Source organism: Oncorhynchus tshawytscha, linkage group LG02 (genome assembly GCF_018296145.1).
Source record: "Oncorhynchus tshawytscha isolate Ot180627B linkage group LG02, Otsh_v2.0, whole genome shotgun sequence".
Classification (NCBI taxonomy): Eukaryota; Metazoa; Chordata; class Actinopteri; order Salmoniformes; family Salmonidae; genus Oncorhynchus; species Oncorhynchus tshawytscha.
Genome location: NC_056430.1, coordinates 44617530 through 44689240, shown reverse-complemented (window position 1 = coordinate 44689240; position 71711 = coordinate 44617530). Strand labels below are relative to the sequence as shown.

Below are 71711 nucleotides of genomic sequence, written 5' to 3'. Positions count from 1 at the left end.
AAATTCGGGTATGTCCCTCTGTTTTTAAGAAACCTTCAACTGAATCTGCTTAATGACTACGCCTCTGTCCTGGGAGAATGTGTCAAGTTACATTATGAACCCAGCCTCTGTTTGTGCAGGCTTAATTTCTGTCAAACCCTTCAACGAGGGTGTTTGTGTGAACATGCACATTTGTTAGGAGAAAGCGGCAGTCTTGAATCAGCAATCCTACCTTCTAGGAATGGAGAGGCCTGTTTGAGCCTAAACACCAGGCTAAACAGTGTTGGAAATCACAACACAGCCAATAGATCTACAGACTTAAGTAATGTTTTCTAAACCTGTATTGGCAAAGGTGCCTTCAGGTTGGTTGTGTGGGGGTAAGTACTATAAAATAAAGGACTGAGGGTGTGTGTCTGGTTCCCCATGGCTTATTTTTGGTCACGCTGGTACTCGTCTGAAATGCTTTTACCTTTTTGATTTCAAACTCTTTAGCAAAAAACGATTTTGAGTTGACCTGCCCAGACAACTAAAAACTTCAGTTATGTATTCTGTAGTGTGTTTATGTAACAATGTGAGTCATACAACACAATGAATGCCAACACTCAGGGATGTTTTACCTCAAGTAATTACGAACAGAATACGCACACAGATGGAACAGGAAGGGGCTGGTATAAAGAGGAGCAGGGCTCTGTTGTGACCTCCGGTACTAGCACACAGAGAGAATGAAGCCCTGCAGTGGTTTCATTTCCATAAGAAATAAGAAACCCCTGAACCTCTCTGAGGGGCAGTCAGTGTTGCCTGGACCTCCTCACTCTCCTCTTCTGTGCCCCTAAAACCCAGCAGTGGAGAGGGGGGAGAAAATACCAGAATGCAGCTCTCTTAAGCCTAGCTCACATTGGCAGCTGGAAGTGTATCAAATCCCAATTGTTTGCATATCTGATTTGAATCTGTTATTTTTCCTGTAGCCTGAACAGCCAAAAAGCACATGGAATAGGATATTTCAAACCACCTTCATAGGTGTCAGTCAGATACAAATCTGATTCCTGGTTTGCCCTCAAGTGGTTTTTAGACTTATTTGGCATAGCTTGTTGCTCGCTAGCTACTCTGTTGATAGTTTGACAAGAACATGTGGAAGATAAATTAGTGAGTGCGCTAGAAAGCTAACTAGCTAGCTAGTTGATGGCTGTGGCTAGCTAACAAAAATACTTGTTTTGATAGTTGAATTGATTGATCTTATCCTTTGTGGCTTTAAAAGTGTTCTTACACTATGATTTTGGGAAATGTCCACTGCAGGCATTGTTGTCACCTTAGCTTGCTACAACTTCTGAGTGACAAGAATCACAAGCACCACCACCAATCAGTCTACACAACTGCGCACACACCTATGACAACTAGTGTAGCCATGTCAGAAAATGACTGCTGTCTGAACACACACAGATCTGATTTGGTCACTTGTAACTTGCTGTTTGGACAGTGAGTTTTCCAAAACGGATTTGAAAAACAAAACTGATTTGAGAATTAAGGCCTGCAGTGTGAACCAGGCTTAAAAGACTGGAAAGGAGGTTGTTCTACCCCCTCCCTCATCCTTCCCTGTTACCCCTTTCTTCTCCCTCTGCTGACCAAGGAGGGGTGAGGGATGGAGCCCTTGCAGCACGCTAACAAGACAATTTGAGACCTTAGAACCTTACATTCCTATCTGCGCAAAGCATTGTTCTGAGATATTGAGCATTCGTTTTCACATCCCAGATCTCAGAACTGTTATGTAGTGAATTCTTCTTTCATAACCTTAACCTAAAGTGTAGAGTATCAAAAGTTATTTGAAAAATAAAATAAAATTGGGGGTGCAATAGCAGAAATCTGGGTTCAGTCAAAAGTTTCTCTCTGGCATAGAATGTTACAATTATTTCCATTTCAATGGAATAGTACAGACATTTAATGATTAAATAAAGGGAATAACCTTCCTTCTTTCTAATCACATCATCAAATATAATAATTCATGTTCATCGCAGATTTGTTAATGTGATAGTTCCCTAAAATGTCAAATGGACTATATCCTATGGATAACTAACAAAATTGCTGAAGCCTAGCTCTGGATGAGTAAACTGATATATTTGTCTGGTCTCTGACACCCAAAGTCAGCAAAGTACTTGCTAGTTATCAACAAAAATGTGGTAAGTTTGTAATTTTAGTGAAATACCCCTTCCATGGAGATTTTTGTAGACAAAAACAGCAATGCCTCTCCTAAGGGCCTCAAATACGCTCTAAGGTACCTGTATTTATTTGCTTTTACCACAAAGAGCTTACGTTATGGCCAGTCTTCTGAGCAGAACCTATGATATGAATAATCAAGGATTCGGGACAGCAAGGTTCTATCTGCGAAATGTATAGTTTTGAGATAATGAGTATTTTTTAAGTGCCAGATCTCAGAACTGTCTTGTGATCTCTTCCTCGTCAGGACTCAATAAGTATGTCACCTTAAATCGTATTATTTGGGATTGGATTGCAGATAGAACCTTATAGAACCATGTTAAAAGGTGTTTTGTTTACAAAACATGTTTACACAGATATAACTTTCAGATTTGTATTTTCTTTTCCATCATACATTTAATTTTTCAAAACTCTGACATATCTCACATGTAAAGGACCACCAGAAGAGCAACTCTATCATTTTTGACTAACATGTCAGATAGAACCTTATAGGTCCCAAATTGGCATCGCATCGCTGGGCCTGTTAAAAGGTGTTTACACAGATATAACTTTCAGATTTGTATTTTTTTTTCCATCATACATTTAATTTTTCAAAACTCTGACATATCTCACATGTAAAGGACCACCAGAAGAGCAACTCTATCATTTTTGACTAACATGTCAGATAGAACCTTATAGGTCACAGATTGGCATTGCATCGCTGGGCCTTTCAGGAGAGGGTGTTTGTGAAACCTGGGGAGATGGGGGGGGGACAATAAAAGAGGCATGCCTCGCTCCCCCTCTCACAGTAGCCATAGCACCATCTGTCCCGTCTCCACCTCGCTCCTGCACCCCCGCCCTCCTCACCCCTCCAGCACTAAACAGAGAGCAAAAGGCCTCTTTCAGCTCAACGGACCCCCTCAGCCCTCCTGTCTTCCTCTCACTGGTACAGAGGCCCGTGAGGTCGACAGAACTTTTCACGCAGCAACATGTACCTGTGGTGGATTACTCCACTTTGACTGAGGGGGAGAGAGAAAGAGAGAAAAAGGGCGAGGAAGGGGAGTAGTTGAGCAGAGAAACAGAGGAGTGGAATCAGTGCAATTTATGCCTTTGAAGGAATCCTATTGATGTGTAGATGTCTGAGAGCAGAAGTTTCCAGAAGTTTGCCCGCTGCTTTTATGTTGGTCTGAGCCTCTGCAGCTACAAAGTAAATCGCTAACTGTCAAAGTACTTCGGTTTTCTTTTATTGAGTTAACTCTTAAGCTGTGAATCAGTACATCAGTCACATTTGTAACTATGTCAATCTCTAATTTCATATACAAAATACATACTACAATATACGCACCATAACTCTCAGAAAATATGGACAATCAGATACTTTCTAAGAGTTGATCTCTACCTTATTATTTACAACGTATTGGTTGTGTGTGGGGGAGTGAGCATTTATGTATGTGTGGGAGAGAGAGAGGGGATATGTCTGGGTGCAAACAAAACAGTGAGTGAAATGGTGTGAAGAGGGATATAACTGGAAGTGGGTAAACAAGATGTAGGTGTTAGGGCGGAGCACAGAGGGTGTAGTTTATTACCCAGTTTGTCTGTTTCTGTCGCTCTGTCTGTCTTTTGGTGTCTGACTAGTACCTGTGTGCTCGCTTCAGGATTGTGTCACTGTAGACCAATGTGTGTATGCTGTTGTTTACTGAGTTGGTTCTTTGTTCTTTGCTTAGAGGACACCACTGCGTGTCGGTGTGTGCGTGTGTCTGCTCTCGGTTGTGTGTGTGATCCAGTTAGAGTGTCATCATAAAGTAGGGTGTGGAGGAGGATATAATGGGAGGTGAGGTGATGTGTGTAAACACAGTGTTGGTGCGAGGCTCAACATGGGGCCACTTTATTGACATCACAGTGTGATTGGCGAGACATAGATAAAGCAGAGGGATATGTCAGAGACATAAATGGAACGATTCTCTGTCTGTTGAAACAGTGTGGATTCCACCTCAATTCAGACCTATCACATGTACGCACACACGCACGATTCACATTTCTCCCTTGATCTAGATTGTAGAGGAAAGGAGACCCTCCAATCCTACATACATGTAAATCATTGTGCTTCATCTTAGGTCACGTCTCACATATCACACGGTTGTCTCTTCTCTTCGTCACCCAATCAAGACTGTGTAAAGCTGCCACTCCGTGTCTTAGGAGCACACAGGCAAAGCACACTCTAAATGAGACCCAGTTAAGATAGCAGTATGCAAAGCTAACTATGGTAACTAGCCAGGGAAATTCTGCTTCCCTGATGCCGGATCCTCTTGGGCCCTTGGGAGGTAGACAGGTGGTTAAGAGTGACACAGTGACCCAAAAATGTACTTCATGTAACACTTGCCATAATGGACATTTTGCTCCTGTAATAGTGCTTACGCCAGCCTAACAACGTGTCCCCTGTCTAAAGTAGCCTGCGGATTTGGCCTGCTGTGTTGTAAAACTGGCCCATAAACTGAACAAACACCGTCGCAGTCTCTCTTTTGCCAGGTGCTGAGTTTGCAGATTGACGTTCACCATGGTTCCCTTTGTCTGCACTCGGCCTGAAGTACAAGGTAAAGGTTAGAGATAGGCTGAATAGTTTGTGACGTTGTACTCTTGATTGCTACAGAGAGACAGACAGAGTGGACCTCAGCGGGGGCTCTCTGTCTGCAACACACCGGACAGAGTCAAAAGGGCATGTGTGCGTGTGTGTATGCTTGAGTGTGTGTGAAAGAGACAGAGAGAGAATAGTCTGCCTGTCACATTCGGGCCAGAGTGATACTGTGTCCCCATGGGAATAAGTGTGTGTGTGTGTGTGGCTTTGACAGAGCCTCTCAGCCCAGACTGATAAGTACAGTCTCCTGGAACACACACCAGAGAGGAGAGACCATAAAAAGATAAATGTGGAGCATCAATGTTCAAACTGACAGCCAGTCTAATATCTATTCATATGACAACTGAACACTCGCATTTTGAAAAGTAAACACAAATTGGAATTGTGTACTAGTGCAGTATATGTGTGCTCATTTGATAATTCCAGTCAGTTTGTTGTTTGTGTTAGGCCATAGTTGGGACAAAGATGGGTAGAGTTCTATCTCTCTCTCTGTCTCCCAACCTCTCTTTCTTCCACCCTCTTATCTAACTTTGTTAGGACATTCTATTGAGGAAACTGCATCTCAAGTTACCTGTGAATGCCCCCTAACCACACGTAATTTTTAAAAACAAAAAATACGTTTTGGGGTCGAACTGCCAAGAATGTAACACTGTTTCCTATTGTATGTTGGCCAGAATGATTCAGATTCACATTCAGAGGGTTTAACAGTCACATGTACAGGGTTGCAAGTGTGATTGCAGGGTACAGTGGAAGTCTTAGGGTTCGGGTTCCAACACGCAGGACTGGTGAAATAAAAATGATGAAAATGGTAATTAAACAATAGAAATAGCAGTATATACATGATAACATGATTATGGGTGTGTACATTTGAGGTCATTCACTAAACAAACCCCCAGTCTCCCCTGTCATGTGTGTAATAGATCCGTGCCCCCCTTTCCCCTCTCGTTCTCCCAGCCTGTCTCTCACTCTCTCCGCGCCCAATGACAAAGAATGGATGATCTCTGACCTGTAGGGGCTGCTGGGGCCAGTCAAACGTTGAATTCTATTCAATCTGATTCCTTGATAGAAACTTTCTGATCGCGCGTTTGAGCATTTACGTGAGTGCAGTCTCTGCTAAAGTGGGAACATTGCCTTTACTTTTCAATCACTCTGAACATTCACAATTCGGGTTTAATAAAGCACTAAATGTATAGACCTGTCTGCTTTCTCATTGGTCGATGGCAGCATCCTAGCAGGTTTCTTGCTTCTTTCTCTATCTGTCTCTATCTCCCTGTCTATCTCTCTCTCTATTTCTATCTCCCTGTCTATGTCTATCTCCCTGTCTATGTCTCAGTCTCTATTTCTATCTCTCTGTCTGTGTCTCTATTTCTATCTCCCTGTCTATATCTCTGTCTCTATTTCTATCTCCCTGTCTTTGTCTCTATTTCTATCTCACTGTCTATGTCTCTGTCTCTATTTCTATCTACCTGTCTGTGTCTCTGTTTGTCTGTGAGACTCACTTCATTCCCACAACAAAGTGAAACTGCTTCTTCGTGCCACAGTGCCATTGAAAGTCACTTATAGAAGTAGAGAGATGGTAAACAGTACTGCTAGTGTGTCTCTTCTTACCCCAGGGAAATAGAGATTCAATAGGGTCTTTGACAGAGCAGTCCCCACATGTATTTGGGTTCCCCCATGAAAAAAAAAGATTCATTTAGAATCCCTAAGCTATAGGATCTCAAAGCTTTTTTTCTCTCTCTCTCTTTCTCATTCATCTCTCCCATTCACCTCCATGCTACCCTTCCCTGTCCTGAGGCTGCCAGTGTCTCAGCTCAGGCTTCATTCCCCATTCTGCACACAAAACACACGCACCCACATCCCATTGCCTTGGCCTTGCTCCCCCCCCCAGACCATCACAACAGAAACTGTTAGGAGGCCACTGGCTGAAGTGGAAGATGGGCCACCGAGGAATCTCTCATGCTCTATCTCCTCAGAGACCATTTGATGTCAGTGTGAAAGATGATTCTCGACACAGTGTATTTACTGGTTGATCTCCCGGCCCAATACGTTACAAGAGACCCTGTCTATTCTGCTATGTGTGAGAGAAGCATACTAGAGGTGCCACTCAATAACCTTCTCATTTTCATTCTCTATTCTCCTATCCTCTCCCACTCACTCGTTGCGTCTTATGTGAAACCCTACCGTCTCTGTCTGTGTGTTCTTTCTTTCGCCCACCTGTCTCATTTCTCTTGCAGTGCTGGAAAAAGTACCCAATTGTCATACTTGAGTAAAAGTATAGATAGCTTTATAGAAAATGACTCAAATAAAAGTGAGTCACCCTGTATAATGCTACATAATACTCCTTCAGAAAAATTCTAAAAGAATTTGGTTTTACATATACTTGAGTATCAAAAGTAAAAGTAAGTGCTTTAAATCATTTCAAATTCTTTATATTAAACCAATCAGACAGCGGGATTTTACATTTATTTACACATAGCCATGGGGCATACTCCAACACTCGGACATGATTTACAAACAAAGCATTTTTGTTTAATGAGTCCGCCAGATCAGAGGCAGTAGGGATGACCAACCAGGGATGTTCTCTTGACGAGTGCATGATTGGACCATTTTCCTGTCCTACTAAGCATTCAAAATGTAAAGAGTACCTCTGGGTGTCAGGGATAATTTATGGAGTAAAACGTACATTCTTTTCTTTAGGATTGTGGTGGAGTAAAAGTTGTCAAAAACATAAATAGTAAAGTACAGATACCCCTAAAAAACTACTTAAGTAATGCTTCAAAATATTTTGACTTTACACCACTGTTGTCATGTAGCCCATTATCAAAATGGCGGAAGGGAACTGAGACGTAGCTGTGCTGCTAACTGGGGGAAGTCCCTATGGAGGGAAGCTGGGGGTTGTTAACTGTAAAAATGCAGGTTTGAACTTTTATGGAAGTTTTTTATTGTTTCTACTGGAGTTTTACTGTAAAGAACCAAACACTTATAGGACACAAAGCCACAGTACCTCCACAATTCTCTCCCATCTGTCTAGTGATGACCCATGTTTTTTATTTTTTATCTTTGTGCTGTAATTTTACCTCAGACTAAAGACCTTAACAAAAGTGTGGGAGCATAACTCGATTGTTCGTTGTTTTCTCTAAACCTCTATGTTTCTTCTCTATCAGAGAATTGATGTTATATCACTCGTCTCACAAAACCCAACCCAGACTACAAACATACAAACAGCCGCAGATTAGATCAGACATTTGCTTCGTCTTTGATTCTCTAAGTGATGATAATGAGTAACGAGTTAGTGAGTTGGTTGGAATATGAATCAAAATACATTACCGTTAGCTCTGTCCCTGCTAGTTCTGATTGTTGATTCTCTATGAGTCTCAGTGGTAAACATGTTGGACTGTTCCTCTCATATTGCCGGACGTTCATATAGAAATGTATTGTGCAGAAGAGATATGAACAGAACGTTTCACCCCACTGAACACACCCATGGGCTCTTGTTAGTTTCATGGGGGAGTGACCCAAGCAGCTACCTGTGTCTTTAAAGTCAATCTCATTAGAACAGGGAAACACTAGTCAAACAGCACTAAACTCCAGTGAATAGGTAAATAGATCACAGTAAAGCTGCAAAGGTGAGACTTTAAAAGGACAGGGTGAGTTTTATGGGTGCCGTGAGTCTTTTAGCAGCTGTTTACCAACTCTCCCTCTGACCGTGTCCCCCTCTTCTTTCTCAACCCCTGAATTCCCCACCAACACTCCCCCCAGCCCCCTCACCTCACAAAGCCTAAATTGTTCCCTGTGGATGCCGTGAACTCGACCCAATCCAGGGGCAGCTGTCTGAATAAATCCATGCACGCACGCATGCACACACACACACACACACACACACACACACAGGGGCTTGTGGCCCACCCCCTCCCAGACTGCAGCCATATCCTCTCCAGCCCCTCCCCCAGACTTCCCCCATAACAAACTCCCAGGTCCCCCCTGATCTCCCATCCCAAAACAACCCCCACTTGATACACATGGGAAACTGTTGAGCGTGACCCAATAGCGTTGCTAAACCCAATAGCGTTGCTGTTCTAAACAGAATCAAACCAGTGCGCCGGGCGCCTACTACCATACCCCATTCAAAGGCACTTCAATATTTTACACGATCCATGTCTCAAGGCTTAAGAATCCTTCTTGAAACTGTTTCCTCTCCTTCATCTACACTGATTTAAGTGGATTCAACAAGTGACATCAATAAGGGATCATAGCTTTCACCTGGATCCACCTGGTCAGTCCATGTCATGGAAAGAGCAGGTGTTCCTAATGTTTTGTACACTCAGTGTATACAGTGCATACGGAAAAATATTCAGAGACCTATATTTTTCAGACGCCAAAAATACATATTTTCCGGACATTGAAAATATGTATTTTTGTAGTTATTGAATCAATGGCAAAATTTCAATTGCACATACATTTTTTATGAAGTAAGCATTATATCACATTCATCAAGGAAAGAGGTGGCAATTTAAGATTGTAACAGAATATGTATTATTGCTCCCATCTTGCACATGCACTTATGTTAGCTTTTTCAAAAGCTTTAAAACAGTCAGCAAAGTAGACAAACCTATAGAATAAACCAACAGATCACTTCAAATACAATAATATTCTCAGTCAAGGTTACAGATTTTTCTTTTCTTGCTATGACTGTGATATGTTGTTGTTTATAGACCTCAGTTTAACACATTGACTGTAAGTCGCTCTGGACAAGAGCGTCTGCTGAATGACCAAAATGGAAATGTTAAACAAACACTTGCAAAGCATGCTGGGTACTTTGACCATTCACTGATGGGTCAGCCCACTGCTGATGTGTGTCTGTGTGTGTGTGTTTTGTGCCTGTGCGTGTACTTGTGTGTGGTGGAAGAGATTGTCTCCGTGTTGATAGAGAGGAGGACAGGGGGATGGGGAACCTAAAACATTTCTAGGAACCTTCTGGAAAACAGGCATGTTGAGGGTTTGAAAAACAAACACTTCTCCACTTAAAAGTGGGCCTTTACCACTGGCCCTGCCTCCACACCCACACCCTCCTCTCCTCACTGGCCCTGATAGAACTGAAGAATTACGCTGCTCTATGTTCTCCACATACTTCAGTCTGAGACGGCCATCGTTGAAGTCGTTTGTGGCGACGTTAAAATTAGGGGTGTTGAACAAATCAAAGTCGTCAGCAACGGGAACATCTGTAACCCGTCAGAGTATCAAAGTATTACGAATTTTCAAAATGGCACTTTTACCCACCTGTGTTCTGGCTCTGGCCCTAACCATCAGTTTTTTGGGACCAGTCAGAATGTGTTTGTGTTCTTGAAATCTTCGGGGAGGTACTCGGATCCAGACACTAACGTCCGTGGGTGTGATGTAGCGTTTGGCCGGAGCAAGGACTTTGGGTAGCCAGGCAAACCCCCCCTCCCTGAGCTGTTCTCAGCTAAACAGGTCTGGGTGATAGGATCAGAACCAGACCTCTGGGGTGACCCAAAACAACAGTAAAACTACTCTAAAGAGTATGTGTGTGTAAACACCCAGAGGACAAGGCTACGTTGACAGACAATAGAGGTCATGATGTGGGGTAAATGAGGTAGCATGACGAACCATCAGCTTGACCAACAGTAGTTTATGTTTTGCATTGAATTTGCATCGACTTGCCTTGACTAGTCAGTCATAAAGAAGTAGCCCTAAGGACTAGGTTGTCCTTTCCATACTATGAGAAGAATGCATGGGTGTGTGAGTACGCCTATAGGACTAGGGGATAGGCCTTTTCTAAAAATGAATTGTGTGTGTGTGTGTGTGTGTGTGTGTGTGTGAGTGTGAGTGTGAGTGTGAGTGTGAGTGTGAGTGTGTGTGTGTGTGTGTGTGTGTCAGCATGCGTATACGCGAGTAAATGAGAGATCTTGCACGTGTCAGTGTGTGTCATTCCAACACACAGATTCCTATCCAGGGCTGGATTAAGAAATCATAGACCCTGGAGCTTTGTTTTTTTCAGGCTGTTGGTTGTGTCCTGTGGTGTTGTGTGCAGATCCTTGCAACATGGGGCCGTGCCTGATCATGTTGAAACATGAGGTGATGGCGGCGGATGAATGGCATGACAATGGGCTTCAGGATCTCACCACGGCATCTCTGTGCATTCAAATTGCCATTGATAAAACGCAACTGTGTTTGTTGTCCGTGGCTTATGCCTGTCCATACCATAACCCCACCGCCACCATGGGGCACTCTGTTCCCAACCTACAGTTGAAACCGGGATTCATCTGTGAAGAGCACACTTCTTCAGCGTGCCAGTGGTCATCAAAGGTGAGCATTTGCCCCCAATGAAGCCATGGTGAGGACGACGAGCATGCAGATGAGCTTCCCTGAGACGGTTTCTGACAGTTTGTACAGAAATTCTTTGGTTGTCCGGGTGGCTGGTCTCAGATGATCCCGCGGGTAAAGAAGACGGATGTGGAGGTCCTGGTTACACCTGGTCTGCGGTTGTGAGGCCGGTTGGACGTACTGCCAAATTCTCTAAAGCACATTGGAAGCGGCTTATAGTAGAAAAATGAACATGCAATTCTCTGGCAATTCCTGCAGTCAGCATGCCAATTGCACTCTCCCTCAAAACAGAGACACCTGTGGCATTGTGTTGTGTGACAAAACTGAAGATTCTAGAGTGGCCTTTTATTGTCCCCGGCACAAGGTCACCTGTGTAATGATCATGCTGTTTAATTAAATTATTGATTTACCACACCTATCAGGTAGATAGATTATCTTGGCAAAGGAGAAATGCTCAATAACAAGGATGTAAACAATTTATAAATTTTTTAAATTGACAAATACTCTTTTTGTGCGTTTGGAACATTTCTGTGATCTTTTATTTCAGCTCATGAAACATCGGACCAATACCTTACATGTTGATTTTATATTTTTGCTCAGTATATGTCTACGGCCACACCGCAAGAAGCTGTATGTTCGGCGCGCTTGCTGCCCAAATTACAGCCTTCCAGACTGTAAGCAACCGGTTACTGCCAAAATAAAGGAAACACTTGAGTAAATGAGGGACACAAAGTTTATGTTATTGTGTGTGGGTTTATTTTCCTGGCATGGTTTAGGTCCACTTGTAGAATCTATGCCAAGGCACATTAAAGCTGTTCTGGCAGCTCATGGTGGCCCAACACCCTTTTAAGACACTTTATGTTGGTGTTTCCTTTATTTTGGCAGTTACCTGTTAGCGCTTGTGACATTTTTTAAAATCAAGTTAATTTAAAAAAAACGACTTCTCCTCCGTGGCTAAATGATGCTCTCTGGTGTATTTTGAACATTGAGAGCTGGCTAAATGTTTTTTTTTCTAAATGTTTTGCCTCTTGGGCCCCTGACTCACAATTGACCTGTCACATGTATTTATTATGCTATTTATTTAGTTTATTTTGATGAATCAGTTACTCAATCATGGCAGGGTCCCACAGTTACCGACGTGGGCTCCTTACCTCCTCTCCTCCCCCATCTGATGATTAGCAGAGCAGTGGCAGCAGACTGTCTACACTCATTGAGAGCAGGCTCCTGAATCCTCCTGTGGTTTACTGTTGCTGTAAAGAAATAAAAAATATATGCTTCATATCTAATACAGTATATATGTATTTTTGTATTACTTTTCTTGCTGCCTCTTGGGCCCCCCATAGGCCCAGGCACAGGGGATTCAGCCTCGGTAAGCTCCTGCATTAAACCGGCCCTGTTCATATTATTCAGATCAACATCAGAGGGCCACTCCTGTTGGTTACAGGTTGTAACTTGACCTCCTTCCCAGGGTGCATTGTATTGTGATTACCTGTGGCAGGAAGCCAGTTCCTGAGAATGTCTCTGTTCATCAGATTAGTAAACCAAGATAATGGCTGATTATACCACAGGAGAGGTCTGTTGTTTTAGTTATGGCTAGAGCCAGCCACCCTATCGGCCCCCAGCAAGACAGATAAGAAGTCTTCTAACTTCACCCAGCTCAATGGAGAGCACATTGTTTTGTGCTGAGACCCATCTCAAGCTTTTGGGCCACCAAGTCAACAAAACCAATGTTTAGTCAGGTCTAAAAGTAGTCTGAAATTGTAACCCAAAGGGAATCCTCCCCAACCCACCAGTGGGTCTTTAGGAAACAGTGGTCTGGCATCATTTAGCTGAAGAGGATATGATTATAGGCGACGAGGGGGGTTTGCTGAGTGCTAGGTTTCGGGGAGTTTGTGTGTGGGAAAGTGTGTGAGACTGAGACTTGAGTATGTGTTGGTGCTAGGCTTCAGGGTTAGTATGTGTGTGTTGGTGCTAGGCTTCAGGGTTAGTATGTGTGTGTTGGTGCTAGGCCTCAGGGTTAGTATGTGTGTTGGTGCTAGGCTTCAGGGTTAGTATGTGTGTGTTGGTGCTAGGCCTCAGGGTTAGTCTGTGTGTTGGTGCTAGGCTTCAGGGTTAGTATGTGTGTGTTGGTGCTAGGCCTCAGGGTTAGTATGTGTGTTGGTGCTAGGCTTCGGGGTTAGTATGTGTTTGTTGGTGCTAGGCCTCAGAGTTAGTATGTGTGTTGGTGCTAGGCTTCAGGGTTAGTATGTATGTGTTGGTGCTAGGCTTCAGGGTTAGTATGTGTGTGTTGGTGCTAGGCTTCAGGGTTAGTATGTGTGTGTTGGTGCTAGGCTTCAGGGTTAGTATGTGTGTGTTGGTGCTAGGCTTCGGGGTTAGTATGTGTGTGTTGGTGCTAGGCTTCAGGGTTAGTATGTGTGTTGGTGCTAGGCTTCAGGGTTAGTATGTGTGTGTTGGTGCTAGGCTTCAGGGTTAGTATGTGTATGTTGGTGCTAGGCTTCAGGGTTAGTATGTGTGTGTTGGTGCTAGGCTTCAGGGTTAGTATGTGTATGTTGGTGCTAGGCTTCAGGGTTAGTATGTGTGTGTTGGTGCTAGGCTTCAGGGTTAGTATGTGTTTGTTGGTGCTAGGCTTTGGGGTTAGTATGTGTGTTGGTGCTAGGCTTCAGGGTTAGTATGTGTGTGTTGGTGCTAGGCTTCAGGGTTAGTATGTGTTTGTTGGTGCTAGGCTTTGGGGTTAGTATGTGTGTTGGTGCTAGGCTTCAGGGTTAGTATGTGTGTGTTGGTGCTAGGCTTCAGGGTTAGTATGTGTTTGTTGGTGCTAGGCTTTGGGGTTAGTATGTGTGTTGGTGCTAGGCTTCAAAGTTAGTATGTGTATGTTGGTGCTAGGCCTCAGGGTTAGTATGTGTGTTGGTGCTGGGCTTCAGGGTTAGTATGTGTGTGTTGGTGCTAGGCTTCAGGGTTAGTATGTGTATGTTGGTGCTAGGCTTCAGGGTTAGTATGTGTGTGTTGGTGCTAGGTTTCAGGGTTAGTATGTGTGTGTTGGTGCTAGGCTTCAGGGTTAGTATGTGTATGTTGGTGCTAGGCTTTGGGGTTAGTATGTGTGTGTTGGTGCTAGGCTTCAGGGTTAGTATGTGTGTTGGTGCTAGGCTTCAGGGTTAGTATGTGTGTTGGTCCTAGGCTTCAGGGTTAGTATGTGTGTTGGTGCTAGGCTTCAGGGTTAGTATATGTGTGTTGGTGCTAGGCTTCAGGGTTAGTATGTGTGTTGGTCCTAGGCTTCAGGGTTAGTATGTGTGTTGGTGCTAGGCTTCAGGATTAGTATGTGTGTTGGTGCTAGGCGTAGGCTCTATTCTCCTCTCCGAGACAGGATGTAGCCAAGGCCGCTCTAACACGAGTGTCAGTAAACACAATAAACACAGAAAGCGAGGGAGCACGGAGAGCTGGGTGGACCACAATAGAGAGGAAACGCAGGTTGTCCAAAGCTCTCCTCTTTCTGGCTCTGCTCTATATTTCTCCTAACCTCCTCTTACGTCTTTCTTTCTTCCTCTCCTCTGTTGTTCTTTCTCAAATCTCTATAGTTACTCTGTTTCTCACTCTTTCACTCTCGCTTCACTTCCACTCCTTCGCCACTGCTCTCTCAACCTCCCCCGTCCCTTCCTTGCTGCAGCTGTTGGTCTCGATGAGGCGTGATGTCACAGCCACCCAGCCAATCAGGTGCTGTTGTCGAGGGAGAACAGAGCGACTAAGCAGATGAAAGAAGGGGTGGAGAGGGGAGGAGGAAGGGTTTCGTGTGTAGTGTGTTCTGCCTGGTGGGAGCTGGTGTAGATAAAGGCCCTCCTTGTGAACAGCGATGAGAGCCAGATCACCATACCTCTGTGTGTTTAGTTCTTCTCTTTCCTGGCCTGGACAATCAACTCTTCAAGGAGCCCAGACTCCAGCCCCAGTGTTTATTATCTTATTCCCCTGGACGTCTTTCATTAGATGTAAACACAGGTCCTTGACTGTGAGTCTTATCTGGAATAGGTGAAGCCACACCCACCGAACTTCACAACTACTACCACCATGAGTGTCGTGATAAAGAGCGGACTGGTTGGTACGTGGCTGGGCTGGAATGCACTGATCCTGGGGAGGGGAGAGAGGGCTGGGGTGTTGCTTGGCCATCCCCTTTTGTGTGAGGCAGGCAGGATGCAGGGTGGGTGTGGCCGCAACATTGGCAACTCATAACAAAAAACAGACAGCTGGCGGTGGAATGCAAAGATCCAATGGAGACCTCATGTTTTGTCTTCTCTCTTTATCTATTTTGATCCCAAAAGTTGATTTTTCCACCCACTTTTTGTTGTCATGATTGGAGTTGTTTCATTACAACATGAATAAGCATTGAATAGAGCCACAGACTCTTTTCAAAGACTCATGTCTCTTGTTTCCTTTACCCATACCACTTAACAGTAGGATAAGTAGAAGGCTAGATTTACATACATTTAAGATGCAGTTTGTACTGTGACGTTTTACGGTGAGTTACTGCTTTTGTCTTGTGTTTAACATGTACACGATGCCTCAAACAAAACTTCACATTAGGGGAGACTCAAGTCAGTAAAGATAATCAAAGACAAGAATCTTATCTTTCTGAAAGGACAACTCAAAAAATCTATTTGCAGAAAAGGTATTTCCCAAAGGAAAGTGTAACATTTAGGAAAGAATTAGCAGCAATTAGCCCCTTCCTGTACTTTTTCCCTACAGTTTATGAAGTCAAGAAACTTTTCGATTCAGCAATTGTCTGAATCAAGGACTTCCTCCAAAACATGGTAATTGTTCAGGGTATTCTAGGTGCGAGTCTGACCCCTGGTGGTGAAAGGATAATGCCCAGATAAATTGTCTGGTCGAACCACAAACACACACACACACACACACACACACACTAACTATTTATTGACAAATTTATACCTCAGCACAGGTCCAGATATACAGCACAGCATGAGATCATATTGGACTCTGTGATTTTGTTCATTTCTTCAACGATTTAGACAAGGCAACTTTTAGCTCCTTAGACCGACAGCATCACTGAGAGCAGATTCATCAGTGAAAGAATCCATCTGTTTGAGAGTGTTCTCCAAACCAAAACTTCCAAGTTTTAGAGCTTGATGAGTAGAAGTACACAGTACTGGCCCTGGAAAAATCATTGCAGTCAGTGTTGCAAAACAAAACCAAAAGTTATTGTATCATGTTTATTGTATTGTGGTTACAAAGATTGGAGGTGAAATCTGAACTTTAGCTAGCTTTCGTGGAGCTGCAGCTTCTCAGAAGCATGAGTATGCTACTGTATTGTGGTTAAACAAACAAACATTGATCTGCTCATGCTCACATCTGAACATTCTAACCCAGTCTCCATGACAACGGGCCCTCGGATTCTCTCTCTGATTAGTTCTGAGATCCGCACACTGTGTTTGTGACAGGAGGCTGGGCTCCAGGAGTGCTCTGGAGCGGGCTCCGTGTCGTACCCAGGGAAAGGTGCTGTTTGGGGGTAGGTGTGTGTCACCAGCCCCCCTCTGAGGTGTCCACGTCCTGAACCAGCCCTCCCTGCTGGATGACAGCTGTCGCCATGCTGATGGCCTCCTCCAATGTCTGCTGCTCCTCCAGCCACACACACACACACACACACACAAACACACACACACACACACACACACACACACACACACACACACACACACACAGTATAAGAGTGCAACTCGACAAGTTCTTAACCTCTGTGTGCATGAACTGACCTGAAAAGCAATCGGTGTGCCGTTAGCCGTGGCCAGCAGCGCCACCTGCTGGTAGTGAGCCGCCTGTCATAACACCCTCCGACGTCACTATGGCAACCTGGAGAGGAAAGACAAACCACCAGGAACATGATGATCCACTTTACAGCACAAACATTGACATGCAAGAGCAAATACTGCTTCATGCATTTAGCCTAGTGTGGGCTAAGGAGTATGTGTGTGTAACCTACCTGCTGCAGCGCCTTGGCCTCCCCTGTAACCATGGTAATGTGGCGGTGTCCCATGGCGGTCGTGTCCGTCTGCTGGGTCGGCAGGGAGATGGTTGTGCCGTCCCGCATTACCATGGTGATAGCCGTGCCAAGCGCCTGTAGGTCCTCTTCCGACAGACCCACCTGCCAGAAGAGAACCAACTGTTTTTATAATGCACTCAAGTTCGGAGAAACAGAACAGCTTGGGACTGTGGTGACAGCATGTACTAGAACTGAGCACGCGGCTATCAAAAGAATGGGAATGGAAAATGTATGCCCTTTTCTTTCTATATCACACAAGTGGAATCACTAGATAGGAAAGTAGGACTACCTGAGAGCCAATGATTCTTGGGAATCCGACCCTTCCTCTTTCTGCTCCGCCCCTTCCAGGAAGGAGACCTGTGAATGGTCGTTCATCGCTTTTGCAAAAGAGAAAATGGAGAGGCGGGTCATTAACGAATGAGGGGATTCGATTATCTGGCCCGGGTTACTCCGGTGAGAGGAGTTAGCACCGTGTTAAAAGTGATTGCATTTGTTTTGGAAGTAGGCAGCCTCCCGGTCATGAGCCAGGTGCCCCGTTCAAAGCCCGCGGCAAAGTCGGCTTAAAACAAAAGTGACGTAGCCTAGGCTAGATGGAGCACGTGGAGTAATGAGTAGGATTGTGTTCTCACATTATAGATTGTATGTTTCTGGACGACGCACCATGCTGCCTTGTTGACAACATGACCGAGCGGAGCTGATTATTGTTCAATTTGAGAAGGGAGCTCCTCCCTCACCGCTTTTCTCAGCTCACGTCACGGGCCATGGACCGTTGCACCACGGCTCAGGTTAACAGAACTCCCTCAACGCATTGAATACTGTTAAGATCTTCAAGAGGAAATGAGTTCACAGCTGGTGTTTATTATAAGAGAGTGTGTGTGTGTGTGTCTCTACATACCTTCCCTGTCCCCTGTGGCCTCAAAGTCTGTGCGTGATGCATTTGTGCATGGCCAGTGTAGAGGGCTGTACCACAGTGGTTGCAGGTGTAAGGTTTGCAGGGTGTGTGAACCACATGGTGCTTGTACAGGCTGGAGTACTCTGTAAATCGCTTCCCACAGCCAGGTACTGTACACAGGTAGGGCTTCTCTCCTAGAGGAGAGAGAGGGAGATAGAAAGAGGGAGGGAGCAGGGGAGAGAGAGAAAGAGGAGTACTTATTTCATGTGAAGTATCTAACTAAACAGTCATGTAATCGCTCACCCGTGTGTATTCTCATGTAGTATTAGTAGTGTGTGTGTGTGTTTTATCTTGGGGTGCGTCCTACCCGTGTGTATTCTCATGTGGTTCTTGTAGTTGGTGGCACTGGCGAAGCTTCGTCCACAGGAGGTTACAGGTCACATGTAGGGGCGTTCTCCTGTGTGTGTTCTGATGTGGACCTTCCTGATGTTCGAGGTGGTGAAGGAACGACCACAGCCCTCAAACGGACACTTAAATGGCTTCTCACCTGACAGAGAGATAGACAAAATGTCAGGGGAAGAGATTGAGAGAAGGAAAGAAAGATATGGGGGAAGAGCACGTACAGCCCTTGAACGGGCACTTTAATAGTGTCCCATCGAACAAGAGGGAAGGAAACAAGGAGGGAAAGACAAAAAGGAGAAAACGAGAGAGAGAAAATGAGAGGGAGCGTAAGAGGTCTACACTGAGGTGTACAAAACCTTAGGAACACCTTCCTAATATTGAGTTGCAACCCCCCTTTTGTCCTCAGAACAGCCTCAATTCGTCGGTACATGGACTCTACAAGGTGTTCCACATGGATGCTGGCCCATATTGACTCCAATGCTTCCCACAGTTGTGTCAAGTTGGCTGTCATGTTCGTGGAACCATTCCTGGACAATCCTAGCCGTGTGGCATGCTGAAAAACTCAATTTGTAGATAGATACACTGCCGCCATGAAGGGATGCACCTGATTGGAAACGATGTTCAGATATGCTGTGGCTTCACTTTTATCAAGGGGCCCAACGTGTGCCATGAAAACACACCCCACACCATCATCACTAGCCTGCAATGATGACACGCGGCATAACATATATGCAAGGACTCGTGGTTTTCGCCATACCCTAGTCCTCCCATCAGCATGAAACAGCAGGAACCGGGATTCATCAGACCAGGCAATGTTTTTCTAATTTTCCAGTGTCCAGTGTTTTCGTTCCTTAGCTCATTGCAACCACATTTTTTTTTTTTTGCTGAAGGAAGTGAAACTCAGGTCATCGACTGCCATACCCCATTCGTGTCAAGCTACAACGAGTTGTGCATTTATTTGATGGGTCTTTGGGCACCAATGTTGTACTGGACTGTCAGTTGATGAACTGTAGCCCGTCTGTTGCTCTGCACAATTCGTGTCAGCCTCCTTTGTCCTCTTTCATCAATGACCCATTTTTTCGACCACTGGCTGTTGTTTGCTAGATGTCATTTGGGTGGGTGGTGGACCATTCTTGATACACACGGTAAACTGTTGAGCGTGAAAAACCCAGCAGCGCTGCAGTTCTTGACACACTCAAACCGATGTGCCTGGCACCTACTACCAGACCCTGTTCAAAGGCACTTAGATATTTTGTCTTGCTCTGAATGGCACACATACACAATTCATGTTTCAAGGCTAAAAAAATCATTCTTTAACCGGTCTCCTCTCCTTCATCTACACTGATTGAAGTGGATATGACAGGTGACATCAATAAGAGATCATAGCTTTCACCTGGATTCATCTGGCCAGTCTATGTTACCGAAAGAGCAGGCATTCCTAATGTTTTCTACACACAGTGTAGAAGTACAGAGATATGAGGAGACTGATGGAAAGAGAAAGTGACTGAAAAAGAGGGGGGAGGGGGACTGAGGAAAGAAGTGGTGGGGGAAAGATGCAGGGTGTGTGTGTGTCCTGCTACCTGTGTGTGCGCGGACGTGTTTCTGGAGGTCCTCGGAGGTTTTGAAGGCCTTGAAGCATATGTCTTCAGGACACTTGTGTGGTTTCTCTCCAGTGTGTGTTCGCAAGGTGACACTTCAGCCCGTAACCTGTGGCGAACGCCTTTCCACACGTCAACACGTCACACCTGTATGGCCGGACAGCTGTGTGAGCCCGCTCATGCACCTGACAAGACAGGGGGCAACGTTAGTACAACATTCACATCTTGTCACGTGGTAACAAGTGTGTGGTGTTTGGTATCTTGAGGTGGCGACGCATGTGGAAAGGACTACAAACGATTACGGCTTATAAAGGGAAAGCCAGCTGTGTGGCAAACACTGATGCCCTTCTCCCAGACCAGCTAAAACACTTTTTCTGCTGACTCAGAGGTAAACAATACTGATCCTCCTAGGAGGGACCCCGGTGCGCAAAGGGACTGTGTGCTCTCGATCTCTATGGCCAACGTGAGTAAGACTTTTAAGTGTGTGAATACTCGCAAGCCAGCCGGCCCAGACGGTATCCCAGGCGGCGTCCTCAGAGCATGCCGCAGACCAGCGGGCTGGAGTGTTTACGGACATACTCAACCTCTTCCCGCCCCAGTCTGTAATCCCCACATGCTTCATGATGTCCGCCATTGTTCCGGTCTCCAAGCAAACAAAGGTAACTTGCCTAAATGACTATCGCCCTGTAGCACTGACTTCTGTCATCGTGAAGTGCTTTGAGAAGCTATTCAAGGACCACATCAGCTCCACCTTAACTGACACACTGGACCCACTACAATGTGCATACCACTCCAATAGATCCACGCACGATGCAATCGTCATTGCGCTGCACTCGGCTCTATCCCATCTGGACAAGAGGAATACCTATGTGAGAATGCTGTTCATTGACTATAGCTGAGCTTTCAACAACCATAGTTCCCTTCAAGCTCATTAAGCTCAGGCCCGGGGTCTGAACACCTCCCTCTGCAACTGGATCCTGGACTTCCTGACGGGCAGACCCCAGCTGGTGAGGGTAGGCAACAACACCGCTGCCACACTGACCCTCACTGACCCTCAAGGATGTGTGTTCAGCCCCTTCCTGTACTCACTGTACACCCACGACGACGCGAAGTTGGTGGGCCTGATTCCCGACGACGAGACAGACCCCAGGGAGGAGGTTAGAGCCCTGGAAGAGTGGTGCCAGGACAACAGCCTCTTCCTCAACGTCAGCAAAACCAAGGAGGTGATTGTGGACTACAGTAAACAGGGGGGGAGCAGGTCCCCATCTGCATCAGCGGGGCTGCAGTGGAGAGGGTCAAAAGCTTCAGCACCTCTTCAACCTTTCGGCAACTGAAGAAATTTGGCATAGCCCCTCAGCTACAGTCAGGATTGTGCTGCCAAACTGCAAGCCCAAGGGGTGGTGGATGTACGCTGTGCTGCCATCATCCAGCTGCACTGCCTCCACAGCACTTGGGTCATACCAATCTGCAGAGGTTAGAGGATGTTTGAGATCCCTTTCCTTCCATCCTTTTGAGAAGTAATACTAACTGATGTGTGAGGGACTGGACCAAAGAAAACAAGGTGACAACAACTATTGCTTTCACCAAGCCTTTCCTAGAGTAGTGAATGCAGTATCTGGCCCAGGTTTGATGTTAATATACCTTTGGGTGTGTGGTGGATGTGTGCGGTGGTCCCGTCCTCGAAGCTGAACTGCCTGGCCGTCCTCAAAGGCCAGGGGCTCTGGAGAGAGGACAGGAGAACAGCCAGCATCAGGAGCGACATGGTCTAACAGAACACAGACAAGGTTATTCACAAACCCTCCAGCAGATATGTGGTTCTGAGGGTGTAGAATGACCTTTCAGCTGTACAGTGACCTGGTGGATATAGGCTGTAGTACCGCCCCAACAATCCTGTGTAATACTGTATTACATTGTTCATATTTATGTGGCCATTGTCCTAACATCTTGCTCTGTAACAAGGATAGATAACCTAGGTCAGCTGATGTGACATTATTGCACTGATGATGACCTAGGAGTTGTGTGTGGTGGCTTGATACATCAGAGAAGAGAAAAGGTGTTGAGTGACGGGTATTAACAATCTGTGGCTGTCCTGGACCCTCAACCACTGAATATACCATATTTTATCATATTTGCATTATGTGAATGCACCTAGGTTAGGTTCAAGATGAGTCTATGGGGAGAGGAACCCGGAGATCCGACGTTAAACTGCATTGGATTCAACGTCGGGTAGAAATGAGCGTTTGGACCTCTACAAGCCAGAATGTTGAATAAAACTTCACTGGTAGTCCGTGTGGATAGTCCTTCTGCAGGCAGGCATGTGAAACAACATAACCACAGGAAAGTATCTCTAGCACCTGAAGCACAAGCAGAACCATCTAAACACGTGCACAAGCTCAACATGTACACGCGTATATGTATCATGCATTCAGAAAGTATTCAGACCCCTTTACTTTTCCCACATTTGGTTACGTTACAGCCTTATTCTAAAATGGATTCAATTGTCCCCCCCCCCTCATCTACACACAATTCCACATAATGACAAAAGCAAAAACAGGTTTAGAAATTTTTGCACATGTATTACAATGAAAAACTAAATATTACATTCACTTAAGTATTCAGGCCCTTTACTCAGTACTATGTTGAAGCACCTTTGGCAGCAATTTCAACTTCGAGTTTTCTTGGTTTTGACGTTACAAGCTTGGCACACCTGTATTTGGGGAGTTTCTCCCATTCTTCTCAGTAGATCCTCAAGCTCTGTCAGGTTGGATGGGGAGTGGTTGCTGCACAGCTATTTTCAGGTCTTTCCAGAGATGTTCGATCGGGTTCAAGTCCGGGACTTGTCCCGAAGCCACTCCTATATTGTCTTGGCTGTGTGCTTACGGTCGTTGTCCTGTTGGAAGGTGAACCTTCACCCCAGTCTGAGGTCCTGAGTGCTCAAGAGCAGGTTTTCATCAAAGATCTCTCTGTACTTTGCTCTGTTCATCTTTCGCTCGATCCTGACTAGTCTCCCAGTCACAGCAAAATATCCCCACAGCATGATGCTGCCACCACGCTTCCCTTTAGGGATGGTGCCAGGTTTCCTTCGAACGTGACACTTGGCATTCAAGCCAAGATTTCAACCTTGGTTTCATCAGACCAGAGAATCATGGTCAGAGTCCTTTAGGTGCCTTTTGGCAAACTTCAACCGGGCTGTCATGGGTCTTTCACTGAGGAGTGGCTTCCATCTGGCCACTCTATCACAAAGGTCTGATTGGTGTAGTGCTGCAGAGATGGTTGTCCTTATTGAAGGTTCTCCCATCTCCACAGAGGAACTCTGGAACTCTGTCAAAGTCACCATCGGGTTCTTGGTCAGCTCCCTGGCCAATGCCCTCCCCCAATTTCTCAGTTTGGCCAGGCAGCCAGCTCTAGGAAGAGTGTTGTTGGTTCCAGACTTCTTCCATTTAAGAATGGAGATGGAGGCCACTGTGTTCTTGGGGACCTTCAATGCTTCAGAAATGTTTAAGTACCCTTTCCCAGATCTGTGCCTCGACACAATTCCCTTGACCTCATGGCTTGTTTTTTGTTTGTTGCTGACATGCACTGTCAACTGTGGGACCTTATATAGACAGGTGTGTGCCTTTCCAAATCATGTCCAATCAAATGAATTCACCACAGGTGGACTCCAATCAAGTTGTAGAAACATCTCAAGGATGATCAATGGAAACAAGATGCACCTGAGCTCAATTTTGAGTGTCATAGCAAAGGGTCTGAAGACTATAGAAATAAGGTAGTTCTGTTTTTGTTTTCGCTTTGTCATTATGATGTATTGTGTGGAGATTGATAAGAAAAACAATACATTTAATCAATTTTAGAATAAGGCTGTAACGTAACAAAAAGTCAAGAGGTCTACTTTGAATGTACTGTATGATATACTTTATGTATTTATCTTATGCACTATAGGCACTAACAGTGCTTTGAAACGTGTCACGTAGAGTAGGCCAGATGGCTAAACTGGATAACCTAACCTCTATGAAATAAAAAGATGGCGGAACCGCAAAAGTTCTTCTGTGCAAAGGTGTTTATTTACAAGTGATTCCGGAACAGAAAATAACAGTACTGCCATCAACGTCTACCTTATGGGACAGCTTAACAACAATGCTGCCCCATCCACAGCTCAATCCAAAAAATCCCCCTTAGAGACTGGAGAGAGGCTCCTTTTGTAGGGCTAGCCCCTCCCCTCAGAACAATTAACCCTAATTAATTAATCAATTAACAATACAAACCTACATTTTCCATGAACTAAACATACTAAAGGATATACATTGCAACACGGTTTTAAACAATATCACAACATAACATTTACAACATTACATCATTACTGACAATATCTTTCAATATGCCCATATGCATTAATGAGCCATTTGGGACAGGCACTATAAAGCCAACCCAATTCCCTTAGCTCGGGTCCTTTTCCAGCATACCCAGAAGCTACAGAGATGGAGAGAGAGGAACAGAACAAACAAACAATGCGCTCATCCACAACATTGATAAGTATAATAATTATTGTATCTCTCAAATATGAACATTGACAAGTGTGAAATGCATGCACCAAGACAGAAGTTAAATTGTGTGTCGACCCACATTGTTAACTTATGGTATAATGGCGCAGGGAGGAGTGATGAATATGTGTGTGCGTTAAAGACCCAAATGCTGCCCGCGGCCAGTGACGGACTTCTACGTCACAAAACGTTTATGTAAATATACTTTCCTGTGGATATATTGTCATTCCTACCTTCAAAGGACCTACCACACAGACAACTGGTAAAGTAAGTTAAAATAGATTTTTATGTCCTGAGAGAAAGCTGTCCTGATACAATCGCTCATTTATGTCCAATGTAGAATTCAATGAAATTCAACGTCGGGATTCCAGGATAGACTAATATTTTACTGTTAATGGACATATGCCTATATGGACACATGCCTTGCGAAAGTATTCGGCCCCCTTGAACTTTGCGACCTTTAGCCACATTTCAGGCTTCAAACAAAGATATAAAACTGTATTTTATGTGAAGAATCAACAACAAGTGGGACACAATCATGAAGTGGAACGACATTTATTGGATATTTCAAACTTTTTTAATAAATCAAAAACTGAAAAATTGGGCGTGCAAAATTATTCAGCCCCCTTAAGTTAATACTTTGTAGCGCCACCTTTTGCTGCGATTACAGCTGTAAGTCGCTTGGGGTATGTCTCTATCAGTTTTGCACATCGAGAGACTGAAATCTTTTCCCATTCCTCCTTGCAAAACAGCTCGAGCTCAGTGAGGTTGGATGGAGAGCATTTGTGAACAGCAGTTTTCAGTTCTTTCCACAGATTCTCGATTGGATTCAGGTCTGGACTTTGACTTGGCCATTCTAACACCTGGATATGTTTATTTTTGAACCATTCCATTCTAGATTTTGCTTTATGTTTTGGATCATTGTCTTGTTGGAAGACAAATCTCCGTACCCGGGCTCAGGTCTTTTGCAGACTCCATCAGGTTTTCTTCCAGAATGGTCCTGTATTTGGCTCCATCCATCTTCCCATCAATTTTAACCATCTTCCCTGTCCCTGCTGAAGAAAAGCAGGCCCAAACCATGTTCCTGCCACCACCATGTTTGACAGTGGGGATGGTGTGTTCAGGGTGATGAGCTGTGTTGCTTTTACGCCAAACATAACGTTTTGCATTGTTGCCAAAAAGTTCAATTTTGGTTTCATCTGACCAGAGCACCTTCTTCCACATGTTTGGTGTGTCTCCCAGGTGGCTTGTGGCAAACTTTAAACGACACTTTTTATGGATATCTTTAAGAAATGGCTTTCTTCTTGCCACTCTTCCATAAAGGCCAGATTTGTGCAATATACGACTGATTGTTGTCCTATGGACAGAGTCTACCACCTCAGCTGTAGATCTTTGCAGTTCATCCAGAGTGATCATGGGCCTCTTGGCTGCATCTCTGATCAGTCTTCTCCTTGTATGAGCTGAAAGTTTAGAGGGACGGCCAGGTCTTGGTAGATTTGCAGTGGTCTGATACTCCTTCCATTTCAATATTATCGCTTGCACAGTGCTCCTTGGGATGTTTAAAGCTTGGGAAATCTTTTTGTATCCAAATCCGGCTTTAAACTTCTTCACAACAGTATCTCGGACCTGCCTGGTGTGTTCCTTGTTCTTCATGATGCTCTCTGCGCTTTTAACGGACCTCTGAGACTATCACAGTGCAGGTGCATTTATACGGAGACTTGATTACACACAGGTGGATTGTATTTATCATCATTAGTCATTTAGGTCAACATTGGATCATTCAGAGATCCTCACTGAACTTCTGGAGAGAGTTTGCTGCACTGAAAGTAAAGGGGCTGAATAATTTTGCAAGCCCAATTTTTCAGTTTTTGATTTGTTAAAAAAGTTTGAAATATCCAATAAATGTTGTTCCACTTCATGATTGTGTCCCACTTGTTGTTGATTCAGTTTTATAAATACAGTTTTATATCTTTATGTTTGAAGCCTGAAAAGTGGCAAAAGGTCGCAAAGTTCAAGGGGGCCGAATACTTTCGCAAGGCACTGTAGCTATCTGCTCATGTTCATGTTGACACAAGGGTTTATGGCATAAGCGGTATGCCATCATTGGGTGCATTTCCATCCGGTTGTCACTGTGCCATCATTTCCAGGTTGTCACTGTATCGGTTTAGATGGGTTCTTTTGGTAAATGAGGGATAGGTTTGCGAATGGCTGAATGAATTATTCTGCAGCAGAACTGGTCAGGCCACACAGCTATCTTTCATTTTAGTAAATTATTGGGAATAATATTTGTTGTACATCATAGTAGGTGTAACAATATGCCATGAAGTCTAAAAGGTAGCTTGTCAAGAAGGGATGTGGACTCAAAATAGTCAATTTAAACTGGTTCACAAACTAGGGGTCGAGTGACAACTAAGTAGCTAGCTAACAAGTAAGTAAGCTAAGGTCATCATTACACTGAATGGCAAGTTTACCTAGCTAGCAACTGGCAGGCTATTGATGCTATGGCTAGCTTCAAGAAGCACATTTTCTTCACCGTTGTTGTTACAACTAGTTAAAAATCACATAACACCAATGACATCAGCAATCGTTGAATTGCTAGCCCCCTAACCTTGACTACGTTTGCAATGTCTTTTGACATGTAGCTAACTACTGTAACTAAAGCGCACGCGAAAGTCTAAATACAACCATTACAACACCTTTGAGCTCGAATCAGACATTTGTGACGCAACATGGTTACTCCCGTCGGAAACACCGATAATCGATCCCTAACAAAGCGTTTTCTTTATCTTAATATTTGACCTCAAACTCAAAAGAAATCCAGAAATTCACAAGCCCTTCTTTATTTCCCTCTTCCTATCCTCCATTTTCCTATCCCATCTCTCCCTCGGCTTGACAAGTTGCAACGCAAGCTGGGATGCTCACCTCCAGCAGAACGCTAGGCACCAAATAAGCACCAGGGAACCTGAATGGTATGAAAACGAGTTGGGTCACAACACTGATCTATAATCTGTTGTTATGGTGACTTGATAGGCTCAGTGGCGATTTTAGCATGTAAATCTTGGTGGGGCGAAGAAAAAAAGGAAAGTGGAATGCATGCCAGCAATGCCACTACACAACACTAAACAATATACTAATTGCACTATAACAGTGACAAACGGTGCCCACAAACTGTTAGGGCCTACATAAAGCTGTCCCAACATCTTACCACTGCTACACCTGGCTATCAGCGGAGCGTTGTCTGGCAGCGAAACAGTTCATTCAGCCTCATTTACTGTCTTTATAAAAACATGGCTGACTTGCTTAAACAACCTCTTTGGGATAGGCGTGCCACTAGCGCCCCACCTTGACAACATCCGGTGAAATTGCAGAGCACCAAATTCAAAATATAAAATTCGTAATATTAAACATTCATGAAAATACAAGTGTCTTACATAGTTTTAAAGCTTAACGTCTTGTTAATCCAGCCTCTTTGTTAGATTTCAAAAAGGCTTTACGGCGAAAGCATACCATGCGATTATCTGAGGACAGCGCCCCGCATACAAAAGCATTAAACATTTTCCAAACAAGCAGATGTCACAAAAGTCAGAAATAGCTATAAAATAAATAACTTCCCTTTGAAGATCTTCCTCCGTCTGCAATCCCAAGGGTCCCAGCTACATAACAAATGGTCCCTTTGTTCGATAAAGTCCTTCTTTATATCCCAAAAAAGTCAGTTTAGTTGGCACGCTTGATTCAGTAATCCACCGATTTCCGTCATTCAAAATGCATACAAATGAATCTCAAGAGTGACCAATAAACCTTTTCCAAACAAGTCAAATAACATTTATAATCAATCCTCAGGTACTCTAATATGTAAATAAACACGCGCAACAATATTAGTCAAAATGGGAGCCACCTAGGAAAACTACAAATTATAGTTCATTTTTCAAAAAATAAGCCTGAAACTCTTTCTAAAGACTGTTGACATCTACTGGAAGCCCAAGGAACTGCAATCTGGGAGGTATTCCATTGATATTCCCAAAGACAGCCATTTCAATGAGTGGTGAGCTCAACAACAACAAAAAATTCCGGATGGATTCTCCTCGGGTTTTCACCTGCCATATCAGTTCTGTTATACTCACAGACAGATTATTTTAACAGTTTTGGAAACTTTAGAGTGTTTTCTATTCAATACTACCAATTGTATGCATATCCTAGCTTCTAGACCTGAGTAAAAGGCAGTTTACTTTGGGCACCTCAGTCATCCAAACTTCTGAATACTGCACAAATGTGGTTTCTACTGACAATTGAGATGTACAAACTATTGAATAAGGGGACGACAAGCAGATAAGAGGCAATCCGTAATTTGGTTTAAGACAATGAGCGAGCTAGGACAGGCATAATGTTAGTCAATATAACTATTTGTTTAACACTTTTGAAATGTACAGCGACAGAATTCAGAACATGGGCGTTCTTACAGTGCTCTCCCTGTACACCAAGTTAGAACTGTAGGATAAATAAATGGGACATATTAAGCAGACAATGAAAGCTCTTACAATATTCAATGATTACATTTCTCTAAAACAGGTTATAGTCTACAGTAGAACAGTCAGAACAGTAGGTGAAATTATGAGGGGTAAATAGACCAAATTACTGGGGTGAGGCACATGGACTAACACCTTACTACACAACATTCACTTAGTATTACTTTCTTAGCTACAGTATACATATCTCCCTTGCATGTTACAGCATTTATGAAGCAGCATACAGTAAATTTTTGGACTCACATTGTTGTGCTTGGCTCATTTGAACAGGAAGGTGGTGCGGAGGTCCTCATCATTTTAAACTTGGAAAAGAGCCCCTTAATCCCAGATTTGGGACCACTGTCAGATTCCTTCCAAACCACTTATTGAATTTGCAATTTTCCAACTTGTGTTATGTTTGTCCACCGATGCATTTTATCTATAATTTATCTTCATATGACAATGATTAAAACGGATTTCTCAGTAGATTGTCGACTTGATTCATGATGACTGCTAGCTAAAATTTTTAAAGTATGACGTTGACATGATCAGTTCAATCAAAGCTACTGTAGATATAATGTGATTTGACATAATTTTATCTGTGGCAAATGACCTCTGAACCTTCTTGGATGGGCACTTCTGTGGCAGCAGCTGAAGGGCTAGAACTTTCAATGTCTCCTCTTACATTTGTCAGTGACGTAAAGTACCCATGAGTGACAGAAAATTGAGCCAATCACAGCTCAACGCTCCGTATTTTCTGCTGGCTTGCCCAACCACCACAGAAAGCACTGAGCTTGGCTAACACACCTGCATTTAGGAGCTGCCAAAAAATAAACAATGTTTGTACACGGCTTTATTAACTCAATGATATATATCGTTTGATATGTTACACATATTAATGCCAAAATAACATGCAAAACAGGAAAGCCCCCCTTAAAAAAAAAAAAAACCAACAGGTGGGGCTCTGCCCTGAATGATGGGTTGCCTCTGGATAGGCTAGGGGTTGATACAGGGGTGGGAAGGACTGGTTCTATATATTTTTTTAAGGATCAACTCCGTGACTTTCAACATGGCACAATCATTGAATGCCACATTTTCCAACAAGTCAGTTTGTGAAATTTCTGCCCTGCTCGAGCTGCCCCGGTCGACTTTGTGTGCCCGACCTCACTAATGCTGTTGTGGCTGAATGGAAGCAAGTCCCTGCAGAAATGTCCCAACATGTATTGGAAAGCCTTCCCAGAAGAGTGGAGGCTGTTATAGCAGCAAAAGGTGGGCCAACTCCATATTAATGCCCATGATTTTGGAATGAGATGTTCGACAAGCAGATGTCCACATACTTTTGGTCATGTAGTGCATTTCAAGGACGGGCAACTTCAGTCTTCGGGGGCTGGAGAGGTATCTCACTTTTTCCCCATCTGTAGCAAACACAGCCTACTAAACAAATTACATTCTAAACTGAAGATCATGATTAGTTTCAGTTTCAAGTTGTATTAGTCGTATGTACGGGATACGCATGGTATACATCGTCCAACGAAATGCTTACTTGCAGCTAAGTAACGTCACGCCAGGCTAAGCCTACATGAAACACAGCCCTTCAAGTGTTTCTAAAAACCCTTATGGGAAAAATGAATGGTAGAAAAACTATTGGACCCATTTCCCTGTTTGACCGCTAGGTTTTATGGGAATTATGATTTTTGTTGTTGTTGTTGATTATTGGAGTCAGGTGTGTTAGCTGGGGCTGGGGCCAAAGTATGACACCAATCAGGCCCCCGAGGACTGGAGTTGACCATCAATTACATATTTAGATCCGTGTGTAAAAATAATCACATTTATTTCTGGAAAATATGTAGCTATATAGGAAAAATCCCTGAATGATTCTAGTATGCATAGAAAAGCAAAGGCTAGCTTTTTCAAACAGAAATTTGCATCCTGTAGCAAACTCCAAAACATCCTGGGACAGTAAAGTCAATGGAGAATAAGAGCACCTCCTCCCAGCTGCCCACTGCACTGAGGCTAGCAAACACTGTCACCACCGATAAATCTACGATAAATCAAGATTTTCAATAAGCATTTTCAACAAGCGGCTGGCCATGCTGACCCCCACAGCAACTTGCCCAAGCGTCCCCCATTTCTCCTTCACCCAAATACAGATTGCTCATGTTCTGAAAAAGCTACAGAATCTGGACCCCTACAAATCAGCTGGGCTAGACAATCTGGACCCTCTCGTTCTACAATTATCTGCCGAAACTGTTGCAACCCTTATTACCAACTTGTTCAAACGCTCTTTCGCATCGTCTGAGATTCCTAAAGATTGGAAAGCTGCCATGGTCATACCCCTCTTCAAAGGGGGAGACACTCTAGACCCAAACTGTTACAGACCTATATCCATCCTGCCCTCCCTTTCTAAAGTCTTCGGAAGCCAAGTTAACAGATCACCGACCATTTCGAATCCCACCGTACCTTCTCCGCTATGCAATTTGGTTTCCGAGCTGGTCATGGGTGCACCTCAGCCACGCTCAAGGTCCTAAACAATATCCTAACCGCCATCGATAAAAGACAATACTGTGCAGCCTTATTCATCGACCTGGCCAAGGCTTTCGACCCTGTCAATCACCGCATTCTTATTGGCAGACTCAACAGCCTTGGTTTCTCAAATGAATGCCTCACCTGGTTCACCAACTACTTCTCAGATAGAGTTCACTGTTGTTCGGGCTTCTGTCAGTCTCTATGGGGGTGCCACAGGGTTCAATTCTGGGGCTATTTTCTCTGTATACATCAATGATGTCATTCTTGCTACTGGTGATTCTCTGATCTACCTCTACGCAGACGACACCATTCTGTATACTTCTGGCCCTTCTTTGGGCACTGTGTTAACAAACCTCCAAACGAGCTTCAATGCCATACAACACTCCTTCCGTGGCCTCCAACTGCTCTTAAGTGCAAGTAAAACTAAATGCATGCTCTTCAACCGATCGCTGCCCGCCCGTCTAGCATCCCTACTCTGGACGGTTCTGACTTAGAATATGTGGACAACTACAAATACCTAGGTGTCTGGTTAGACTGTAAACTCTCCTTCCAGACTCACATTAAGCATCTCACATTTCCAATCCAAAATTAGAATCGGCTTCCTATTTCGCAACAAAGCCTCCTTTACTCATGCTGCCAAACTACCCTCGTAAAACTGACTATCCTACCGATCCTCGACTTTGGCGATGTCATTTACAAAATAGCCTCAAACACTCTACTCAGCAAATTGGATGTCATCTATCATAGTGCCATCAGTTTAGTCACCAAAGCCCCATATACCACCCACCACTGCGACCTGTATGCTCTCGTTGGCTGGCCCTCAATTCCTATTCGTCGCAAAACCCACTGGCTCCAGGTCATTTATAAGTCTTTGCTAGGTAAATCACCGCTTTATCGCAGCTCACTGATCACCATAGCAGCACCCACCCGTAGCACATGCTCCAGCAGGTATTTTTCACTGGTCATTCCCAAAGCCAACTCCTCCTTTGGATGCCTTTCCATCCAGTTCTCTGCTGCCAATGACTGGAACGAATTGCAAAAATCACTGAAGCTGGAGACTTATATCACCCTCACTAACTTTAAGCATCAGCTGTAAGAGCAGCTTACCGATCATTGCACCTGTACACAGCCCATCTGTAAACAACCCAACTACCTCATCCCCATATTATTCTTTTTTTTTTTGCTCCTTTGCACCCCAGTATCTCTACTTGCACATTCATTTTCTGCACATCTATCACTCCAGTGTTAATGCTAAATTGTAATTATTTTGCCACTATGGCCTATTTATTGCCTTACCTCTTTATTGCCTTACCCTCCTTAGGAGGGGGCAGTTTTCGCAACAGCTCCATAAATTCCTGGCAAAGGCCCTCTTCTCCCTTGCAACATGCAGTATGGAGAGTGTCACAGTAAGACAAAGGGACTCTCCCGCCAAATACTCCTACCTCCCGAATTGGAGAATTAAACATTATTCCTAATTTAGAGAATGTGGAAATGGTCAGTGGAGAAGCCAGCTACGACCCGGTCTGTTTTGTTTCATGTTTGTGACCTCATGAAATACAACACAGCCACATTACCCTAACTCTGTTTAGACAGGTTCCTCAGTTATGAGGCTTGCATCTGCATGTGGGATAAAATGTCTAACGAAGTATAAGAATACTTTTGAAAAGATAATGTGATTTCGTCTTCTAAAATGAAAATCTTTGTTTTTGGTAACTTGTGCCCAGTCAGTAGCCACGCCCAAGTGAATAGACATTGGTTGGATATGATGAACCAACCCCTTTTCCACTCTAGAATATAAGCTCCTGTGATGAAAAGTCACCTCATTTCCAAATACCGTGAGGTCCTCATGTTTAAAAAGGGCTAATTGTAATTTGCTATCTACAGGCCAGAACATGTGAGAGCTTGCTCCACACTTGAAATGGTATGAACTCTGAACTATTGATCACTCAAGAAGTGAGTCCTAGATTACAGCCTAACAGACTGCAGCTGGAAAGGTAGCAAATCTAGTAAGAACATTGACCCAGAAGAATCAACAAAGGACAATGGCGACATCAACTGGGCAAACCAAAGCCTCACACCAGCTCAACTATCGAAGTCAGCTTCACATAAATACAATGCATTACCTTTCTCCGAACGAGCGATCATTAGTGGCATAGGTATTTGTGAGAATAGCTTCCCATGTCCGATAGTGACCCATTCCTTAGTCTTCCTTCTGAACCTCCCCTTTATTATCTTTGAATCTATCGTGTTATAACCAAACTGTTTTTGTTTAGTCCACTAAGGGATGGTATTTACTGTATAATGTTATTATGTATTGTATATTCTGTAATTGTTTAATTAGTTAGTAAATAAATAATTGCGCAAATGTGGATGGATGATTCATAGTAAAGGCTGGGTTCGTAGATAACCAAGAATTTTACAACTTTCAGATGAGACTGATATTATGTAAATAATTAATGACTGATTGACTGCTATTGATATAAAAGATCATGTATTTAAAAAAATGATTTAACCTTTATTTAACTAGGCAAGTCAGTTAAGAACAAATTCTTATTTACAATGATGGCCTAGGAACAGTGGGTTAACAGCCTTGTTCAGGGGCAGAACGACAGATTTTTACCTTGTCAGCTCAGGGATTTGATCTAGCAACCTTTTGGTTACTGGCCCAACACTCTTAACCACTTGGCTACCTGCCACTATTTAAGAATGGATTTGGGAGATAGCCACTATATAAACAAACTCTTCCGTGGTGCCCCAGGTTATTAACGAGTGGCTTAATTCAATCACAATCGATTTGATAATAGCTTGGCATCACATTAAAGAAGCCAGAGACGACACAGGAGTGCATGAAATCAAACTATTTGATATAATGCTCTCTGATTTTAAGATCGAACATGGAAATGATTGCACATTTTATAACATGATTTAAAGGGATGTCAAAAATACAATAGTCAAACTAAAGTGTTGATTTCCATGACACCTATTAAGCACACACAACCAAAACAAGTGTCCAATTCTTGGCTCACATTGCAATTTGATCATACAAAACTATTGTTCAAAGCCAATAAGAAAAGGTTGAATTGCCGCTTTCACCAAAGTAATCACATTTAAAGCCAGTGATATACATTGCCCCGTTTTCAAAACAAAGAACCCACAGTGGACTGCTTGAAGGACACCAAATTAAGTAGCCTTGAGCTTGCTAACAGAAAAATAAAATATAACAGGGAGAATATTAGCTACAGATAGTATGTCAGATAATGTGATATAACCTATTATAAAAGTCTCTGGTTACTGGACCCCAAAAATATTTGGTTATATCACATTATCTGGCATACAATCTGTAGCTAGGATAATATAGGCAATGACATACAGTGCACTATAAGAAAGGCGTGATATGAAAAAGGCAAGCTTGAACTCAAGGGAAATGTGTCAGGTTTAGGAGGGAGGTGATATTGGTTGATCAAAGCCGAGGGCCTTGAACCACAACTATATTTTGAGTGTCAAAGATGATGTAATGGTAAAGATATCTCACCCACCCAACTGGGTTTCAGACAGGAGAGAGAGAAACCGAGAGCCACTTTGTGTGGATTCTAATTTATATCCACCCAGAGAACTTTGATGGGTGGATATAAATGGCATGTTATGGAAGGGTCCAGAAACTTTTTTGCTATTTCACTTGTTTTTGAGAAACTTACCCCAGAAACTTACCCCTTTAGATGTACACATGAAATTGTCTCAGCAACTTGATATTATATTTTGGATAGGTTCCTCAAAAACAAGTGAAATCACAAAGAAAAATGTCTGGACCCTTCTAACATGCCATTTAAATATTTTTTTAAAGATTTGGTAAAAAAATAAAATAATCAAACTTCTTCAATAGACTATTTTTGGCACTATCCTCAGAGTTCATACAAAAAGAGGGAATTAGACATGTGTACTACCAAAATAACAGATGCATTCATAGTATGTATTATGCAATATGGCAGTAGTACATGCCAATACATCCAGTCATGAAGAGATGAACAATAACAACCACTTAATAGCTTAGGTTCCAGTACATGGACATCATTTGAACTTGAAACAATAAATAATGATAAAAGAAGGCAGCTCCAACAGGGAAGCTGAAAAACAGATTCATTTAAAATGTTAAAATATAGCTTAACAATAAGGCCATAATGTGACAATGGTGAATTCTGAGAGATTAAAACTCTATAAGCACTATATTGACAATAGAACCGGATCAAATCTCCGAACATCGATAGTCCATGTCTCTATTCACATAATAATAAGGAATTCCCCTCAACCATGCCCACAAATTGGGGAAAACAAAACTTATTTCCCATTGACCCCCAGTGTAAAAGAGCCAACTTTGTTATCAATTTTTTGGTAAACAGAAATAACAAAACATGGAGAAAATCTGCTGTGTTGTTCAATGTACATGTAACCAGGTCAAAAATCACGACCAGCGGTTCCAAATGCTCCCACACAAAGGAAATGGAGCCTGCGAGAAGCGCCCTGTGGCTTCAGGCTTTTCTCGGCGTGGGAGATGCGGGGACCTGGTGTCTAAGTAGGCTAAAAGGTAGCTGTGTGTGGAAAACATTTAATCATAGGCAAGACATTTAACTTGTTTAGTATAGTCCGTTTGTAACGTCACTCACTACTTTTGTTTGTTTTGTGTTGTTTGTCTTGGCTAGCTTAATGTTCCGGTCGGTAGCCGGTAGCACTCACTCAGCTGCTAGCACCATCATGTAAAGGCGCATGAGGGAAGCCCTAGAATATTTGTTTTTTTCTAAGTAGTGAGAAGGCAAGCAATGTTGAAACAACAAGAAAATTGCATCTTAAAAATGTTTTGGCTGTGAACCAACGGGGTAACCTAGGTAACTACAGGCTGTTTTCCCCATAAGCGGTAGGGCCGCAACGTTTTATCTAATACTGATTGGGACTATAGCGTTAGTGACAAAACATCAAACACTGTGACATCACTAAAACAAACTCTGGCTTGTTAGTGCTCACGCGGGAGACTGGATGACAGGGGAAAAAGCAGTGACAAAACAAAAACAGTTAGTGAAAAGAACCTTAAGAAATAGCATTTCAGTCTTTCTGAAATTATGGCACAAGCACTTATCATCAACTATATATTAAATACAATATCTGCACTTTCAGTAATCAAATGCAATTCCCTAAACTGACAAATCAATGTCATACATCCTCCTAACCAACTGTCATTGTTACACTAGCAGCGACATGTTGAACTTAGGTGATGAATACGGTCCGGTATAAGAGTGAGTAGATGAAGGGAGGGCAGCGCCACAAAACTGTCCCATTTTTCCTGTTGTGGCGGTGTGATTTGATCACAACTAAAAAACATAACCAAAACAATCTTGAACATTCCAACTGAACAAAACAGAGGCAACACCTTCTGATGTTCCAAAAAATTAAATCAGTCACTCTCTCCATTTTTCCTCTGAGGCAAACGGTCCGAGTTTGAGAACATTCCAGCCTCTTCCTCATCGAGACACACACCTCCAAGCCTGAGAGTGGTCGCTCCCTGCTTACAACCATCCAGTTGTCTTAGATCTGCGAAGGGATATCAACAAAGAGGCACAAGTAGGGGCTAGAGAGGAGTTTGGTATTAGGCCAGAGAAGGGTAGGGGAGATGAGAGGTGTTCAGATTTCTTCAGTCTATATTGTGCCTGTGGTGAGTGTGCTTTCCCATACCTAGAGGAGGGCGGGACTAGCCTGCAAGGGACGGTTAAAAGGTCCAATCACACTCGGACTCTACAGGAAGTGATATTCTCAGCCAGTATGCAGATGTCAAGACCGGAATGGAGTTAAGAGTTCTGTATGACAGAACCCTTCACTCTCTCCCTCCGTCTTCCTCCCATTCGGTTGTTCCTCTCCTCCCTCAGAAAGTGGAGCCGTCACAAACTATGTTTTGGTCTCGGCCGGGGAACAGCTCCATCTGCCAGTAAAGCGGGTCAGCGTACACTGGCAGGGTCAAAGCACAAAGGTCCCAATGAGGTCAAACTAAATGCAAATTTGTATAGGTCTAAATCAGGCTTTGGTTACTGCCTAGCACAAAGACAATTCAAATAATTAACTAATAATGGTTACAGTATACTTACAATATTACAGTATACTTGTGTGTGTGTGTGTGTGTGTGTTCTTCTCACCCATATCTCCAGGTCCCAGCCAGAGGTTGAAGGAGCTGCAGTGTTTCTGACAGTGGTGGACCGGGAGCACTCTAACTGTGGGCAGGCCCTCTCCTACCACCAGCCAGCCCAGCACTCGCACCCCCTGAAACACACACGCACAATACCACTGTAACAGCACACAGCTGAATCAAGACAAACACCATAACAACAAACATACAGTGCCTTCGGAAAGCATTCAGACCCCTTGACTTTTTCAACATTTTGTTACAGCCTAATTCTAAAATGTATTTGCTAATAAAAACAAAACCTGAAATATCACATTTACATAACTATTCAGACTTTGTTGAAGCAGTTTTGGCAGCCATTACAGAATTGAGTCTTCTTGGGTATGATGCTACAAGCTTGGCACACCTGTATTTGGGGAGTTCTCCCATTCTTCTCTGCAGATCCTCTCAAGCTCTGTCAGGTTAGATGGGGAACGTTGCTGCACAGCTATTCAGGTTCCTCCAGAGATGTTCGATCGGGTTCAAGTCCGGGCTCTGGCTGGGCCACTCAAGGACATTCAGAGACTTGTCCCGAATCCACTCCTGCGTTGTGTGTGCTTAGGGTCGTTGTCCTGTTGGAAGTTAAACCTTCCTCCCAGTCTGAGGTCCTGAGCAGGTTTTCATCAAGGAGCTCTCTGTACTTTGCTCTGTTCATCTTTGCCTTGATCCTGACAAGTCTCCCAGTCCCTGTTTCTGAAAAACATCACCACATGATTCTGCCACCACCATGCTTCACCGTAGGGATGGTGCCATGTTTCCGCCAGACGTGATGCTTGGCATTCAGGCCAAATAGTTCAATCTTGGTTTAATCAGACCAGAGAATCTTGTTCCTTATGGTGAGAGTCTTTAGGTACTTTTGGGCAAACTCCAACTGGGCTGTCATGGGTCTTTTACTGAGGAGTGGCTTCCATCCGGCCACTCTACAATAAAGGCCTGATTGGTGGAGTGCTGCAGAGATGGGAGAACCTTCCAGAAGGACAACCATCTCCACAGAGGAACTCTGGAGCTTTGTCAGTGGCCATCTGGTTCTTGATCACCTTCCTGACAAAAGCCCCCCCCACCACCACCACCACCACCACCACCACCTTAATTTAACCAGGTAGGCTAGAACAAGTTCTCATTTGCCACTGCGACCTGGCCAAAATAAAGCATAGCAATTCGACACATACAACAACAGAGATACACATGGAATAAACAAAACAGATGGGCTATGAACAGGTGCAGTGATCTGTGAGCTGCTCTGACAGCTGGTGCTTAAAGCTAGTGAGGGCAATATGAGTCTCCAGCTTCAGAGATTTTTGCAGTTCGTTCCAGTCATTGGCGGCAGAGAATTGGAAGGAAAGACGACCAAAGGAGGAATTGGCTTTGGGGGGTGACCAGTGAGATATACCTGCTGGAGCACGTGCTACGAGTGGGTGCTGCTATGGTGACCAGTGAGCTGAGATAAGGTGGGGCTTTACCTAGCAGAGACTTGAAGATAAGCTGTAGCCAGTGGGTTTGGTGACGAGTATGAGGCGAGGGCAAACCAACGAGAGCGAACAGGTCGCAATGGTGGGTAGTGTATGGGGCTTTGGAGACAAAACGGATGGCACTGTGATAGACTGCATCCAGTTTGTTGAGTAGAGTGTTGGAGGCTATTTTATAGATGACATCACTGAAGTCAAGGATCGGTAGGATGGTCAGTTTTACGAGGGTATGTTTGGCAGCATGAATGAAGGATGCTTTGTTGCGATATAGGAAGCCAATTCTAGATTTAATTTTGGATTGGAGATGCTTAATGTGAGTCTGGAAGGAGAGTTCACAGTCTAACCAGACACCTAGGTATTTGGAGTTGTCCACGTATTCTAAGTCAGAGCCGTCCAGAGTAGTGATGTTGGACGGGCGAACAGGTGCGGGCAGGGATTGGTTGAATAGCATGCATTTAGTTTTACTTGCGTTTAAGAGCAGTTGGAGGCCACGGAAGGAGAGTTGTATGGCATTGAAGCTCATCTGAAGGTTAGTTAACACAGTGTCTAAAGAGGGGCCAGAAGTATACAGAATGGTGTCTCATCTGCGTAGAGGTGTATCAGAGAATCACCAGCAGCAAGAGCAACATCATTGATGTATACAGAGAAGAGACTCGACCCGAGGATTGAACCCTGTGGCACCCCCATAAAGACTGCCAGAGGTCCAGACAAAAGGCCCTCCGATTTGACTCTATCAGAGAAGTAGTTGGTAAACCAGGCGAAGCAATCATTTGAGAAACCAAGGCTGTCGAGTCTTCCAATAAGAATGTGGTGATTGACAGAGTCGAAAGCCTTGGCCAGGTCGATGAATACGGCTGCACAGTAATGTCTCTTATCGATGGCGGTTATGATGTCGTGTAGGACCTTGAGCATGGCTGAGGTGCACCCATGGCCAGCTCTAAAACCAGATTGCATAGTGGAGAAGGTACGGTGGGATTCGAAATGGTCGGTAATCTGTTTGTTAACTTGGCTTTCGAATACCTTAGAAAGACATGGTATGATAGATATATGTCTATAGCAGTTTGGGTTTAGAGTGTGAAGAGGGGGTTGACTGCGGCAGCTTTCCAATCTTTGGGAATCTCAGACGATACAAAAGAGGTTGAACAGGCTAGTAATAGGGGTTGCAACAATTTCGGAAGATCATTTTAGAAAGAGAGGGTCCAGATTGTCTAGCCCGGCTGATTTGTAGGGGTCCAGATTCTGCAGCTCTTTCAGAACATCAGCTATCTGGATTTGGGTAAAGGAGAAATGGTGGGGGCTTTGGCGGGTTGCTGAGGAGGGTGCCGGGCAGTTGACCGGGGTTGGGGTAGCCAGCTGGAAAGCATGGCCAGCCGTAGAGAAATGCTTATTGAAATTCCCAATTATAGTGGATTTATCAGTGGTGAGTGTTTCCTAGCCTCATAGCAGTGGGCAGTTGGGAGGAGGTGCTCTTATCCTCCATGGACTTTAGTGTCCTAGAACTTTTTTGAGTTGGTACTACAGGATGCAAATTTCTAGCCTTAGCTTTCCTAACTGCCTGTGTATATTTGTTCCTAACTTCCCTGAAAAGTTGCATATCACGGGGGCTATTCGATGCTAATGCAGAATGCCACAGGATGTTTTTGTGTTGGTCAAGGGCAGACAGGTCTGGAGTGAACCAAGGACTATATCTAGTCCACACTCCGATTACTCAGTTTGGCCTGGCGGCCAGCTCTAGGAGTCTTGGTGGTTTCAAACTTCCCCAGATCTGTGCCTTCAAACAATCCTGTCTCGAAGTCCTACGCACCATTTTTTTGACCTTGTGGCTTGATTTTTGCTCTGACATGCACTGTCAACTGTTGGACCTTATATAGACAGGTGTGTGCCTTTCCATGTCCAATCAATTGAATTTACCACAGGTGGACTCCAAGTTGTAGAAACATCAAGGATGATCAATGGGAACAGGATGCACCGGAGCTCAATTTCGAGCCTCATAGTAAAGGGTCTAGTGTAAATAAGGTAACTGTTTATTTTTATTTTTTATAAATTTGCAAAAAATCTAAAAACCTGTATTCGCTTTGACATTATGGGGTATTGTGTGTACATTGCTGAGGATTTTTATTTATTTTAATTTTTAATCCATTTTAGTATAACAAAATGTGGAAAAAGTCAAAGGGTCTGAATACTTTCCCGAAGGCACCGTACATGCTTGTCTATTTGGACTTCGTTAGAGGCCAGACTCACTCTGCTCTGAGAGTTGGCACTATGCGTGACCAGGCAACGCTGCAATGTTGTTCCGGCGCTGTCCAGTAGGGGACATAGCTCAGCCTTGGGGAACAGCCACCTTAACACCTTCTCTCTGGCCACAGATGTAAACCTCCTAGAGAAAGAAGGGGAGGACACTGACAAATGCATCCTTATTTTCTTCCTTCCTTGAGACCTGTTTACTAAATCATATGCATTTGTGGGTGTGGTTGGGTTTCTCTGTGTGTGCATGTGCATATCTGCACGCAAGTGTGTGTGTTTGTATCTATATCACATTTTATTTGTCACATGCGCCGAATACAACAGGCCTTACAGTGAAATGCTTACTCACAAGCCCTTAACCAACAATGCAGTTAAGACAAATACCTACAAAAATAAAAAAATTAAAGTAACAAATAATTAAAGAGCAGCATATATGCGTTAGTGTGTGCATCTATATGTGTAAGTGTGTGTGTACCAGAGCAGGGTGAAGTTTGCTGGGCCCTGTGGAAAACCCTCGTCATGTGACAGTAAGTTGTCTTTCTCCACTAGTATACTCATGGAGCCGGAGTGCGCGGAGTAGAGCTCCTCTAGCTGCTGCCTCTGCATGCACAGATACTCCCCACCCTGCATAAAGACAGGGAACATACGTCGGGCACAGGGCAGAAAAGACTGCCGATGTTAGCTAAATGAACTAGCACAATATGTATATGCTGTATGCTGTGATGGACCTGTAAACAATAAGCAGACTGGACACTCACTTTCAGGTACATTGTTGTTTTTCCAGTCTAACTAAGATTTTCAGTCTAGCAAAAACATTTCCTTTCAGTGATATTGTTGTTTTCCTGTTGAACTAAAATGTATATTTGAGTAAATTTGTATGGTGTTAGTGTTTCAAGTTTTATTAGCCATACAGTATGTACGGGACACGCATGGTATACATCGTCCAACGAAATGCTTACTTGAAATTCTTACTTGCAGTGGTGGTCGTACCTTAAGCAGCACAGGTTGTGGCCCCCTGCGCATGGCTGCAGACTCTCTGAGGGTCTCGGGGACCTCCAGCACAGAGGAGACCTCTGCACAGCCAGAACAGTTAACCAGGCCCTGCCGCAGAGCCCCCACACTCCACCACTCATGGAAACCTACAGGAGAGAGACAGTCCGGAAGCTGTTATTACACACACACTGGCTAGGAACAAAGATCCATCTATAGTGAACAACTAGTGTCTAAAATAGGTATTTTCCCTCAGTAGCTGTACCTTGCAGGTTGTACTTCTTGGCGATGGGCAGAGCTAGTAGTCTGACGTGGCTGAGGGGGGAGGACCAGTTGTGTCCCCCCGTGTACCTCACACCTAGCTGGGGCTGAGTCTGGGGGTAGGTGAAGGCCAGCACCACCACCAACAGAAAGCCTACCGCTACCACAAACTACAGTAAGGAGATGAGGACAAGTGAGAGGATGGTTGATCAATGCAGAGATTGACATGAAGGGTTGCCTAATTACCGGGGCAAGTGACCCGAGTAGACCTGCAAATTGAGCCTGCTCTGAGGTTTCCACCTTGGGCAGGTGAGTTTTGGACTGAAAACCAAAATGCAAAGAATTCCAGTAGTCTGGTCTTGCTGGGTCCTCCCGTGTGTAGGTGAATAGCCACTTTACATTTTCAGGCAAGTGATCATAATCTTCCGGCAACCAAAAAAATGCTCCTGACTTGCCCAATGGGCGAGTGCCTTTCAAACCTTAATGTCAATCCCTGCAGTGTGCTTTTGATATGTTGACTGGCATATGATTAGCTGATGGACATCGAAAGTCCCATTGCTTGATATATGATCTGTGGCCACCACGTGTGTGTGTGTGTGTGTGTGTGTGTGTGCACATCTTACCTTGATAGTGGCTCGAAGGATAGGGAATTGTGGCGGGTCTCTTCGAGGCTCGTTGGTCTCCAGGACTTGTTTGATAAACTTCTCGATCTCCCTCTCTGACATGCCATAGCGATACCCCGACTGGCGGAGAATATCGATGCTCTCTGACAGCTTGTCGTAGATGCAAGGCTCACTCAGCGCGGTGCCCATGACAAACGTGGTCCAAATGAATCTAGTCAACAGTTATTTTAGAAGGGACAGTGCCTCTAGTCTTCGGTTTGTTGCTGTGTAACTCATATTCCCTCGGAGGTTGGGAAAAACAGCACTTCCAAAGCCCCAGACAGAAGTTACACAAACAATCCAGATGATATAGCGGAACTTGGCCTTGGACTGTGGTCAAAAACATACACCTTGTCAATGTCAACACAAGCATTCAGAGGCCCACATGAACTGTAAGCAACAACAACAAAAAATGGTCGACGCGTTCTGTACATTTGTAGTTTTATGTTAAGGACATGTCTCTGCCTGCTTACATGTTGTCCCAACGTTTTCAACCTCTCAATTGTTTGTTGATATTATTGTCACTTGCACATAAATTGAACCTTTAAACTAGGCAAGTCAGTTAAGAACACATTCTTATTTACAATGACGGCCTACCCTGGCCAAACCCTAACGCCGCAGGGCCAATTGTGCGCCACCCTATGGGAATACCAATCACGGCCGCTAGTGATACAGCCAGGAATCGACCCAGGGTCTGTAGTGACGCTTCTAACACTGAGATGCAGTGCCTTAGACCGCTGCGCCACTCGGGAGCCCCAGTGAATCCAGAAATGAGTGTCAGTTGCAGCAGTGGGGTGAAGAAATAAAGCTAGCTAAGTGGCTAGGGTCAGATATTTACGAAAATGAGTCTCTGCTAGGGTTACTAGCTAGCTAACTTAGCTACTAACAGGTGTAGCTATATTTTATAAGATCAAGTAAACATCATTTGTCAAACAGTGACCACAAACTCACCGTAATTCACGGTTAATGTGCAATTACAGATCCACTATGTCTTGCTCATATTTAGCTTCGTGTCGACCAAACAACCTTTCCCCACTTTTCTTGGTTGCTTGAGAATTTGCGATGTCACTTGACTTCCCTGTTTTACAGATTCAAGTTGAGAGTGTCAACATCAGATTCGAGTAGCAAAACTCAAGATTGATGTTTAAATATAATATAATTAGTAAAATTGTATGGATTAAACCTAACGTATATTCTTACTCTTGTTTGTCTTGTATTGGCAGTATTTGTTTTGCATGTATAAAATAATTAAATAGACGAATCTGCCTGGCCACAAAATGTTATATTTAGTGTAATATATCTTATCAACCGGTAGAGGGCGGTGAATCGGTTTTACACCTCAGTGATCGCAACTGCAGCTACTCATACTTGCTCCTTTCATCAAAGCGCCCCTTTCCGCGCTTTGTTTTCGTGGATCAGCTGTGCATGGATCTAAAACCCCACCCGATTAGGAAGGAACGAAGGGGGAAAAAAGCAATAATGACCGCAAGAAAATAAGAGGCTTTAAAAACAATTAACATTCTGTAAGGCGTCTAATCAAAACATCGCCGTTTATATTGCGACCCTTGAGGACTGAAACGGGTCACATCTTCGCATTCCTCCCATCTGATAGCGGCGGCGGCGAAGACATCCAGTCAGTTGATATTTTGCTACCCTAGCCACACTCTCAAGATGATAGCCCTTTTTAACAAGCTGTTGGACTGGTTTAAACAGCTATTTTGGAAGGAGGAGATGGAGTTGACACTGGTCGGTCTGCAGTATTCGGGGAAAACCACCTTCGTCAACGTAATAGCGGTAATTTCTCAGTTTACTCGCTCCGTCTGTGTGTGTGCACCGATTACGATGGGAACAGACCTTTGCACAAAGTAGCGGTCTCGTGATTGAACCGCTGCTCCTCCTTTCAATTGGTACAGTGTCGCAGCATTATTCGTAATCCGGACCTTTTCGTCCTGACTAGAAACAAATAGACTCTGTGTGTGTGTGTGAATAATGTCTAGATGTAATTGAATAGAACGATATGCTATATTAATTGGCCTATATGATTTATTGAAGGATGGATACAGCATTACAACCTTGAAATGGTGCACGGTTATTTCATTGTGCACCAGAGAGTGTATATGTTACACACAACCTAGATAATTATGTGCAGTAAAATGTGCTGGGGCTAAATCCGCCCAGGAATGTCCAAACCAAGGTCTTGGATTAGGATGCTGATACTGCTTACATGGATCCATGACAAGGAACTAGAAAAGGCCAAGACTAGGACCAGAAATGACCAAGGCATAGGCCTACATTGGTTGAAGTACTTTTACACACTGCAGGCTACACCAGGCCCTAAAATAGTGTATCTCTCTGACATACAGCCAGTAGGTCACAGTTGGGCTGTACATTTGATATTGGCCTCCACTCTGACTGTATTCATTGTATCACCCACTCTTTATATGCTTCTACTTTGTGGCAACAACAACAACCCTTTCACCTGCTCCATTGCAACACTGTATCAAGCCTCTCACCAGCCAGTGTGTGATTGTAGTGATATCCTTGCAGTGTGGTATGTGGATGGGTGTATAATGGTTTGTACATTCTACAGGTATTTTTGAAGAGGACATGATTAGCCTATCTTTATTCGAATTTGTGTTAATACTGTAGGTGTGTGTGTTCACCCCTCTACCAGTGCTGATGAGTATCCCCTCTGTGAACACACACAAAACCAGGCTGTGCAGAAGAATGTCATATGTGTATAAATTCACCTGTTTTACAGAGCGCATAAATTAAACCTGGACTTTACCTCCTTGCATCTGCCTGCTCCAGCTGAGCCCAATCTCCCAGCCCTATCTACATCCCCTAGCCTAGCAAGCTGCCTGATCTTGCGAGCTTACATGAATGTTCGCTGCACGGATATGCAGTAATCAGCCTTATGAGGCTACCCAGGCCCTGCCTCAGACCCTGCCCTTGCTCCTACCCATCCTGAGCCCAATCCTCATCCCCTGCTCCAGCCCATCCCCAGGCTCAGCTAGTCACAGAAAATTATCCAGCCTCAGCTCATTCCGCTGCCCCATTCACAGCTCCAAGTCCAGCCTCAGCCGATTTCCCCAGCACCATCACATCCCCATTTTCTGCCCCATACTCAACCCATTCCCAGCCCTGTGCCCATCCCCCAGGCCCACTTAGCTCAGGGCTCTCAAACTCACTGTCCGGGGCCATATCCGTCTGGTTTCACAGACCGTCCAATTCCCAACTTCCTGATCCTTGTGGTGTATCTGTTGAGCTGCCACAGGTGGCAGTGAGTGGGGTTGTCCTGTCTTATTGGAGGAGTGAGAATCAGAAGGCTGTCAGCTCTGGCCCTGGCTTCCCACTGAGTGCTAGACAGGGACTTGGGAAGATGGTGACTTAGTGACTCATCCTGGTTTGTCAGATCCTCCCATCTGGCAGTTTTGTGTCTCGTCTGTCTCATAACAGTCCCAGTGAGTGGCAGTTAAGTGTCCTTTTATCTGTCTGCTTTTATTACACAACTGAAGGCCCAGAGTCTAACTCAGCCATGCTCTGATCAGTATGCACAGGTTATGGGTGACTGCAGTATGATCACTTAGTAGGGAAGTGTATTTTTAATGGTGTAGTTTTCTAACTTTTTGGGATGACACTTTCAGATAGAGATGTAATGTATAGAGCATACATGGCGTTCTGTTCCATTTTAAGACAGAGGGAATCATATCAGCTCTAGACATTACATTTCTATGTCCAGGTTGTTGTGAAAGCATTGAAGCCATATCCCACTCGTACTAAGAATCCAAGTACAGATCTGTAGGCTAGGCTATAGGCTATGTAACAAGATGGCGCCGACAGACATGGCCGCGCTGTTCCTAGCTCCTAGCCAACTTTGCAGTATTTATTTTTTGGGTGTTATTTCTTACATTATTGGTGCAGAATGTTTCTTGCATTATTACGTACAGCCCAAAATAACTTTTGTATATTAGATTGGCAGTCACTCACCAGCATTTCGATCAGAAATGAGACTTTCCTGAATTGGATCTTTTGTTTGTACCCCTGAGGGAATTTCTCTCATCCCAGGGGCTGCTCAAAGACAGCGTTGATGGAAAAGACGAATATGGAGTGGGCTTTAAGTCTGACTCAGGATGCGTACATACCATCCACCGCTTCTGAGTGTATTACTCGCTAATATTCAGTCCCTGGACAATAAAATAGCCTAGCTCCGGGCGAGGATCTCCTTCAGGAGAGACATACTTTGTTTTACGGAATCATGGCTCTCCGTATATACTGTCCCTGTCCATAGAGCCAACAGGGTTCCCCTGCATCATGCGGACAGGAAGAAAGAACTATCTGAGGAAAAGAAAGGTGGAGGTGTATATTTCATGATTAACTACTCATGGTGTGATCGTGGTAACGTACAGGAACTCAAGTCTATTTCTTTTCTCCCAATCTGGAATACCTTACCATCAAATGCAGACCGCATTACCTCCCGAGATAATTCTCTTCGGTCATCGTCACGGCCGTGTATATGCATTCGGCCCCTCCCCTCCTATAGACAGAAATCTTTGGTCTGATCAATCAGAATCTATGCTTCTAGATTGTTTTGATCACACAAACTGGGATATTTTCTGGGTTGCCTCCAAGAATAGCATTTTCGTATACACTGACTCGGTGACTGGGTTCATCAGGAAGTGCATAGAGGAATGTTATTCCCACTGTGACGATTAGAACTTATCCAAACCAAAAACTGTGCATAGATGGCAGCATTCGCGCAAAAGTGAAAGCACAAACCACCACATTTAACTATGGCAAGGTGACTGGGAACATGGACGTGTACAAACCGAGCTGCTATGACCTCCGTAAGGCAATCAAACAGACAAAACATTAGTGCAGGGACAAAGTGTATTTGCAATTCAATGTCTAAGACGCAAGACATATGGAGCAGGGACACCAGAAAATCACAGATTATAAAGGGAATACCAGCCACGTCTTGGACACCGACGCCTTGCTCCCGGACAAGCTAAACACCTTCGGCCCCTTCGAGGAAAACACAGTGCCGCCGTCGCGAGCCACCATCGCTCACAAAGACTTTGAGCTCACGTTCTCCGTGGGCGACGTGTGTAAGACATTTAAACGTGATGACATTCGCAAGGCTGCCGACCCAGATGGCATCCCTAGCCGCGTCCTCAGAGCATGTGCAGTCCAGCTGGCTGGAGTGTTTATTGACATATTCAATCTCTCCCTATCCCTGTCTGTTTTCCCCACTTGCTTCAAGGTGTCCACCGTTGTTACTGTACCAAAGAAAGCGTGGCCATGCACGTCTCCAACTCATTCACCAAGTTCGCAGACAACAGCAGTGGTAGGCCTGATTACCAACAACGACGAGACGGCCTACAGGGAGGAGGTGAGGGCCCTGGCAGATTGGTGTCGGGAAAAATAAACAACATCTCCCTCAACGTCAACAAAACAAAGGAGCTGATCGTAGACTTCGGGAGACAGCAGAGAGAGCACGCCCCCATCCACATCAACGGGGCCGCAGTGGAGAGGATGAAACGCTTCATGTTCCTCTGCGAGCACATCACGGACAACCTAAAATGGGTCCATCCTCACATACAGTGCGGTGAAGAAGGCACTAAGACCCTCACAAACTTCTACCGATGTACCATTGAGAGCATCCTGTCGGGCATCCTGTAGGGCTCTCCAGAGGGTGGTGCAGTCAGCCCAACGCAGTACCTGGGGCACGCTGCCTGCCCTCTAAGACATCTACAGCACCCGGTGTCACAGGAAGGCATCTACAGCCACCTGAGCCATGGCCTGTTCACACCGCTACCATCTAGAAGACGGAGACAGCTGGGACCGAAGAAACTGTTTTTCAATCTCTATCTCCAGGCCATCAGTCTGTTAGTCACCACTAGCCGGCCTCTGCCCAGTACCCTGCCCTGAACTTAGTCACCTGTTACTAGCCGGCTACCACCCGGTACTCTACCCTGCACCTTAGAGACTGTTGCCTTATGTACAGTACAAAGTCATTGAACACTGGTCACTAATAATGTTTACATACTGTTTTACCCACTTCATATGGACATACTGTATTCTAGTCGAGGCTCACCCTATATACAGTTGAAGTCAGAAGTTTACATACACCTAAGCCTAATACATTTCACAATTCCTGACATTTAATCCTAGTAAAAATTCCCTGTCTTAGGTCAGTTAGGATCACCACTTTTTATTTTAAGAATTTGAAATGTCAGAATAATAGTAGAGTTTACATACACTCAATTAGTATTTGGTAGCATTGTCTTTAAATTGTTTAACTTAGGTCAAATGTTTCAGGTTGCCTTCCACAAGCTTCACACAATAAGTTGGGTGAATTTTGGCCCATTCCTCCTGACAGAGCTGGTGTAACTGAGTCAGGTTTGTAGGCCTCTTTGCTCGCACACGCTTTTTCAGTTCTGCCCACAAATGTTCTATAGGACTGAGGTCAGGGCTTTGTGATGGCCACTCCAACACCTTGACTTTGTTGTCCTTAAGCCAGTTTGCCATGAGATGTTGCTTCAATATAACCACATCATTTTCTTCTTCATGATGCCATCTATTCTGTGAAGTGCACCAGTTCCTCCTGCAGCAACGCAACCCCACAACATGATGCTGCCACCCCCATGCTTCACAGCAAAAGACATTTGTGGAGTGGTTGAAATACAAGTTTTAATGACTCCAACCTCAGTGCACGTAAACTTCCGACTTCAGCTGTAGCTGCTGTACACACCTTTTCTATTCATATACTGTCCATTATGTCTATACACACCATCATATACATATAGATTTATTCCAGGACTCTGACATTGCGCGTTCTGAAATCTTAATTATTTTCTTTTTTTGGATTTGTGTGTATTATTAGGTATTACTGCAATAGAGCTAGACACATCAGTATTTCACTGCACCTGCGATAACATTTGCAGAATATGTGTACGTAACTAATCAAATTTGGTTTATGTACAAATATGTTTTCATATAAGATGGGATAAATTAGGTGAGATACCCCCCCCATATAGCAAACTGGGACCGACAGAGCTAAATGCAATCTATTATAGCTAGGGCCCTTAGTCTTTTCTGGGGCCCTTAGTCCATGTGACCTGACCAGGACAACCTCAAGGCCTAATTCCTTTCCTGGTCAGGTCATGCAGTCAGGGGAAAACTCAGGACCCCAATTATATCATCATCTCTAGACCGGGAGTGACATTATGCTTAAATGGCATCTGACTTAACAATGAGTTCCATGTGACGTTGATACAATGTTGTGAGGTCTTGTGAGGACAATGGCCCTCCTTGACAGTTTTCTCCTGAAAAAAAATCTAAGGGCTCCTCTGGCATCCACTGAGAGATTTTTTAGATTTTTATTATTTAACTAGGCAAGTCAGTTAAGATAAAATTCTTATTTACAATGATGGCCTAGGAACAGTGGTTTAACTGCCTTGTTCATGGGCAGAACGACAGATTTTTACCTTGTCACCTCGGGGCTTCGATCTAGCGATCTTTCCGTTACTGGCCCAGCGCTCTAACCACTAGGCTACCTACTCTGGGATCCTCTCCAATATTTAGGTCAGATGTTGTTCAGTGGTTATGAAGGAGGAAGGCCTCGGTTATTTCCTCCCAAGTTGATATGAAGTCACTCCATGATCAAAACAGTAGGCTTGGCTGTAGGCAAATCCTATTGACCTTTTTACATAGGCTCCCTGTTTGGGGTTTCTATATCCAGGAATGTTTGCCCTTTGAAAAAAAAGTGATTTCTGTAGTTTTGCTATCATTTCATTTGGACTGTTATGGAAGTTTACATCTTAATCTTAGGGATTTTGGTCAAAATCTCAGTTTTGATTGATTCCATGTGAACTTTGAGCTCACAATCTTTGCATTGGGACATACGCAGCGTTTGCATTAGGAAATACACAACAGGCAACGCTCGCCACATTTGCGTCCATTGATCCCAATTGATCGTGGGGCTCTTTCTTATTTGAACGACACAAACGGGCTACGCACAGTTCAGATAGGCCTACACACAGTTCAGATAGGCCTACACACAGTTCAGATAGGCCTACACACAGTTCAGATAGGCCTACACACAAGTGTATGAACCCCCTGCCTGCCTCTGAAAGTCTGTGAGAGACTTATTCCCTTGGCCGAACAGGTCTTTGCTAGTAATGTGTCAGTCTGGCTGAAATATAGTTCCAGGTTGCATTAGTCTTGTCTGAGACACCTCTACAGCATGATCAGGTCAACACCTCGCCCCCGGGATGGCGGAAATTACACTAGTCTCAGGACCCTATAGAGTGAAAGTGTAATATTGATGTCAAGTAGAGAGATGGCTTTGTGGCCTAGTCTCCTACTTTTACTTCGTATACTTTATTTAACCTTGCTTCAACCGAACTGACTTCATGAACAAAGTACATCGGGTGGTGGTGTTGAATAAGCTTGTTTTGTAATGATGGCACAAGGACAACCGCAGTGGATGCTCTTTAAGTTGGTCATTTAATGGGCAGCCGTTCCCTCTGCTTCCTGTGTTGCTCTCAACTCGAAAAGGTTGTTCGTCAGTACAAGATGAAGGCTTTCTTCTTGAGTTAACCTGCAAGCGCCTCAAATGGAGTCTTTTTTTTTCATAATGCATTTTACTCCTATTTTCACTATTGGGTTTATATTTGTAAACTGATTTAGACCTGGAGATTAACATGACACTACCACTGGGTATGTTTTCAGCTGAACTCGTGACATTTTCCTGAAAGTTGTGTTGTCTAGGCTGAGCTCTGGTGTCAGCATTCTGCAGATTTAATGACTCGTCAGAAATGTCAGCTCCGAGGTGGAGTTCTCCTAGGTACAGATCAAACATCCAATTTCCCTCCCCATTCCTAACCTAAAAAAGGGCAATCTGCAGTTGCTACATCCATTTTTGGAATTGTAAACGAATGAGATGTACTCATTGATTCTTGAAGTATATAGCTTATAAATGCCTCATAAGCTTAGTTCAACCGTCGTACCCCATCAGAAACCCATATGTGTGTGTATATGTATGTATGTATGTATGTATGTATGTATGTATGTATGTGTATGTGTGTGTGTATATATGTGTATATATATATATATATATATATATATATATATATATATATATATATATATATATATATATATATATATATATATATATATATATATATATATATATATATATATATACACACACGCTTGTTTTATCTTTGTTTGTTAACAAAGTAAATGTAAACAAACACTAAATAGCCTCAAAACATGGTTTAATCTATCACTTTGATATCATGGATGGTCAGTCCTTGCACCCACAGCTCTATCTATGAATTTGAGAGTAGTTACATTTCTCCAGCCCCTTCCCTCAGCTTTTTATCGAAAGAGGCGGGGAGGCTCTTTGTTACAGTTTCAACCAATGGTTGCCCCTTAACATAAGTGGGGGGGGGAAATGCAAAACGGAACTGAGATCAGCTTCTAGAATCAACTTCAACCCTGCGCCCGAAATGTCAATCTTTTAAAGTCCTAATAGCCTTGTCTTCCTGTCGGGACACAGTGACACCTAGCGTGAATTTGACCCAATGTTTCAGCGTGGAACCTGTCTACTATTTCAGTGAGTTCTAGTCCGCTTACTCTCACAGCGGTAGTCTGAAACAACTCTATCCGTCTTGATTCTTGATGAATATAACTTCTGAATTCCTCGTGAGATTAGTTCAACTGTCGTACCCCTTTTTTTAAATGTAATTTTTTTCCTCCTCTGTATGTGAACTGTAGTGCCTCAACATATGTTTATAACTATAACTTTGATCTCATGCGTGGCCAGTCCTTGCATCCAGAGCTCTGTCTATGAATTTGAGAGTGGCTACATTTCTTCAGCCCCAAATCTGTGGTGGGCGGACTGCTCTGTTCTCGCTTGCTTGAACCGCACTTTTGACCCTTTTTATAGAAAGACCTATTGACAGAATCATTGGTATTACTACCTCATTTGATAATGTTAGCTTCCCTTTAGTATAAAATAGAAAGTGAGGCCTATTTCGTTGTATCCAAAGGTGGCTAGATAACTCCTTGAACCTGCTACATGGAACACGTTTCTCACCTGAAAGCAAGGTGGTAGCAAGGTACATAGGCCTATCCACTGTGCACTGAGACCTGAGTGTGTACGGTACAGGAACCCTATGTACTCTTCTTCATACACACCTCCCAGGATGCATCTGATGACGTAGCCTGGGGGAGTGTGATGAAAGTGCTGCTGGCCGTTGGGATCAGGTGACTTGCGGTCATGTCTCTGAGTTACGCATCATCGTCCAATATGGTTCATAATAATAATGATGAATGTGTCTGCTGAACGGTACTGCGTGTCTAACGGTCGCTCTCTCCATCTGTCCTCTCTCCACCCCCACCCCCACCCCCCCGTCCCTCCAGTCAGGACAGTTCAGTGAGGACATGATCCCTACAGTGGGCTTCAACATGAGGAAGATCACCAAGGGCAACGTCACCATTAAGGTCAGAGCGTCAGACCTGATGACGAGAACACAGGCAATGTTTTGATGATGAGCTGGACTTGTCCTTGGTGCTCATGCTGATAGTGTGTATACACGCGTCAGGTTACGTGAGACTGAGAGCGAGTCCGCCGCGCGCGCGTGTGCGTGGCGCGCGTGTGCGTGGCGTGTGCGTGGCGTGTGCGTGGCGTGTGCGTGGCGTGGCGTGTGCGTGGTGTGGTGTGGTGTGGTGTGGTGTGGTGTGGTGTGGTGGGTGTGGTGTGTGCGTGGCGTGGCGTGGCGTGGTGTGGTGTGGTGTGTGTTTTGTATGCTTACATTCCATTGTTCCCCAGCTGTGGGATATCGGGGGTCAGCCTCGATTCCGGAGCATGTGGGAGAGATACTGCAGAGGAGTCAGTGCCATTGTGTGAGTATACACACACACACACACACACACACACACACACACACACACACACACACACACACACACACACACACACACACACACACACACCCTCATCAGAGATCCATGTACCCTTTTTGCCTTTCACATGCAGTAATACGTAATGCTGAATCTCTCTCTCTCTCCTCTCTCAGTTACATGGTCGATGCTGCAGACCCAGAGAAGATTGAGGCCTCGAAGAATGAACTACACAACCTCCTAGACAAACCCCAGCTACAGGGGATCCCAGTGAGTACAGCCTTTTACAAAAATATGATATTGGTATCGGTGTGTCGATGTTACTGAAGAGGTCAAGATGAGTGTAGGCGTCGTGGAGTATGGAGGTATTGGGCGGCAGAGGCTCACCTTGACCTGAGCTGTACACAAGTCGAGGGGCGGGGGTGGAAGAGAAAGAGTAGAGGTTTAAGAGAGACAGGGGAGAGCGACGAATGGACAGAGCAAACAACTGGGTGGTGGTTGAGCATTGCAGATTTACTAGCATCTCCAAGGCTAGTGCCGTAGCAGTGCTGGAGGTAGGGAGGGATGGAGGTGGGGGAAGGACAGAGGGAGGGGATTGTGTGTCTCTGTCTGGGGCCGGACGTGTATTGACTGTGGGGGGACCATTAGCAGACCTGGGCAGTGCAGTGAGATCCAGACAGGATGGCAAGTGATTCTCAGAGTATTGTTAGTGCCGGGTCATCTTTAAACACATCACTGCTCTCAAAGACATGACGATAGGGGCCTAGAACACAGATATGGATGACATGAGTCACATCACACATGCTGCTGACTGGGGTGAGGACATGTTTATTTAAAGCCGTGGGGAGTGTGGCTGTCAGCCATTTTAAATGAGAGAGGGAAGATGGATAACGTTGTTCTGACACTAGCTAGCTATTCCCCCACTCACACCAATTCTCTTTAGCTGCCTTTGTTTCTCCACTAGCAGATATTGGCTTCCAACTGTTATTTGGAATGAGCTCTAGTTACTGTGTTACAGCGTTAGCCTGTGAAATGTTGTTCACAGCTCCAAGTGGACGACACAGCTCTAGTAACAGTGTTATAAAGCTTGTGGATTCTATTGTTAAATGGCATTGGGTTTGCAGAAGAAAAGCCTAAAAGCAGGTGCGTTGGCACAGGCAAAATCACTCATGTCATTTCCGTTGACTCTCAGGTACTGGTTTTGGGGAACAAAAGAGATATTACGGGTGCCTTGGATGAGAAGGAGCTGATTGAAAGGATGTGAGTATGGGAGCTCTGCCATTTCCTTTAGCATGATTTTCACAATCTACTGTGTGGCTCTCTCTCTGTGTGTTTGTCCTTGTCTGTGTGTGTCAATGTGTCTCTGTCTTATGTGTGTCTGTATTATGTGTGTCTGTATTATGTGTGTCTGTCTTATGCGTGTCTGTCTTATGCGTGCCTGTCTGTGCGCCTGTCTGTGCGCCTGTCTGTGCATCCGTCTGTCTGTGTGTCTCTTTCTGTGTGTCTTATGTGTGTCTGTGTGTCTTGTCTGTGTGTGTGTCTGTCTGTGTCTGTCTGTGTGTCTATTTGTCTGGGTAATTTAAATTTTCTCTCTTTAACATTGCCTTCACACAGGAACCTGTCAGCCATCCAGGACAGAGAGATCTGCTGTTACTCAATCTCCTGCAAGGAAAAAGACAACATTGGTAAGAAAACAAATGGTTAAATGATTCCGAGGGGTTGGGTTAAATGATTCCGAGGGGTTGGGTTAAATGATTCCGAGGGGTTGGGTTAAATGATTCCGAGGGGTTGGGTTAAATGATTCCGAGGGGTTGGGTTAAATGATTCCGAGGGGTTGGGTTAAATGATTCCGAGGGGTTGGGTTTTCAGTTGTACAACTGACTAGGTATCCCCTTTCCCTTTTTAATGTTACGTAATTCCATAATAATGGCCTGATAGCTATACCTTTTTATACTTTTTGTGTCGTTGGGAGTAATTGAAACAAACAAAACCATTTGTGTTTCTATCTTCCGGCAGATATCACACTACAGTGGCTGATCCAGCATTCCAGAACCAGGAGGACAACAACATGAGGCCTCAACTTACTGGATGACCACAACTCCAAGACCAACCGTACCCCTCCTTCTCATCTGCTCTCTCCTCTCCCCCTCTTTTCCCTCCGCTCCTCCCTTCTCTCATCGCTCTGATCCATTTCTAGTCCCTTCGTTTCACTCCTACCCTCTTGGTATACACAGATCTGAGAGGATTGGATAGGTGTGAGCAATATGGCCGAATATGGAGCCATCACCACAATGCTTCTTCTCGGATCTGCGTACATGTCATCTTCAGCTCACCTTCCTTCCTTTTTTTTTTTTTTTTTTAGCTATCTGAGATCCCTACATTTTACTCTTTAAAAACACCCGCCCCCCCACCTGATTCTGTTCTTGTAAAGAGTGTGAAAAATTATGATTTGCACTGTTTGAATTGTTTTGGTATGCATTTTTTTACACCGTGTACTTCAGGCTGGATAATGTTGACTCTTGACAGTCACCCACTGAGTAGTTATTGTTTGCATTGACTGTTGTTTATTTAGGTTTTTTATATATATATATATACTATACTTGTACAGTGTGGGTCTGATTGGATGAGATTTTGGTCAACGAGGTAATATATTTTCACTTGCTCAAATTGTTAGCCTGTCATTCAAAGTTAAAACTACTCACACAGACACTCACTCATTCTGTCGACTAACCTGTAGCTTCACAGCTGTTCCCATAGCAACACGGTGGCCATTTTGGCTCTTAACCTGATCAGGTGATCAGCTCTGACCAATTATTTGTTGAGAATTATTGGACACAGTCATTTCTCCTTTCTCTTGCATGTTTAACCTAACTGAAAGGAAAAGCATTCCACTACAATCTGAAAGATACATACGTTTAATACATAGGCCAGCTCACAAGTTAGCAAAACTGAGATATATATATATATATATATATGACATTACAGGAAATTGTTCCATGTTGATGAAACATAAATGAATAAAGTTTCACGCAGGTTCGATATCCTTGACAATAAGTAAACCAATGTGACGGTCTTAAAACAAACATGTTCACCTTAGTGCTGCTTTTCAAACCGCTTTTCTCATATCACAGTCAAAGTCTGTTCCAAAAATGCAAAACAATGTAATATAAGATTTGATATTGTGTTGTTTGGGGTAGATTTGGACCCTGCTTTGAGTTGTACATATTCTCACCAATATCAGTTTGCAACATTTTACTTGAACCCTCCTTTTTAAAAGTCCTACGTGACACTGTCATAACAGTGACATAAGTTATGTCAAACAGTCATGTCTGCTGATGGCAACTGATGAGTTGGAGAGATCAAGTAAAGTGTAACTATTGCAACCAGACACTTTAGCTAGCTATCCCGAATGTTACTTAGCAACATTTTGAATGGGCTATTCCTATGTCACCTCACATTAGCATGCATTGACATTCACACGCTTCTCCGTCTGACATGTATCTCACTAAAACACATGTCCATGAATTGTGATGAATGCTACAGTACTCGCCATCTCGTATAACATGTTTATAAGGCCATATTTGACTCTTAGTGTTTAGGTTTTCTTTTCATGTCTTAACTTTGAACATAACCACGAAAAAAAAAGACGCAGTGAAACAATTCAATACTAAAATCAGCAGTATGCTCTTTAAAAACATCTCATAGAGCACAGAAAGGATGTAAAGCACACAATATCCAACTTGTATATTTTGTTTCCAGTGGGTTTTGTCCGATTATTCACTCCCTGAATATGAATCTAGCCATTTCCTCCCTGTTGGATGTGGAGGTTTCAGATCAGCCTTTAGTTTAGTGCCATGTACTGTACTGTAGCTATAGGTTGCATACTAGTAGTCTACTGTTGCTTCCTCCCCCCTTTTCCCCTTTCCTACATTCATATAGATATGAAAGAACTAGACTGGTTAAAAGAGGCATCCATCCACCATATTGCTTTCACACGTCCTCTCTGTCCAGATCATTTCAGGTTGAGCTGAGGAAGTCCCTTTTTAGAGTATTGAGATGCATCCCCAGTTCCATTCTTCACTTCAACGCCTCTCCATAGGCTTAATACCTGTTTAAGGTTGCTAGTCGTTATATGAAGTTGGACGTTTGTACCTGACGGAATGTACCATGGGTGAATTGGCTTGTTTTAACACAAAGTAAAAATGGTCTTGTCTCTAAAATGAAGTGAAAGGGGTAATTTGTTCCACGATGCACCTGGCTACAGTGACTGACAGTGATGTGTTTCAGGGTTATTGGTTAACAGTGACAGTACCTCTTCGTCTTGGTTTCTCTGCCTGAGAATAGGAGTCTCTCACCTTATGCTGAACAGGCCTGGTTGTGTTGGGTTTTATGTGTGTGGGTTCAGAGAAGTCGGGTGCCAGTCTGTTTCTGCTCTCTTGACAATTCCTTATGGAATTGTCATGCAATGTTTAGATTGACAATGGAGTTGGCAAAAGGGCAAACCGATCGGGGACCAGGCTAGGTTCAGAGTACAGTGAAACAGAGAGAACTCACAACATGACTGTCTGAATTATCTCAGCCTTTATTTGATTTTTTATTTGATTTTTTTAATGTAAAAAAAATCATTTTTGTTTCAGTTTCATGTTAATAATACACCTGCTTTTTGGGAGAATATACACATTCCTGATGAAAAGGAATCAGTACTAAGAAATGGAGCTCTATGTACTAGTTGTTTTTAATCCTTTCAGATAGGATCTTGTACATAGCGACTTTCAACCAAAACAACTCTCCTGAATATCAGGCCTGATGAATATGGCTATTCTTTTAATACAAAACTACACACACTTTTCCTACAGTGGCTGTCTGCAGCCGTAACGAGCTGTTATGAGAGCCAGGATGTTATCCTTGTAGCAGTCTTCTGAATGCATTGTGAAATAGTGTATGTCATTCTTATGGTGTGAGGGTGGGGGGTGGGGGTGATGGCTTGTCTGTGTCTCTGTCTGCTGTGAGCGAATGTGTGATTTTGGATGAGTGGGTGGTGTGTCGTTCCCAGTGGTTAGTACCTCCTGAAATACTATGGTGCGCCATTCTCAGTTCTGAAATACAGCTGCAGTTGAGAAGCTCAAAACTGTTAAGTTTCTTCGCTCTCTTAATACATTATCCAGAGGGACTTACAGGAGAACTTAGGGCACATTGACTGATTTTTCACTTAGTCGGCTCGGGGATTCGAACAAACAACCTTTCGGTTACTGGCCCAGTGCTCTTAACTACTAGGCTACCTGCTGTATTCATACATAAAATACATGAAACCAGGCTGACCAATTGCCTAATGAAAGACCAATAAGGCCACATGAACATATTAAATATATAGTTTCATATTGGCACGTTTAAATATTTCCATTATGGTTCATGAACCTCTTTGCAGTGAACTACAGTAAACCAATCTCTGCTTCATGATCCCAGCATAAGGAGGAGAGTGATCCACAAAACTCTTGAATCAAACCTCCAACCTGCTGTTGGTGGAGCTCCCACGGACAAGCGACATGGTTAGCCAGTTGAACTAAAGGCCACAGTGTGAATGTACAACAACAAACAAAACGTCTGATCTTTGCAATTTCTTCTTTTGAACTATTTTCTGATTTCAGTTGATGTGGTCGACGAGGTGGGACAAAACACAAAAGTCCAGTTGTCTCTGTCATCATGAGGACCCACGTGACTTTAATTCATGTATCTTCATTTTCTGTCCTGTCAGTGACCACTCTGTATGTGTCGCTATTGTTATCTTGAGATGAAGAATACAAATAAAACTGTCCCACTCTGTAAACCCAATTTATGGATTTTCTTTCTTCTGTGAGTTTCATTGTATGACTGTCATGTATTATATACAGTAGCAGTCAAAGGTTTGGACACACCTACTCATTCAAGGGTTTTTCTTTATTTAAAAAAAAAACTATTTTCTATATACCTATACCACCCATACCTTGTCACAACACAACTGATTTGGGAAGAAATTCCACAAGTTAACTTTTAACATGGCACACCTGTTAATTGAAATGCATTCGAGGTGACTACCTCATTAAGCTGTTTGAGAGAATGGCAAGAGTGTGGAAAGCTGTGATCAAGGCAAAGGGTGGCTACTTTGAAGAAATAAAATCTATTTGGATTTGTTTAACACTTTTTTGGTTACCACATGATTTGATATGTGTTATTTCATAGTTTTGATGTCTTCACTATTATTCTACAATGCAGAAAATAATCTAGATAAAGAAAAACCCTTGGAATGAGTCAGTTTGTCCAAACTTTTGACCGGTACTGTATGTTTGCTACATAATAAAACTATTGGTCACTATTTTTGGAATGCGGCGCTGTCTACAAATGAATCTGGAGTTTCATTGTTGGAATGGTTTTTCCATGGTAAGTACAGTTCAACACAGATGAGAACACTTCTTTATTTGTCCAGATCATTATGTGTTGCACAGACGAGAACAGTTATTTCACTGCATAATAGATGTCATTCCCAAGTAGACCCAACAAGAGGCAGTATAGGATCAGGTTTCAGATGGAAAGGGGTGTCTTTCTGGGGGAGGGAAAGGGGATACCTAGTCAGTCTTCCGCATTTAACCCAACCCCTCTGAACCAGAGCGGCCTGGGAAAAGTAATAACACGGGTGGACCTTTCTCTTCTCATCCTTGAACTTGTTTTTTTGTTGTTGTCTCTCTCCCTCTCTCTTTCTCTCTCCCTCTCATATTCACATGCAAAATAGACTCGGTGTAACTCGGGAAAGAGTTAAACTCATTAAGTAGTGTTGATGGCTCCAGCCTGTTTGGCAGTGGAAAACGAACAAGAGAATGAAGGGACAACCAGATTACAAATGTCCGACACAGATCGGTGCTGATGAGACGCCTTGCACTTAGCAAAGAAAACAAGTCACTTGTACAGAACGCTCACCATTTCATCTACAACAGTCTTATCTCAAAAGACCTGCTAGTTGGACTGTCTTTCAATAGATGTTGGTTTTCCAGGGCCTGCCTGACTATGTAAAGCTGTGAACCAGTAAATAGAGCCAGTGAAAGCACTGTTTCAGCTGGGATAGAAAGGTGATGTCTTTAGAGCTTGTTTATTTTTCCCATGTTCCTTTAAAACCAAAGCCAAACACCCTCACAGAGGAAGTGTCCTGTGGTGGTCTGTCACTGGTACCAGTCCTGATTGAAAAACAACCCCAGTCACACACATAACCCCCCCGCTGTCCCGACTCCGGTCCGGTTCCACCCCCAGCAGTGACAATCACAGGACAGTGACAGAGCGGACTGAGCCGGTTCTGTGTTCTGCTGACAAAAGGAGCACATGGAGACTGAGAGGTCCAGAACCTCTGCCCTCTCTGGGAACTGGGCCCAGGGTTCTCTGCAGGGTTCTAGCCTATGGGCCTGCGGAGCGCTGGACCCCAAAAACCGGTTCTGTTTGCATTCTCCAATGTTCCAGAGCTGGCTGCTAGGCAGTAGCCGTGACAACGTGTAGATTGTGGTGTGATCAGAGCCTGCTGAGCAAGAAGGGAACAAGACAAACAGAGGGCCTTAACACGGTCAGTACACACATGGGGAGGCTGAGAACACACACCCACACACATATTTTTCTCGCTCTTCTCTATTTTCTCCCATCCTTTCTCTCACCGTCAATGAATAAATGGACATAAATTCCCAAAATGCATTCGCATATGTGTACGACTGTGAATGAATGGACATGTGCATCTGTGTATAACTATGAATAAGATTTGCTTGTGTGCCCCAACAAAGATCCCTCTTTCATTTCATAGACAGCTTGTGTCACTGAACTTGTCTCAATCACAAGATTTCCCTTCACAGCTGAGAAGGAGCTTTACTGCGATGCAGTGGGTATCTGGGGCCTTTCTCAACACAGGCGGCACATTTTAGACACTGGCTGCCTCTCAATGGTCAAAAACCGTCTCCCTCTCCTAATCTCCTTTCCTTAATCTGCACTGACGAGAACGAGCTGGACAGGTGAATGTCCATTCACAGTTGGCACCCCACCATACTGCGTTCACCTGTCCTGTCCCATTAGACCAATCCCTTTTCATAAGTCTGTACTGAAACCATGCTCTTCGTTCATACCCTCGCTAATGTGAAAGCACCGATTAGATCAAAGCTTTATGGTGGATTCTCTACTCTGACCTATTGGAGAGCTAGGAGAAACCATCTCCATGTTGTTGTCCACTCAAGTGTTTCCCAAGCTGTTTCTCACCCAGACTGGTTCCTAACTGGCTAGAACCTGTTCACTTGGTGTGTCACCAAAACACTCCGACCGCGTTATGTGGGTCACAGTTCCAATACTATGTGTCAACTGTGCCCTCCTCATCCTGGCTTTCTTTGCTGCGCTTTGTCACCTTAGCCTACTTCAAGAGTCACTTCAGCCCCACCTTGCTTCATCTCGGATGCAGATCAGGTTTGAAAACCTTGTCTGATGAGAAAAGTAAGCAGTCTGAGAGAGCGATAAGGCCTCTCATTTTAATGAACCTTCCCATTATGCAGCCTCAGACACTCAATGGTGGCTTGGTAGACAGAGGAGAATTTCATGCGCAGCAAAAAAAGGAACGTCTGGCCCGAACAAACAAGAGACCAGACCAAAAAAAGGCCCCTCATTCGTCGTCATGGGAACCACAGGGCAACTGAAGGGTTTGGGAAAGTGCGGGTTGTTTTGGTCGCCTAGTGCCCCCTTTTTCCCTCATTCTTCCCTCTCTCCCCTCGTCTCCCTCTCTTGGTTCTGTTTGGTGACTGCGAGGGGAACTTCAATGTGACGGTAGCTTGGCAACTCCCCCGGTGGTTGGACATTGATATGCAGTGAGGGGACTGGGACTGGGGAGAGGGCTGAGGAACAATGCTCTCCTTATGAGAGACCCCCCCCTGCTCTCAGGCCCAGGCAGAACTAAGTGGGAGGACAAATATTTCAGCTCTGGGAGCCGAGACGCAACACATAAGACAGGGTCGACCAGCCGAAGGATCCTCACCGTCACTGTCCTCTGTGCTGTTAGTGTGTGTGTGAGAGGGATGATGGATGAGGATATGTGTCTGTGATAGAGAATGTGTGTACTTGTGTGTGTATGCGTCCGTGTGTGTGCATGTGTGTGCGTGCATGTGTGGGTGTGTGTGTGTGTGTGGGCAGACGTGGTGGTCTCTTTAAATTGACAGTGACTTGTTCATGCTCTGATAGATGCTTTCCCTCAGCCATGACTTCCGTGCCAGTAAAAACAAGACCACAGACACTGTCTCACTATTTATTGAGCACTGAATAAAAAACATACTAAAACACCCGCGACTAAATACTACCTCAGATAAACTATGTTAGATTCAAATCAGACATAATTGCAGTAAATTCACAATATAAGAGAATATATACTAATTCCAAAGAAAAACAATGGATTTATTGATAACTTGTTACTACATTCATATGATTTGACTGATCTCTTTTTGAGGAGTGAAAGTTTTCCAGATTGTACACATATGTAGACTGAAATACACTGAAACATGTACACTAAAATATTGTTCATTGGGTCCTGCAATCTGAGCAGGTCGAAATTCCAGTATTGTGTCACATGACAGCAAACCACAATAGATATCAGCATTGTATCAGTCAGATTGTACTCTACACAGATTCACCATTTTGATAGGGATTGGTTAGGTTCTATCTCGACTTACAGTATATCAACATATTGACACAGGAGCCATTGTGTGGACTAGTGGTTACACTAATCGCTTTTAATAATAATAATAATAATAGGGTTTATCTGTAGAATAGACGTGGTGTAAAATCTGGGCGCTGTGTCAACAAAGCCTCTCATGAGTAGGAGTGCTGATAAAGGATCTGTCCATATAATAACATTCAAGTTTGATCCAAAAGGCAAAACTGATCCTAGATCAGCATTCCTATACTGAGACGTTTGGTGGATAGGGGCCCCGAGCAATGTTCGTAGCTCTACAGAAGATGCTCAGCAGCACGTTTTTTTGACGGGCAAAACGATGAGACAACCCTGAGCAACACCAACAAACATTACTGGAACAATTCTCAACACACCAGACCATTGATTTGCGCCCACTGTCACATTGCTCTGGAGAGATCCTAGACGACTACACTGTACTGGTTGTTAGTTACCGAGGTAACGGCAAGGTCAATGAATATTTACACCATGTGTAAACAGTCTGTCACCGGCAGTAGTGGGTGTTATGACTGATGTTTGACGGGTACCATTCTGCCACATTCCTTCCCTTGTAGATCACTGTGAGATGGGGTGCAGGGGGGTTAGAAGGAGGTTAGAGAGGGAAAATGTACCCCACGGACACAGTCAGAGGATCCCTCAAAGGCTCTTTCTGTTGTTAATCTCCACTAATACAAACTCAGGAAGTTAAAAAAAATTAAATACACCAAGAATCCAGACCATTATTCACAGCTAAGATAATTGTTTTCTTTTTTTTGTAAGGATAATGGAATGTCATTGTTGGTGTTCTTTTTATTATAAGAGAGTATAGAAAACTAGTTTTAAAAAAAGCTGAGAAACGTTTATGGCAGTTGATTCAGCTCTCTTCTAGCTTTCAGCTCCACAACTACAATTGATATGTTGTCTCGTGTCATAATGGTTAAGTTATCTTCATAACTTATCTCGCGGCTGGGAGGGATTGAAGACAACCAAAGCCCTAGCCAAGAGTTCCTCAAGTAGTCATAACCATAATTCTCTCAAAACCAATGACCTCAAAATCATAAAAAGTGGGCTTTAAGCAGGAGGTCGCCCCCTATGCATGATGATGTCAACAGTGTCGAGTCTACCTTTCATCTCAATAGTCTTCTTGGGTAAATAAAGGTCAAATAAGTCACTCTCTAAAGACAGAGCATCATAGAGATCCTTTATCTTCATTCAGTTCAATGCCCAGCACAGCCACCGTGGGCCGAGAGAGGTTGGAGTAAGAGAGCTGGAGGTCTAAGGGTAGCTTGGTCACTCCAATGAAGTGACTCCTGGCTAGTCAGGGAGAGGACCTCAGCAGGGTGTTCCGATGACCATGAGAGAGGAGCTGTCTTTGGCCTTGTCATAGAAGATGGCTGGTGTGGTCCCAGACACAATCGTCAGCTTCTCCTCCTTGGTGGACGACGGAGAGAGTGATGACGGAGAGGAGAGGGAGGTGGAGGCCACTGTGGCGGTAGTCGAGGAAGACAATGATGAAGAGGCTCCGTCTGGTAGACACTCCTCACAGCAGCAACAACAACAGTCCATGAAGGCCTGGCCCAGTGAACGACACAGACACAGGAACAACACCGGTGTCACCGAGCAACGGACAAACAACAGGAACTGGCCAATCAGAGCCAGCAGGGCCTCAGTTGTCGTGGAGACGGGGTTGGCGATGTAGGCCAGGGCGATGTTACAGACATTCTCGGGGAGGTTACACGCGGCGTAAACGACGGCCAAAGCCACGACCGTAGAACTCAACCTACGCTCTCTCTTCAGCTGCTGCTTCTTCTTAGGAGCGGAGGAGGATGACGATGAAGAAGAGGTGGAGGAGGAGGAAGGGCGTACTCTTTTTCCTCCTACTACTGTGGTTGTCCCCTGTTTCCTCCGTGCCTCTTCAGCGACAACGTGTCTCGTCACCAGCTGACAGGCGAGGGTGAAGAGGAGCGGCAGGCAGAAGTAGCAGCCGAAGCACCACCACATGCGGGCCTCGTGGTAGGTCAGCACCAGCGAGTAGACCGACTCGGGCAGGCTGAGGGAGGGCCTCCGGATACACAGGTCCACCACGAAGCCCCCTGGCTGGACGGAGACCTCCTGGGTGAGCTGCCACAGCAGCAGCTCCGGAGCAGCCAGGACCATGGAGCCGATCCAGACCACAGACAGCTTGGCCAGGATGGACTGGCAGGGCTCCACCCGCGGGGCCTGGGGCTGGGGGCTGGTCGCTGCGTGGAACCGGTCGATGGTCAATGCACACAGGCTGAATGTGGCTACTCCCAGGGAGGTCACCTGGAAGGAGAGGGGTAGGAGAAGGACAGAGGGAGAAACAAGGAAGAACAGGGGGGAGAGGTGTAGAGAGGGAGGCGAAACAGGCAGAGAAAGTGAAGATGGGAGAGAGGGGTGAGGGCAAAGAAGGAGAGGAGAGAAGAGGACAGTGGAAAGGAGAGGGAGAATGAATGGGATAGATGGAGTGACACTGGTTTCAATACAAGATGTTCATTTGGCAGGTGTTGATGCTGATTCTGAGGCTTCTCCAACCCGCTAAAGAAAACACTGGGGGAAGCACTAATGCCCCGAATAGATGCCCCCAGGAATATGCAAATGTCGTAGGCTTGGTTAAAAAGAGCATATAGACTAACATTAGAGCGTCCTGTCTGACCCAGATCCCCTCCTCGATAGAGCTCCTAACAACCTCAATTAGTTAAGCATACCCCACCAGACTATTAGCGTGGGGCACTTGTTAGCATAACAATGGGCTAACTACCACAACACAGAGGGGTCTGGCAGACTGGTCTGAAGACAGCTATATACGCAGGCAGTGGTGCACATAGTGTAATTACAACTATAAAACACACACATTATATAGTGATTAAGTATAGTTGTGTTTGAAATATATAAATACCCAGACAAGTAGAACAGCCAGAGTTGGGCTAGCACCATCAACCCTGCAAGGGGACTATTTCAGCCCTGATGGCACTAACACAGGGAGTATTCATACTCAAAAATATGTGAATAGTAGCCGATCACCCATATATATAAATAAAAAGATAAGACCTTTTACAATAAGAGTTCTTTGTAATCTCTTCATGGACTCTTTATTTATATCTTTGATGCCTATCACATGTGTACCTAGGTATAATCATTTGTATTTATACAAAAGTATGAACACTTGTGTGTATGACTGGCCTAGCCCTACTGTTCAATAATGGGAGAACGAGGAGAGCTAGATCCTATGCAGAAATAACGGGCACCTGCGCATGACGCAACAGTTGCATCTCTTTGCGCTTGTGAACGCACACGGCTGAAAGGTCCTCACGTACGTGGACGTTCAATGTGAACTTTTTTTTACCTCCATGTAAGGCACAATCCGACATGACAGGTCGCCTAGCAACCGTCTCTTGGTGAGCTCGTTGAAGACGACCACCGGCATGCAGAAAAAGAGCACGAGGAAGTCCCAGAACGCAAGGCTGGCCAGGATGCAGTTCCACGCGCTCTTCAGGTAATAGTTGTGCCAAACGATACACATGAGCGCGAGGTTACCGACGATGCCCATAGCGAATAGGATGAGCGCCAGCAGCATCACTGCGTAAGCCCGGTAGGAGCTGTCAGTTACCGGGTAGAGTGGGTTGTGTAGCAGCACCGAACCCTTGGAATCTCTGTCTGCGGTGCTATTGGCCAGGTGTGCATTCTTGGGCGTGGTAAAGTAGCCGTCCGGGTCATACGGTCTGGGGTGTCGGTAGCTGTGGGGAGACTGCTGGTCCCGGTTTCTCGAGCTCCCATCCTTGGCGCCCCGGGGGATTCTCTTTGGGTTTGCGTCTGGTTCCTGCAACAGAGATTCGATATGTCCTCCTCCAATCTGATTCAGATTCACCCCAGTGTCTGACTCTCCGTTCCCCGTGGTTAATACACGTGCTGACCCGTCCCTGTCCTGGCTCCTCAGCGCGGTGTAACCAGAGCCGACATGTCGGGGCTCCGCAGCCCTCAGGAAAAGTACGAACAAAGCAAAAAGCGGAGTCATTTTACCTTGATAGAACGTTCAGAGCAAAGTACGTAAATATTCTGAAAGTGTTGAGCTTGTTTATAAGGGATCACTCCATAAAAGCCTAAATGTATTCACAAATAGTTTCAGAAGCGTATCCAAAAATCCGTCCACCGGCTGGTCCTGATGTAGAAGTTTTGAGCGTCTGTCTGGCTCCAACAAGCATGGCCGTTATTCACTCATGCCCTGCACATTCAAGAGACCACATCCGCCCTCTGGTGGCCGAGATGGGCGAGACAGACCTCAAGCCAAAGCCAAGTTCAATCAAAGCAAGGCAATTCATCTTGGCCATATTTCCACAAAAGTGGCAGAAAGCAGCCCTAAACAAAAAACACAATGTCCAGTGGACAGGAGATGGTAGGAAAAATATATTGTTCAAAATAGCCGTTTTAATTGAATATACTTTTTCTTATGTCTTTCTATAGAATGTATTTATTATAGGCCTACAGATGATTTATTTACGTTCTTCACACTCCAACAGCGATCTAATTTTCCATGACGACTGGATTATTTCATGATGGGGTTCCATGCAATGCAAACAGCAATCCTGATTGGCATTTTATGGATGTAGGCCAAAGCCACAGACACCCTGGTAAGAGACAGAGAATAACCTAAATTCCATTGAAGAGTTGGATAGATAGAAGTAGAAAGAGAAAGATGGAGAGGTAGATAGGGGAGACTGGGCACAAGGTAACACTTTCAGTCCTTTTCTTATTCATGAAAAGGAGATTTGAGTTAGATGAATAATATTTATTACAACATACAGTGCCTTCAGAAAGTATTCACACCCTTGACTTTTTTTGGAAAAGCTGCAGTGTCTTGAGTCAATAAGTATTCAAGCCTTTTGTTATGGCACGCCTAAATAAGTTCAGGAGAGAAAATGTGCTTAAAAAGTCACATCATACTTGCTGGGTGGCAGTCAGCCTAGCGGTTCAGAGCTTGGGGTCACTAACTATAAGGTCGCTGTTTTGAATCGCCGGGCTGACTAGGTGAAAAGTCTGCCAATGTGCCCTTGAGCAGCAAGGCACTTAACCTTAGTTGCTCTGGATATGAGTGTCTGCTAAGTGACAAAAATATATATATAAGTTACATAGACTCACTCTCTGTGCAATAATAGTGTTTAACATGATTTTTTTTAAATGACTACCCCATCTCTGTACCCCCCACACACAATTATATGTAAGGTCCCTCAGTCGAGCAGTGAACTTCAAGCACAGATTCATCCACAAACACCAGGGAGATTTTCCAATGGTTCGCAAAGAAGGGCACGTGTTGGTGGATGGGTAAAAAAAAAGGGAGACATTGAATATCCCTTTGAGTATGTTGCAGTTATTAATTACACTTTGGATGGTGTATCAATACATCCAGTCACTACAACGATACAGACGCCCTTCCTAACTCATTTGCCAGAGAGGAAGGAAACCGCTCAAAATACCACCATGAGGCCAATGGTGATTTTAAAACAGTTACAGAGTTTAATGGCTGTGATAGGAGATAACAGAGGATGGATCAACAACACTGTAGTTACTTCTAACATTAATTACAGTGAAAAGAAGGAAGCCTGTGCAGAAGAAAAATATTCCAAAACATGCAAACTTATTTCAGTCTGCTTTCCAACAGACACTGTGTAATGGTTTTCTTCATCTGAAGGAGAGGCAGACCAAAGCGCAGCGTGGTGGTTATTCATATTCTTTAATTTATAAAGAAACTACACATGAGATAACTAACAAAAACAACAAATGTGAGAAAACCTAAAACAGTCCCATCTGGTGCAAAACACAAAGACAGGAACAATCACCCACAAACACACAGTGAAACCCAGGCTACCTAAGTATGATTCTCAATCAGAGACAACTAATGACACCTGCCTCTGATTGAGAACCATACTAGGCCGAAACATAGAAATACCCAAATTATAGAAAAACAAACATAGACTGCCCACCCAAAAAACGCCCTGACCATACTTAACAAATACAAAACAAGGGAAATAAAGGTCAGAACGTGACACACTGGGAGACAAATTCATCTTTCAGCAGGACAATAACCTAAAACACAAGGCCAACAATACACTGGAGTTGCTTACCAAGACAACATTGGCTCGACTTGAAAATGGCTGTCTAGCAATGATCAACAACCAACTCGATAGACCTTGAATCATTTTTTCAAGAATAATTGGCAAATATTGTACAATCAAGGTGTGAAAAGCTCTTAAGACTTGTACACACTGCAGGCCTTAATGCTCAAATTAGTTTTGTTTTTCAAATCAGTTTTGGACTACTGACTGTACAAACAGAAAGTTACCAGTGACCAAATCAGGTGTGTCTGTTCAGACAGTCATTTGCTGACATGGCTAAACTCATTGTCATAGTAACAACGTGTGTGCGCAGTGGTGTAGGCTGATTGGTTGTGTTGCTCGTGCTTCCAATTGCTCAGAAGTTATGTAGCGAGCTAAGGTGACAGCAATGCCTGCCATGGATGTTTCCCAGTTGCTTTTTAATGTAGAAAATTATAATGTAAAAACACTTTTAAAGCCGCAAAGGATAAGATGATCCAACTTTCAAAACAAATCATGTTTGGCTAACCACAGCATTCAACTAGCCATTTAGCGTTCTAGCACGTTGACTCATTTCTTTGTAAACAATCAACAAGCTATTAAGCTACCACATGTTCTTGTCATACTGTGAACACGGTAGCCAGTGAGCCACAAGATATGACAAATAACCGTCTAAAAAACACTTCTTGGGGACAAATAAATCAGATTTGACCGTTCAGACGTAGGTCACGTGGCCGGGAATCAGATTTGTATCAAATCAAATCAAATCAAATCAAATTTATTTATATAGCCCTTCGTACATCAGCTGATATCTCAAAGTGCTGTACAGAAACCCAGCCTAAAACCCCAAACAGCAAGCAATGCAGGTGTAGAAGCACGGTGGCTAGGAAAAACTCCCTAGAAAGGCCAAAACCTAGGAAGAAACCTAGAGAGGAACCAGGCTATGTGGGGTGGCCAGTCCTCTTCTGGCTGTGCCGGGTGGAGATTATAACAGAACATGGCCAAGATGTTCAAATGTTCATAAATGACCAGCATGGTCGAATAATAATAAGGCAGAACAGTTGAAACTGGAGCAGCAGCACAGTCAGGTGGAAGTTGAAACTGGAGCAGCAGCATGGCCAGGTGGACTGGGGACAGCAAGGAGTCATCATGTCAGGTAGTCCTGGGGCATGGTCCTAGGGCTCAGGTCAGTTGAAACTGGAACAGCAGCATGGCCAGGTGGACTGGGGACAGCAAGGAGTCATCATGTCAGGTAGTCCTGGAGCTCAGGTCCTAGGGCTCAGGTCCTCCGAGAGAGAAAAGAAAGAGAGAAGGAGAGAATTAGAGAACGCACACTTAGATTCACACAGGACACCGAATAGGACAGGAGAAGTACTCCAGATATAACAAACTGACCCCAGCCCCCCGACACATAAACTACTGCAGCATAAATACTGGAGGCTGAGACAGGAGGGGTCAGGAGACACTGTGGCCCCATCCGAGGTCACCCCCGGACAGGGCCAAACAGGAAGGATATAA

At 44.1% G+C, this 71711-nt stretch overlaps 3 protein-coding genes and 1 pseudogene across 4 annotated transcripts; 1 reads left to right on the top strand and 3 right to left on the bottom strand.

The window, feature by feature from the left end:
• Nucleotides 1-16105: 16105 nt before the first annotated feature.
• LOC112244805 lies at nt 16106-32990 on the bottom strand (annotated as a pseudogene).
• Nucleotides 32991-34541: 1551 nt separating this feature from the next.
• LOC112244888 (bombesin receptor-activated protein C6orf89 homolog) lies at nt 34542-44569 on the bottom strand. Of its 2 annotated transcripts, none has more exons than XM_024412749.2 (8): nt 44415-44569; nt 43425-43793; nt 42806-42971; nt 42523-42689; nt 42026-42174; nt 41548-41683; nt 37815-37938; nt 34542-37629 (listed from the first exon to the last, which is right to left on the bottom strand). In XM_024412749.2, exons 2-8 carry the CDS (start codon nt 43611-43613, stop codon nt 37547-37549), a joined length of 1014 nt encoding a protein of 337 aa, XP_024268517.1. In that variant the 5' UTR covers nt 43614-43793; nt 44415-44569; the 3' UTR covers nt 34542-37546. The 2 variants fall into 2 exon arrangements, with proteins under 2 accessions (XP_024268517.1, XP_024268518.1); XM_024412750.2 differs by having other exon boundaries at nt 42541-42689.
• Nucleotides 44570-44786: 217 nt separating this feature from the next.
• On the top strand, nt 44787-60209 carry LOC112244806 (ADP-ribosylation factor-like protein 8A). The gene is made up of 7 exons (XM_042299384.1): nt 44787-45257; nt 53901-53981; nt 54310-54383; nt 54557-54650; nt 55573-55640; nt 55995-56065; nt 56397-60209. Exons 1-7 carry the CDS (start codon nt 45135-45137, stop codon nt 56450-56452), a joined length of 567 nt encoding a protein of 188 aa, XP_042155318.1. The 5' UTR covers nt 44787-45134; the 3' UTR covers nt 56453-60209.
• Nucleotides 60210-63652: 3443 nt separating this feature from the next.
• Nucleotides 63653-68288, bottom strand: gpr37l1a (G protein-coupled receptor 37 like 1a). The gene is made up of 2 exons (XM_024412649.1): nt 67451-68288; nt 63653-66390 (listed from the first exon to the last, which is right to left on the bottom strand). Exons 1-2 carry the CDS (start codon nt 68117-68119, stop codon nt 65419-65421), a joined length of 1641 nt encoding a protein of 546 aa, XP_024268417.1. The 5' UTR covers nt 68120-68288; the 3' UTR covers nt 63653-65418.
• Between the last annotated feature and the right edge of the window lie 3423 nt (nt 68289-71711).

Coding starts and splice junctions, on each gene's coding strand:
- gpr37l1a (XM_024412649.1), bottom strand. CDS start 68,119: ATGACTCCGCTTTTTGCTTTGTTCGTACTTTTCCTGAGGGCTGCGGAG. Junction 66,391..67,450: donor GGATTGTGCCTTACATGGAG/GTAAAAAAAAGT, acceptor CTCTCCTTCCAG/GTGACCTCCCTGGGAGTAGC.
- LOC112244888 (XM_024412749.2), bottom strand. CDS start 43,613: ATGGGCACCGCGCTGAGTGAGCCTTGCATCTACGACAAGCTGTCAGAG. Junction 37,939..41,547: donor GTGCCAACTCTCAGAGCAGA/GTGAGTCTGGCC, acceptor TGTGTGTTTCAG/GGGGTGCGAGTGCTGGGCTG. Junction 37,630..37,814: donor GCTGGGACCTGGAGATATGG/GTGAGAAGAACA, acceptor TGACCCTGCCAG/TGTACGCTGACCCGCTTTAC.
- LOC112244806 (XM_042299384.1), top strand. CDS start 45,135: ATGATAGCCCTTTTTAACAAGCTGTTGGACTGGTTTAAACAGCTATTT. Junction 53,982..54,309: donor AGGGCAACGTCACCATTAAG/GTCAGAGCGTCA, acceptor ATTGTTCCCCAG/CTGTGGGATATCGGGGGTCA. Junction 55,641..55,994: donor AAGGAGCTGATTGAAAGGAT/GTGAGTATGGGA, acceptor GCCTTCACACAG/GAACCTGTCAGCCATCCAGG.